Below are 66,115 nucleotides of genomic sequence, written 5' to 3'. Positions count from 1 at the left end.
CGGAGTCTTGCTCTGTCACCCAGGCTGGAGTGCAGTGGCATGATCTCAGCTCACTGCAATCTCTGCCTCCTGGGTTCAGGAAATTCTCCTGCCTCAGGCTCCCAAGCTGCTGGAATTACAGGCGCCCACCACCACGCCCGACTAATTTTTGTATTTTTAGTTGAGACAGGGTTTCACCATGTTGGCCAGGCTGGTCTTGAACTCCTAACCTCAGGTGATCCACCTGCCTCGGCCTCCCAAAGTGCTGAGATTACATGAGTGAGCCACCATACCCAGCCTTGTGTGCCACATTTTATTGGATGCTATATTGATTTATTTTCAAAAATGAAGTTACAGAGCCACCATAAGGAATAAGGAATCTCTAGAATGAAGTTCAAATAACAGCTCTTCAATCTTCACAAGTGTAAAAATCAAGGGGGAAATTTAAATACAGCCCTCCTGAGGAAAAATAGTAATCATCAAAGAAGTACAGTAAAAATTCATATTGTAAATGAAAACATTTTCCTAATTGTAACATAATATGCACAGATGGTTCCTGCTCATTATTATAAAAACAGCTCTCTACATTAATATTCAAAACAGCAATGCTCTTTTCTTTATTCTTGAACAGCTTTCAAACTGCTTCCTGGAACTCTAAAGACCCTAAGAATGTTTCCCTTCTAGGCTGGGCACAGTGGCTCATACCAGTAATCCTGGCACTTTGGAAGGCTGAAGTGGACAGAGGTTGCAGTGAGCAGAAATCGCACCACTCCACCCCCACCTGAGCAATAGAGCAAGACAAAAAAAGAATGTTTCCATTCTAGGGTCTTCTACTCAATGACTTTTCCTTAAGCAAAGGACACAACAGCATTAGATATTACCATCTTTTCTTTAATTCTGATATTTTGTGGATATATAAAATTCATAGGCATGTGGATACATAGGCAGAGCTTCCTCCATAGGATAGAAAAGCAAATATCCAAATATTAGAATTAAATAATAGCTAAGATATGGAATCAACCTAAGTACCCACAAACAGATGAATAGAATTTTTTAAAGTGGTATACATACACAATGAAATACTATTCAGCCATTAAAAAAAGGAATGAAATTCTGTCATTTTCAACAACATGGATAAACCTGGAGGACATTATGCAAAGTGAAATAAAACAGGTGCAGAAAGACAAATGTCACATAATACAATTTGGATCTGTGTCCCCACCCAAATTTTATGTTGAAATGTAATCCTCAGTGCTGAAGGTGGGGCCTTGTGGGAGTTGCTTGAATCATGGGGACAGTTTCTCATGGATGGTTTATCACTATCTCCCTGGTGCTCTTCTGGTGACAGAGTTCGAACAAGATCTAGTTGTTTAAAAGTGTGTAGCACCTCCCTCCCCTTCTTGGGAGTCCTGCTCCTGCCATGTAAGATGCCTCACTCCCCCTTTGCCTTCTGCTAGAATTGCACATTTCCTGAGGCCTCCCCAAAATCTGAGTAGATGCCAGAATTATGCTTCCTGCACAGCCTGTGGAGCCCTGAGCTGATTAAACCTCTTTTCTTTATAAATTACCCAGTCTTAGATATTTCTTTATACTAGTGTGAGAACAGACTAATACAGAAAACTGGTATTCAGAAGTGTGGCATTGCTCTAAAGATACCTGATAATGTGTAAGTGACTTTGAATTGGGTAACAGGCAGGTTGGAAGAGATTGAAGGACTCAGAAGAAGACAGGAAGACAAAGGAAAGTTTGGAGCTTCCTAGAGACTTGATAAGTTGTTTATGACCCAAATGCTGATGGTGATATGGACAAGGAAGTCTAGACTGAGGAGGTCTCAAATAGACACTAGGAACTTACTAAGCTAAAGGGAAAAGTCAAGCTGGGAACTGCTTAGGGCCAACCTGCTTCCCATTCTATTCAAAGTCACCCCTCTCACTGAGATAAATACATATCTAATTGTATCCTTTGGAGAGGCTAATCAGAAACTCAAAAGAATGCAATCATTTGTCTCTTTTCTGCCTATACCTGGAAGCCCCTCCCTACTTAAAGTCTTATCACCTTTGCTTTGAGTTTTCCCACCTTTTCAGATGGAACCAGTGTTCATCTTGCATATGTTGATTGATGTCTCATGTCTCCCTAAAATGTATAAAGCCAAACTGTGTTCTATCCACCTTGGGCACATGTCGTCAGGACCTCCTAAGGCTATGTCATAAGCATGTGTCCTCAACCTTGGCAAAATAAACTTTTAAATTAACTGAGACCTGTCTCAGATTTTCAGAGTTCACTAACTGTAGTAAAGTTCACTTTTGCTATGCTTTAGCAAATAATCTGGCTATATTGTGCCCTGTTCTAGAGCTGTGTGGAACTTTGAACTTGAGAGGTATGATTCAGTGTATCTGGCAGAAGAACTTTCTAAGCAGCAAAACACTCCAGATATTACCTGGCTACTTCTAATAATCTATGCTTCTATGCATGAGCAAATAAATGACCTAAAACTGGAACTTATATCTAAAAGGGAAGCAGAGTGTAAAAGATTGAAAAATTTGCAGCCTTCCCATGTAGTACAAAAGAAAAGCCCATTTTCAGGGGAGGAATTCAAGTACCCTGCAGAAATTTGCATAAGCCAAAGGAAAGCAGGTGCTGATAGACAAGACAATGGGGGAAAGCCCTCAAAGGCAGAACTAAAAGGAAGGCAGGTGCTGATAGCCAAGACAATGGAGGAAAGACCTCAAAGGCATTTCAGAGACCCTCATGATATCCCCTCCCATCACAGGCCCAGAGGCCTACGAGGGAAGAATGGCTTCTTGGGCCAGGCCCAGGGTCCCTCTGTCCCATGCAACCTCAGAAAACTGTTCCCTACATCCTAGCCACTCCAGCTCCAGCTCTAGCTCAAAGGGGTTCAGGTACACCTCAGGCTGCTGCTTCAGAGGGTGCAAGCAGTAAGCCTTGGTATCTTCCACATGGTGTTAAACCTGCAGGTGCACAGAGTGCAAGAGCTGAGATTTGGGAGCCTCTGCCTAGATTTCAGAGGATGCGTGAAATAGCCTGCATGTCCAGGCAGAAGCCAGCTGCAGGGGTGGAGCCCTCATGGAGAACCTCTACTAGGACAATGCAGAGGGAAAATGTGGGGTAGGAGCCCCCCACACAGAATCCCCACTGGGGCACTGCCTAGTGGAGTTATGAGAAGAAGACCACCATCCTCCAGACCCCAGAATTGTAGCTCCACCAACAGCTTGCACCATGCATCTGGAAAAGCCACAGACACTCAGTGCCAGCCCATAAGCAGCCACAGGAGGCGAACCCTGAAAAGCCACAGGGCCACAGGTTCCCAAGGCTCTGGGAGCCCACCTTTCTTGCACTAGCATGCCCTGAGTGTGAGACAAGGAGCTTTAAGATTCAATGACTTTAAGCTCTCAAACCTCTGCTTGGGTTTCAGACTTGTACAGGCCTGTAGACTCTTTCTTTTGGCTAATTTCTCCCTTAGAATGGGAGTAATTACCCAGTGTCTGCCCTGCTGGGTTTCAGACTTCTATGGTACCTGCAGCCCCTTGGTTTGGGCCAATTTCTTACATTTGGAATGAAAGCATTTACCCAATGCCTCTATCCCCACTCTATCTTGGAAGAAACTAACTTGTTTTTGATTTTACAGGCTTATAGGCAGAAGGAGCTAGTCTTGTCTCAGATGAGACTTTAAACTGTAGACTTTTGAGTTAATGCTGAAGTGAGTTAAAACTTTGGGCCACTGTTGGGAAGGCATGATTGTAGTTTGAAATGTGAGAGGGGCATGAGATTTGGGAGAGGACAAGGTGAAATGATATACTTTGGATGTGTGTCCCACCCAAATCTCATATTGAAATGTAATCCCCAATGCTGGAAGTAGAGCCTGGTGGAAGGTGATTGAATCACGGGGTAACTCTCAGGAGTTATTTAGCACTATACCCCTAGTGTTATTCTCATGATAGCAACCTCACAAGATCAGTATGTTTAAAAGTGTGGGCCAGGTACGGTGGCTCACGCCTGTAATCCCACCACTTTGGGAGGCCAAGGCAGGTGGATCACAAGGTCAGGAGTTTGAGACCAGCCTGGCCAACATAGTGAAACCCCATCTCTACTAAAATTACAAAGATTAGCCGAGCACAGTGGCATGCGCCTGTAGTCCCAGCTACTAGGGAGGCTGAGGCAGGAGAATCGCTTGAACCTGGGAGGCAGAGGTTGCAGTGAGCCAAGACTGCACCATTGCACTCCAGCCTGGGTGACAGAGCAAGACTTCATCTCAAAAAAAAATTTTTTTTTAAATTAGTTTGAAGTCCCTCCTCTATCTTTCTCAGTCCTGCTTTTGCCAGACTGTGTGGTGATTCCTCAAAGACCTGAAACCAGAAATGCCATTTGACTCAGCAATCCCATTTCTGCATATATACCCAAAGGAATATAAATCATTCTATTATAAAGGTACATGCACGTATACATTCACTGCAACACTGTTTACAATACTGAAGACGTGTAATCAATCTAAATGCCCATCAATAATAGACTGGATAAAGAAAATATGGTACATACAGACTATAGAATACTATGCAGCCAGAAAAAGGAACAAGATCATGTCCTTTGTAGGGACATGTATGGAGCTGGAAGCCATTATCCTCAGCAAACTAAACAGGAACAAAAATAAACAAATATCACATGTTCTTACTTATAAGTGGGAGCTGAGTGATGAGAATACATGAACACATGGAGGGCTACAACACATACCGAGGCCTGTCGCAGGGGTGGCCAAATGGAGGGAACGCGTCAGGAAGAATAGCTAATTTGATGCTGGGCTTAGTACCGAGGTGATGCATTGATCTGTTCAGCAAACCACCACGGCACATGTTTACCTATGTAGCAAACCTGCATATCCTGCACATGTACCCTGGAACTTAAAATAAAAGTTGATTTTAAAAAAAAGTCTGAAAGAGGTAGTCTTTGAAGCAGAGAGTGCTGTGTTCCAAGATCAGCACTACTGATTATAAGCAGAATGCTTATCATCTTACCCCAGATCAATGCTAATCAACTTACTCCAGGTAAGTTAGCATCTAAGTCTCAGGTTTTTCATCTTTAAAACAGAAATACCACCTTCAAGGCTGTTGAAATAGATATGTATGAAGCATCAGGCATGTGGCGGGCCCATGGTAGGCACCAACTGAGAGCCATTCATATATAGAGCTGCCATTAAATTGTTTTTGAAAGTAATACTTCTTAAACTTAAATATTGACAGAAATCACCTGTAGATCTTGTTAGAATGCAGACTCTGATCCCACGTATCTGGGTAGGGCATGAGTTTCTGCATTTCTAACAAGCTCCCAGGTGACACTGCTGTTGCTGTTCTATGGACCACATTTTGTGCAGCAAGATTTCAAACCGTTATAAAATTTTGCTTTAACCACTAGGTAAAAAGATCATACAATATTTTCACTAGAAAATATTAGGTTCAATCTATGGGTTTAATCACAGCCCAAACAGAAATAGCATAATTATAACCATAAGAACTGTTGGCCTTAAATGGGACAATAACCAGCTTGTGTTAATCATCACTAATAAACTTAACTGCTTGAGGTTCCCAGGGCAGAGGTATACAAGAGAGGAAGTGCAAAATGAAAAATATATAGGATAGATAAGGATTTCAGCAACATTGGAAACCTAAGAAAAGATAAAAATTGCACCATTATTAGGAAATAAGGAAAAAGAACAGGGCCCAAGCGCCCATCACTAAGTAATTCATGACATTATTACAAAGTTAATGTAATCTGCTTGAAGATGTCTCCTATGTACATTATATAATATAGTGGTGTGAAAGACTATACGTGATGTTTATTATCTGTTGAAGGAAACAGAAACATACATGAAGACAATAAGCAGTAAAAATGTGGCTAAATCCTTCTTGCTAGTGGGAAAGCTTTTTTTTAATTTATTAAATTAAAATTAAAATTTTTAAAAAACAATTCTCAAAACTCAGCAATAAGAACATAACCGATAAAGCAATGGGTGAAGGACTTGATGATACTTCACCAAAGAAGATATATAGATGGGAAGTAAACACATAAAGTGATGCTTAACATTAGGGAAGTAAAAATTAAAACTACAATGAAATACCACTACCAACTTATTATAACAGCTAAAATTAAAAAAAAAATCGATAATAGCAAATCCTGACAAGGGTGTAAAGTAACTAAAACTTTCATACATTACCTATGGAAATGCATAAATAATACAGTAACTCTGGAAAAAAAACAATTTGGCAATTTCTTAAATAAACATACACTTATTATTTGACTGAGCAATCCCATTTGCTGGTATTTATCCTAGAGAAAGAAAAGCTTATGTTTACACATAAACTTACAAATGAATGTTTAGAGAAGTATTATTCATAATTTCCCAAATCTGGGGGTAAAATACATTCTTCAACAAGCAAATGAATAAACCGTGAAATACCCATAAAATGGAATACCATTCAGCAATACAAAGCAGTGATGCACATAACATAAAAGCAATATGCTAAGTAAAAGAAGCTAGACCGAAAAGGTTACATACTATATGATACCATTTATATATGGCTTTCCGAAAAAGGCAAAACTCTAGGGACAGAGAACATATTAGTGGTTGCCAGGGGATATGTTGTGGGGAAGGGAAAGAAGCACTACGGAATTCTTTGGGGTGTTGGAATCCTTCTGTATCCTATTTGTGATGGTGGATACAACAATTTGTGCATCATAGATATCAAAGAAAGCAGATTTTATTGTATGTAATTTTTTTTTTTTTTTTTTTTTGAGATGGAGTTTTGTTCTTGTTGCCCAGGCTGGAGTGCAGTGGCGTGATCTTGGCTCACTACAACCTCTGCCTCCCAGGTTCAAGCGATTCTCCTGCCTCAGCCTCCCGAGTAGCTGGGATTACAGGCATGCACCACCATGCCCAGCTAATTTTGTATTTTTAGTAGAGATGGGGTTTCGCCATGTTGGACAGGCTGATTTCAAACTCCTGACCTCAAGTGATCCACCAGCGTGGGTCTCCCAAAGTGCTGGGATTACAGGCGTGAGCCACCACGCCCAGCCAATTGTATGGAAATTTTTTAAACTAGCCTAATCGTTTCACTTTTTAACATAAACGCTACACTGTCTTCACTTTCAGAGTAAAAGCCAAAGCTGTTACAATGATCTAGGAGGCCCTATGAACTGGTCTCTTATTACCTCTCTGACCCCATCTTCTACTACTCTGACCTCTTCTACACCCACTTGATTTTTCTCCAGCCACATTGGCCTCTTGACTTATCTCAAACATGGTTAGGAATATTTTGTTCTGGCTGACTCATTCACCGAATAGCTCCATGCTTATTCACACCCTCAACTTTTCATGTCTTCATTTCAAATGTTGCCATCTCAGTAAGGCTTTCCCCAAAAACCGATTCTAAATGCGATCCCACCCTTAGACTCACTTTCTTTTCTACTTTGAGTTTCCCCTTAGCAATTAAAGCCATCAAAAGTATAGTATGTTTTTCTTTCTTTTGTAAGGTAAGGTCCAGTAAGACAAGGATTTTGTTTACTGTTTTTCTCACTCCAGTATTCCCAGATCCTGAATATCTGGCATACACTAGGCACTTAGTAAATATTTCCTGGATGAAAGATGCAAAATAAGTGTTTGTGGAAAATTCTTTTCCTTCCATGTATAGGCTATGCTCTTTCTTGCTCTTCCCTTATTTCTTCTAACTGAAAGGAACATGAACTATGAGCATAAGGACAAACCCAATATGGTTAAGGATAACAAATGGAAAGAACAAAGTAGAGAAAGCATAGGTCCCTGGTGGCATGAATGAACCACTGCACTAGCCCTATTCTGCCTACTTCAGCCTTGTTATATGATAAAAATAAGCCACTATTAAATAGCTGTAGGAAGCATTGGTTCCTTGAAAATTATGTTCCTTTTAAAAAGAACATTGGTTCCTTAAAAAAAAAAAAAAAAAGAAAGAAAGAAAGAAAAAAAAAAAAGAAATCAAAACACAAATGATTTATCTTTCTGGACTCTTCAGAAAATTATAACCCTGTGAAAAAATAATCCTTCCATAGGTTTATCAATCCAGCTAGTTTTTGTCCATAACAGGATTTCTGATTCTTTTCTGAAAAATCTAAAGTTACTATATGTAACATACAACTGGTCACACTAATTTGAGTAAAAATCTATTTGTTTCTTGGCTCGGGTTCTAAGGAAAAGCCTGTATCAGATTACAAAGTACCCAATAAAGTCTTTAAAAGATATATTGTGTAGACATCAAGAAACTGAACAGGCCCAGCGCGGTGGCTCACGCCTGTAATCCCAGCACCTTGGGAGGCCGAGGCGGGTGGATCACGAGGTCGAGAGATCCAGACCATCCTGACCAACATGGTGAAACCCTGTCTCTACTAAAAATACAAAAATTAGCTGGGCGTGGTGGCGCACACCTGTAGTCCCAAGCTACTCGGGAGGCTGAAGCAGGAGAATTGCTTGAACCTGGGAGGGGGAGGTTGCAGTGAGCCGCGCCACTGCACTCCAGCCAGGCGCCCGGCGACTGAACGAGACTCTGTCTCAAAAAAAAAAAAAAAAAAGAAAAAGAAAAAAGAAACTGAACAAAAAGAGGTTAAGGCTGCAGAATCAAAAGTGATATTTTTACGCTCCTTCCACTGTGACAAAGGGTATCAGCGTCATGAAAGAGAAAGCTAGTTACAGCTTGAGATAAACCGAAATTATTAAATATCTCCCTTTTCTAGTTCCAGCTCCCCAAATAATAAAGTTTTGAGCACTTATAACAGACTTCTCAGTAAAAAGTACATTTATCTCTGATTTTTACACTGATGCTGTCCCAGCATACGTCTTGACCTTTGTGAGTATCGTATTTCTCCACAATAAATAAACGTATGAGTATAATCATGTGTGGCTTAATGATGGGATATGTTCTAAGAAATGCATGTTAGGTGATTTCATCATTGTGTTAACATCATAGAGTGTACTTACACAAACGTAGATGGTACAGCCTACTACACACCTAGGCTATGTTATAGCTGATTGCTTCTAGGCTACATATCTGAACAGCATGTCACAGAACTCAATATTACAGGCAACTGTAAGAGAATAGTATTTGTGTACCTAAACACAGAAAACGTACAGTAAACACACAGTATTATAATCTTACGGAAACACCTTGTTATATGCATTGACTGAAAGATCCTTATGTGGCATGTGACTATACTTGTGACAAATCAAGGAGTGAAATCAAAATAGGCATCACAATATACAGGGTCCAAGTACGTGTAACTTTAAAAAGGAAAACTAAAGATAAACTTGCAAAAATAAACATCTTTGGATTTTAGGGGTTCCTAACCCACGGGCTCTATCCATTAATGTGAAAAGGTAAAATCAAGGCAACCAGAGAGCAGCGCCCTGAAATTTGGCGGGACTGGCCGACTGTCAGATTAGCCAGAGCAGCTACACTTAAAAGTTGGGGAAGATGCACCAGAATCCCGGAGTAGGAGACAGATTCCCAAAGGAAGAAAGCCAGGCCCTAGGAGCTGTGGAGATTCTGCAGGAACCTACGCGATGCTTACAGGAACAGGAGAAAGGCTAATGAGAGGGACAAAAACGCCGTACGAGAAGGAGAATTCTACCTTTCCGCCCAATAACTCAAGGCGGCGACCAAGAAACCCAGAGACGCGAGAGACTTGCGTCATCCCGCAGCGCCTGGATCACAGACACAAAAAAGCGACGCCTCCTGGGCGGGGGTTGAGGGGGTGGAGAAGACGACTGGAGGTCACGTGGTGCATTGTGCGCCACCTTTCCCTTCTGGCGGAAAAAGCCATAGAGTCAGTTTGACAAGGCCGGAAAGAAATATGTCAGTATTAAATAATTGTGTAGAGGTATATAATAAAAACGGATTGTCTTTGAGTCTCTGTTTTCCTTTCACCTTTTCTTACAAGTGTCTTAGTTTGACATTGCCCACACGAAAGATGGCTGCATAGGCCGTGCGTCCGACCATGGAGTCTCAGGCCTAGAAGGCCCCGTGGGTGGGTTCTTATTGCCGAATGAATATAGGAAGTTCAGGGCGGGACCAGCGATTAGCCATTCTGCGACTGCGCAAAGATGGTGGAGGAGGAGAACATCCGCGTGGTTCGTTGCGGCGGCAGCGAATTGAACTTTAGGAGAGCTGTGTTCTCTGCGGATTCTAAGTATGTGGGGCACCGTGCTTTCTTGGCTGAGGGGCAGGGCGTCAGTTTCCCGAGGGTCGGGGAGAAGGAACTATCAGTAGCGTTCGGACTCACCCGGAGGTTATCAGCTTTAACGGAGAACACGCGCCTGTGGGGGATCCCCAAGGTACCCAGAGGTACCCCCACCCGATTCCTGGACAGTTTACCTGCAGGTAGATTGAGAGGCCCTGGGGCAAGTCTCCGTGTCAAGGATCTGGAGGGTGCTCGGGCGCCTGGAAAATGGTCTGGGCATGGATGTGATGGATGTATATGCCACTACTTTTGCAGTACCTATTCTCTCGTACAGAATCATGTTTGGAGTGACTAAAACCTAAAAGTATTCCTCTTTTCCTACCCACCCCTCACCCCTGAACCATAGAGCATAGTGGCAGTCTTTTTGGAACTTTACATGAAAACATAGATTCTTTATGAGATAAAAATACGCTAAGACTTGGTCTCTTTACTCAGTGTAGCTGGAAACCAAACCACTCCCTGGCTTCAAAATCCAAATCTTACATTATGAAGCCTTTGTACGTTTCTTAATCTTTGCCTCAATTGCTATCATCTGTAAACAGGGATAATATTTAGTTCATTTCACATGGTTATTGGGAGGATTAAATGCCTGCAGACAAGGCCAGATATTTAATGGCTCAGTGTATGTAGCTGTAATCATTATTGCTGTATTGTCAGGTTTTCAAATCACTTAAGGTAGAGTGACACGTAATAAAAACAAAAAGCCCTTTCCGTCTTATAAGAGTAAAGGTAGTATCTTATGAAAGTTTGTAGCCCTCACAATATATTTTTTTTTTTTTGGCGGGGTTGGGGGTATACAGAGTCTCAATCTGTCACACAGGCTGGAGTGCAGGGGCTCGATCGCAGCTCACTGCAACCTCTGCCTCCCTGGTTCAAGTGATTCTGGTACCTCTGCCTCTTGAGTAGCAAGATTTTATAGGTATGTGCTGCCACGCGCAGCTAATTTTTGCATTTTTAGTACAGAGGGGATTTTGCCATGTTGGCCAGGCTGCTCTGGAGCGCCTGGCCTCAAGTGATCTGCTTATCTGAAGCTCCCAACGTGCAGAGATTACAGTGAGCCACTCTGCCTGGCCCACCCCCCACAATATTCTGCATATGAGTGTATGACAATTAGTTGTTGACAGCAATGCATGTATGACTGAAAGAGCGTTCATAAAGTGCCTTAGAAGCCAAAAAAAAAAAAAAAATGAGTCCTTAGTCTTTGTTGACATTGATCTTGTGAATCAGAGAAAGAAACAGAGGCTGTCAAAGCTCTGCCACTTCGGACTCATATCCATGTAACCAGTTTCTTCCTCAATGTACTGTTTCTACACCTTATTTATTATAACAAGGTCCATTGTGTGTTTCATTTGCTAAGCCCAACAATTCATTTTTCAAGTGTTTGTCAACTATGTATTATGTATAACATGCTGCAATGACAAAAACTAAGATAAGTTTAATATTGATCTTGCCTTCAAGGAGCTTACAGTCCAGTGAGTAAAAGGGATACTCAGTAACAGGTATTGCATACTGTGGTCCTGTAGGAAGGAGTTCATAAGAAGAGATTACTTCAAACTAAGAAGGATGGAGAACGTTGCTGAGCAAATGACATTTGTGCTAGGCCTAGATGGTATTTTAACTGGGGAATATGGACAGAAGACATTTCAGGTAGGGAGGACAGTGTAAGCAAGAAAGAAGTGATTTCTGTTGAACAGGCTGGTACAGTTAGCTACCAGCCTGTTCAACAGAAGAACAGTATAGTAAGAATGGTATATATCAAGGGACGTATTGGGAAATGAGTTTGGAAAGGACACGTGCAGCCATTTGTTGGCTGTTGTTTGGATCAGAGAGAATGATTTTTTAATTCTTTAAGGGGACAGCAGTAATCAGTTGTAATCTGATTGTGTTTCTTCGATAATGTTAACCTGAAAACTGTAAAGCTCCATGGTACATGTTGGTGGGTGGAGAAACGAGAGCTGGATAGGCTGGTATACTCAAAGTACAGTGATGGCATAGAAGAGGGAGTTACATAGTCAATTTTCCCTTCAGTAGTGGATCTTGTATCACTGGCAAGAGTTTGCCTCACCAGTGATACTGGGGGATGGAATGCCAGGCAAACAAGCTTGAAATCTGGGGGCCTTGAAAACTGGGGGTATTGAGTCAGTGTATTGCAGCATCAGGTATAAGAGATGGCAGGAAAAGACTCTGGAAAAATAGAAACCAGTGGTTAGAAGACCAGTGCAGGCATTCAAGCAAGAAATCTCTTTTGCCCAAACTAAGGTAATACTGAACATGGAGAAGAGAGACAGGGTTTTAGAGTGATTTCACAGTCAGTGTTAATGGGGAGATAGCGTTCTGTTCCGGTTTGTTAACTCTAAGGTACCTGTAAAACAACCAGGTGAATATGGGTAGTATTAGGCAGAAATTCAGGACTGAAGTTTGGGGAACTTGGTCAGAATGTAGAGATTTTTTTTCTTTTTGTCATCATCTGTATATAAGCTAATACTTAAAACCAGTTGTCTAACAAATGAACAGGGTTATAATGGACTCAGCAAATATTTGAAGATTATCTACAAGGTACTATAAGGAATTGGCTGCCTTATACAAAGAGGAATAAGGCAATTTTGTATTTTACCTCAAAATGCTTATCAAGAAAGCCAAAATAGTAAAATGACAGACTTTTGGAATTTTGACAGCCTCCATTTGAAACTAGAACAAAAACTCTGTTCTGACTACTTTAGTGGGTTGTTGTGAGGGGCAAGTGGGTATTACATGAAAGTTTCTGGTGTTGTCATATTAGATATTACTGACTCTCAGTCCAGTTCCGTTTGCACCCTAGTCCGCTGCATCTCCCAGTTATATAGTGCTATGAATTATTGCATTGGGGTTGCTAGGGGAGAGAAAACTGAAACAATGGGTCATCCTTGCCTTTCGCATTCCTAAATTGCCCACAAGCTAGTGTCCCAAACTCAGTATTTTTCCCTTGCAGATCACTCTGAGTATTGCCGCTGTAACAATTTTCCTAAGTTGTTACTGTTATAACATTATTACTCTAACTCTTATTCCTACTCTTGCCCAGAACTCTGTAACAGTTTTTTGTTGCCTCCTTAATTATAGTTCTTCTATGTGGCTTTCAGTCCCTTCCCTGATACAGCTCAAGTCTTCTTACCCAACTGTTTCCTGATACTACCCATTGTACACACTTTGCTTGTCAGATAAGTACATTCTCTGTGTCTTGTACATGATCAGGCTATTTCCATGCTTTTACTTATGTTGCTGTTTTTTTCTTCCTACCACTTAAATCGTACATCCTTCAGAGCCTAGTTTAAATCCTGGTTCCGGCTTGGAACATCCCAAATTTCTTACTTCTTCACTTTCTCAACAAAGATGAATCCTAGGCGGCAGGTGTTGTGGTTGGGTGCATTACACACCTTCCAGTCTACAAGGTTAAGGTATTATTCTTATTTAGTGAGTGCTTACTGTGTATGCTAAGTTTGCATTTGCATGCATTGTTTCACTTAAACTTTATGAGAAAGTGTTATTTGCATTTTACAGTGGGTAACTGTAAGTGGAAATATGAAGTTTAAAGAGGTTAAGTAAATTCTCTAATATCATTCAGCAAATACATGATAAAGCTGGCATTTGAATCCATTTGTGTTTGACCTACTATTATTGTTTATTATAAGTGGAAACATTGTCTCACCTCAAAGAACTCGCAGTCTGGTAGAGGAGAAACATAGTACACAGACAGTCTTAATGCGTTATGGTAAGTTCTGTGATGGAGCTAAGCCCACCGTAGTGTGGAGGCACATTAGGACTGGTGCTGATCTAGAATGAGAAGATGAGGAAGGGCTTCCGGGAGAAAATTCTGAGCTGAATCTTAAAGCAGTAGTCAGAGTCCTGAGAAATAGGAAAGACCTGTCACTGATTGGAAGGTTCTAAGATGTGATAACTGATGTGGTATGCTAGATTGGGTTCTAGGAACACAAAAAAGACATTAATGGGAAAAGTGAAGAACTCCAAATAAATTATGTAGTTAATAGTCATGTACCAATGTTAATAACTGAGTTTTGACTAATGTGCTGTGCTTATGTAAAGTGCTAACATTAGTGGAAGCTAGGTGACGTGTATACAGGAACTTTAATTCTTCTATAAATCTAAAATTATTTCAAAATTAAAAGTTAAAAAATAAAAAGCTTACTCTTTGGAAATTAAAAAAAAACACAAGTTAGAAAATCGTGTTCTATCCACATGTTCTCACTCATAACTGAGTATTGAATAGTGAGAACACATGGACACAGGGAAGGGAACATCACACACTGGGGCCAGTTGCCGGGTTTGGAGGGGTAGGGAAGGAATAGAGGGAGTGGGAGCATTGGGGGTGGTTAACGTTAGGTGAAATACCTAATGTAGATGCCTGGTGGGTGGATGCAGCAAACCACCATGGCACGTGTATACCTATGTAACAAACCAGCACGTTCTGCACAGGTACCCCAAAACTTAAAGTATAATTTAAAAAAAAAAAGAAAGCACTGTAAAACAAATACTCTGGTTGTATTCCGCTTTAACTAAAAATTTTTGAAAAACCTGACTAGGTATATGTTTATTTACTTATAGTGACATACGTCTACTGCTATTAACGTGTTTATTAAGTGTCAAGAAAACTTAAGGTAAGCTCTGTACCTGACCAATTGTATGAGTTTGAGTCAATGATTTAATGTTTCAGCCTAGAATTTCTCATCTGCAAATTGGAAATGATAATATATATTTCATATTGTATTAAAATAATTCGAGTAAATATTGTAATGCAAACAACATAGCACTTGACCTCCACAAAAGTAAATAAAGTTACTTTAAAACTTAAAAAAAGAAAAAGAAAACATGTTCTATGTAGATAGCAGAAAGTGCATAATCATGGAGAGAAAGTTGACTTTAAAGGGTTGCATTTAAGTAATTGAAGCCAGTGTTCTTTGCTGAAAAACGAGAAGAGAGAAAATTCTTTTTTTCTGGGGAAGCTTATCAGAATCAATTAGGGAACGTTTCTTGGCCAACAGTTGCCACCTACTGTCTCAAGGAAGCCATGTCTAAAGGACCTCTTGATACTGATAGGGTGTGTCTAGGGGGATGGGGGAAATTGTTGGAGTTGTGAACTACTTTAATAGAGCACAGTGTTAAGTGAAAAAGTAGTCCAAGTTAGACTAACATCAGACTACCAGGAGTTTGGATCATTTCCTAAAGGCAGAGGGAAAACATTGAAGGATTTTAACTTAATTTCACCTGTGGAAGTAATAGGGTCAAATTTGCAAAATTAGTCTGGTGTGAATGTGAAAGCTGCATTGAAGGACTGTACCTAGAGACTGTAGAAAGCCCTCAAGAGTGGTCCAGGCTGCAGATGGTAAGCCTCTGAAGTACTCATGGGAATTGAGAAGACGGAGGCAGTATACCTCAAATGCTTTGTTGCTCGTACGTTCTTGATCTTATGCCATTTCATACAACCATGCCTCATGAATGACAGCACTTAAAAGATTCCATTGATTATAAGATGCATCCTAATTTCAGAGAGATGAACATGCAAAAATCAAGTATCTTAGAACTGACAAAATAGGATAGTAGTGGCCCCAGTTTGCAACAGATGTACTCTTAGTGTGTTGTAATACAATAGACCTCCTTTGTCCACAAGGGATATGTTCCAGGACCCCCAGTGGATTCCTAGAACCACAGATAGTACCAAACCCTATATATACTATATTTTTTCCTATACATACTTAAGTATGATAAAGTTTAAGTTATAAATTAAGTACAGAGATTAACATAATAACTAATAAAATAGAACAATTATATCAATATGTCAGCATCACTAATCTTACACTTGGGGCCATTATTAAGTAAAATAAGGGTTACTTGAACATAAGTACTGCAATACAGCAATAGTGGATAGGATAACCTAGACAGTTTCTAAGCGACTATTGGGTGGATTTGTCAACAGCAGAGAAAGTTAGATAAAGGAATGATTCATGTCTCAGGTGGGACAAGAGCATTAATCACTATACTGAGAATGGCATACAATTTTAAACTTATGAATTATGACTAGGTAGTTAAAGCGAGGGAAAATGAAACTATAAATAAGAGAATACTACTGTAGATATAATGGGCACAGAGCAAACATTTTTTACTTGGAAGATACAAGATTTATATTTCTGAGCCTTGTTCTGTGATAATATCATGAAAACAGTCAAGTAATGTCCCAACTTAACCACATTTTGTAATTCAGTAGCCACTACTATGTGAAAGAAATCCAGAAAGATAAAGCAAAGCCAGCATTTCAGCAACAAGAAAAAAAATGGAATAAAGTCTTTGTATTTTTCTGTACAAGAGGCCCAGACCTCATCAACTAGAGCAGAACCTTTGACTTGGCATTTGCAAGCCAGTGTTGCCAGTGAACCATGGAGATGTTGGGGACATGGAAAGACACTCCTGTTGGCAGTACTATTGAAGAGTAATAGTTGATAGTGACTAGCACAGTGTCTGCATCCATTTAATGAGCAGGCAACTTGGTTATTAAGTTGGCTATCTTTGCAGGATAATTTCATTTAAAGCCTTTCTCTGCCAACAGGCAAGAGATATGACGTTGGCATCATTAATCTCTTCTGAGTTAGTGAACTGATTGGTCATAGATGTCCCCATAGACAAAAGGCACACGAATTTGAATATTCAGTTCTTAAACTGTACTGAAAGAAACCTCTGTTGCATTTTTATCATGGACAATAAAAAGATCGTACTGCCTATTGAGTATGTGATATGATCTGGCTATGTCCCCACCCAAACCTCATCTTGAATTGTAGCTCCAATAATTTCCATGTGTTGTTGGGGGGACTCAGTTGGAGATAACTAATCATGGGGGCAGTTTCCCCCATTCTGTTCTTGTGGTGGTGAATGAGTCTCATGAAAGCTCATAGCTTTATAAACGGGAGCTCCCTGCACGAGTTTTCTTTTTGCCTGCCACCATGTAAGACTCGTCTTTCATCTTCTGCCATGATTGTGAAGCCTCCCCAGCCACATGGAACTGTAACTCCATTAAACCTCTTTCCTTTATGAATTACCCAGTCTCGGTTTTATCTTTTTCAGCAGCATGAAAACAGACTAATAACAGTATGTGAAACTTGCTTTTCTTTTTTTTTTTTCCAGGTATATCTTCTGTGTCTCTGGAGACTTTGTTAAAGTTTACAGCACAGCTACAGAAGAGTGTGTACACATACTGCATGGGCACAGAAATCTGGTGACTGGAATCCAACTCAACCCCAACAACCATCTACAGGTGTCAAACAGTTTATAGCTGAATAGTTTAAGAGTGGTTTTGTTCTTGACAGAAAAATTTGAGTTGAATTTGGCTGGGAAACCTTCCAGGTTATAAGTAAAATATTTGTTTATCTTCAGGTGTAAGGTATTTTTCACTTACTAAACTACAATGCCCATAGTTTATTCTATGAACCATTTGTTCCAGGGAATGCTAATAGGTGTTACTTGACAAGGATGTTCTTGGCTGTATGAGTTTCTGAAATTCAGGGCTAGGCACAGTTAAATCTATTTCTTGATTGTAGGTCTTCTTAGGTCCCCTTACATATATCGCAAATACCCAAAAGGGGTATGTAGTATTTGGTTTTTCTTAAACTTACTTGACTTCTGAACCATTTGGTTTCTGGGACACATTTTGAAAAGTGTTGGCCAAGAGGTATTGATTTGGTAGATCTGTTCCTTTAGAAGTGAGGCTCTAGCTTACTCTAGATGTTGCCTAGTCTTAAGACCAGTGTCTAGATGAGAAAATTTCTTTGGTGAGTGGGTCAACCAGTTAGTTTCAAGACAAATTTGGGAATTTAATTTAATACAGACTTTCCCACTTCCCCAATAAAGTAGCCCTTGTTTCTCAGTATTCAAGAATTATGAAATGGTCATTTTAATTTTGTTCTTAAATTTTAGCAAATCTACTAAAATTTTATCTCAACAATATTTTGGTTTTGTTCTCATTTTTAATCAAATTCCATTTTCCTGGATTATTCACAGCCAACTTGGAAATTATTAAGTGGATTTGCATTGCCATTCACTCTTACTCCAAAGGAACTAAAGTAGCACCAATCTTTTCTTTCCAAAATTAAATTAGCTACTCCTAAAAACCAAAGTTAAGTAACTTTTCTGCAGGATCCAGTATGTATTTTATCCTTGTTGCCCTCTGAGAGTTTGACAAAAGTTTATTGCTGTGTGTAGCATTTGAATGTTTTTAATAGCAAAAATATTATTTTGTTAAAATTGAAATTTGTGAAGCCCATATATAAATTTTATAGCCAAAAAAAAAAAGTATACACATTGCATAACAGCTTTGTTTCAGGTGACTGAAAGTTAAAATAAAATCAGGTTTTATTAACTTTCAGTAGATTTGGTTGAGGTGTGGGGGCAGCAATTCTGGACTTAGGAGTCACAGTATTTGTGTATTAACCATTGTTTTGACAGTTATTATGTTTTTACTTGTTACATTTTACTAGTCTATATATATATTTATGATTCTTATATGCAGTCATTGGGATATAAATTTCCTAGTTAGTATAATTTTTTGACTTGGATAGATAATATGGTTTTATTCCAACATTTTAAAAGTTCTCTTCTCTATGTCTCTATTTGCAGAAATCCTAAAATTGCCACTTTCTTTAAAAATATTAAAATTATTTGTAAACATTATAAGCAAAGTATTTTCCTGTAACAACAACAAAAATCTAGCAGAAACTTAATAAAATTAAGTGCACTAGGACAAAAATAAACCTATGTGTTACTAAGGTCTTTTGGTGCTACCAAAGTATGCTCCGCAGTCCAGCATCCTAAATCATTGGTTACCATTCTATATGACGGTACAGAAAGTGAGTGTCACAAAACACTTTGACATTGCCACAGCATCCTAGCACATTGTAATTTCTATTGTATTTTATGAAAGTATTGGTCCTTGATGGATTAGAAGAAATTTTTTTTACACAGAATATTCTTCAGTCACTTGAGAAGCACTGTTTTAATACTCATAAGGTGAAAGGAGTTTGGCTAATAAAACTGAGTTCTGGCAGAAAGAGCAACGAGCTGTTAAGTACTTTTTTTTGTTTGAGTCTCCCTCTGCTGCCCAGGCTGGAGTGCAGCGATGTGATCTCAGCTCACTGCACCCTCAGCTTCCCAAGTAGCTGGGATTACAGGATGTGCCACCACACCTGGCTAATTTTTGTGTTTTCACCAGAGATGGAGTTTCACCATATTGGCCAGGCTGGTCTCAAACTCTTGGCCTCAAGTGATACACCTACCTGAGCCTCCCAAAGTGCTGAGATTGTAGGTGGAACCCACTGTACCTAGCTGTTTTCAAATCTTCACAACCTTATCATCTCACTCTTCAAGATAGAAGGTTGACTTTTTTCCTCTCTTTTATTTGAAACTTGAAATGGATAGATCAGCTTCTTGCAGAGAGCTGTGAAAAGATTGTTTCACAGAAGCAATATAGATAAATGACTGTAACTCTTTAAGGGTAACAATTAATGAATAGAAAATGTCCCTGATCAGCATTTAATTATTCATTTGATATCTTGATGAATTTCCTTTTTTTTTTTTTTTTTATCAATTTTGTACTGTTTTACCCTTTTAGCTGTATTCTTGTTCCCTTGATGGCACAATTAAACTGTGGGACTATATAGATGGCATCTTAATAAAGGTATGTGGATTGATCTTTACTTTTCCTTATGTGAAAATTAAAGGCAATGTAATATAATGGTCGATGTACTGTTTCTAATATTTAAATCGATTTCCTAAGCAAGTTACAGAATAACATAAAAAAAAAATTGACTACATAAAAATTTTCCACTTAAAAAAAGACAAGTTAAAGCTGGGAGAAAATATTTACAGAAAATATTATTCCAAATATACAAAAATATTCCCAAAAACCAATAAGGAAAAACTAATAGCCTTGTAGGAGAAATTGGCATAAAGTAGGAATATGTAAATTCAAAGAAAAAGAAATACAGGTAGCCAATAAATATGAGGAGATGTTTAAATTCATTAATAAAGAAACAGAAATTAAAACAAATGACATAGTATTTCCCCCATAAGTTTAGCCAAATTGTAGATTGAAAAAAATCTAGTGATAGGTAAAGTACAGAGAAACAGGCACTTTGTACACAATGATAGTTAAAACTAAAATTAGTAAACACGTTTTGCTCCAGCAGCCTAACCTCTAAGAATCTCTTGTTAAAATAATGACCTGTACATGTAGTCCTTATAACATTGTTGACGGCAGGAAAAAAGTTAAATATGACCTTGATATCAGTTAAAATTATGATGCATTCATTCAATACAGTACCATACAGCCATTAAAAAGAACCAGATCTGTATGTAGGAAACTTGAGAGGGTGTTTAACAAATACAAAGCAGTTGTCTTCTGTAGGCTACGTACTCTCCTTATGTTGGAAATACAGCAAGAGCAAAATAGATAAAAATCCCTGCCCTAATGGATCTTATGTTCTACTGGAGGGAACAGGCAGTAAACACTATGGTGCTCTTTATCTTTCAGACTTTCATAGTTGGATGTAAACTTCATGCCCTGTTTACTGTTGCCCAAGCTGAGGATTCTGTCTTTGTTACAGTAAATAAAGAAAAACCAGGTATAGTATAATTACTTACTGTATATGGCACAGAGTGGCTTGTTACATTTTACAGTTCCTCAAAATTTAACATTTGGTTTTAATCTAAAGCTAACAGTTTTTAGAGCGGTCATTTAAATTGCTTTTGTCATTATTGTGTTTATTTGGAGAGACTTTGTATGAGTTCTGAAATATGCAGTGAGGGAATTTGATATGTGGTTGTAATAATAGACCGCAAAGCTCAAATTTTAAATCTGCTTTGCAGAGGTGGATAGAATTTGTTTTCCTACTGAACTTAAATCTGTTATTCTTAAGCATCACTATCATTTTATCCATCATTGAACACTTCTTACTGTCTTGAGTCAGGGTAGGAAACGGCAAAGAAAATTGCTTGGTATTCAAGAGATTGAGACCATCCTGGTCAACGTGGTGAAACCCCATCTCTACTAAAACTACGAAAAATTAGCTGGGCATGGTGGCACGTGCCTGTAATCCCAGCTACTCAGGAGGCTGAGGCAGGAGAATTGCCTGAACCCAGGAGGCGGAGGTTGCGGTGAGCCGAGATCGTGCCATTGCACTCCAGCCTGGGTAACAAGAGCGAAAACTCCGTCTCAAAAAAAAAAAAAAAAAAGAATAATAGTGTGACTAAGTTATTAATTACATTTTCACTGTCTTTGAAACATTAGTCCATTGAAATTGCTGTGCATCAGCATTGTAGGAATTCCTGGAATATTGTCAGTGATGACATAATTGTCCTTTATCATAGAATTTAATAAAACAGAACAGTGACGTGAGGACACATCTAAAGAAATTTTCTGATCCCCAAATTCAAGAATGCCACCATACTCTGTGGTATCCTCCATGCAATGCAGTTCTGTTCAGAATGAAGAATATGAAGCAGCTTTAAGATGGTTAGTGGGGCCGGGCATAATGGCTCACACCTGTAATCCCAGTGCTTTGGGAGCCCAAGGTAGGAGGAATGCTTGAAGTCAAGAGTTTGAGACCAGCCTAGGCAACATATACCACGACCCTGTCTCTAAAAAGAAAAATGGTGGCTACAGTCCTAGCTACTCAGAGGCTGAGGTGGGAGAATCACTAAATCACCTCCAAAGGACATTTCAAAAAATGTTCTAGAGGTGGCAACGTTCTTAAAAATAATTAAGTCATCTTGCCAGATGACTACTTCAAACATAGCAGTCTTTTTAATGTTTAATTTCGGTTTTGTTTATTGAATATGTAGATTCTTGGTATCTGTTCACATATTTACGAAAAATTCAGATTCCTACTCTTCCTGACTGGCGGTTGATCACTAGGTTTGAGATGTACTTTAGGAATCTGCATTTTTAATATCATCCCAGGTGATTCTGCTCATCACTCATGTTTGGTAACAACCTCCTATACTCACTCCATGATTCCTCAGTTGGAAAAGTGGTTGCCAGTAGCTGTAGCAAAACTTTTTATCCATGATTGTAGACACCAACTACGCATAGGAATCTTGCAAAGAACTTAAGTAATAAGATTCTATATGCTGGGGCCTAGTTGTTTACTGAAAAAATTTCCTAGTTGTGTCTAATATGCAAGACAGGTGGAAAACTACTGATCTAAAGTAAAGATCTTGTGTTGTAATCTAAATTCTTCTCATAAGTAAATCTATTATTAGTCTTCAGTACTTGGCATATAATGGGCACCCAGCATATGAAAATCTGGATTGCTGCTACATAAATGTCTGTCGGGCTTGAAAAGTTACCCTGTGCTAGCTGCCTTGCTTACTGCACCACTGGCCTCTCATACTCAAATACAAAAACATACATTATATATGTATGTGTACCTTTTTGTGTTATTCATGTTCCACAGCCCAAAACCAGAGTCTCTGATAGAAAACTGAATAAATCATGTTGCAGTTACTTCTCTAATTTAAAAACAAATCAGCCTTTTATCTACATGTTATTTTTGATGGTATTATTTTTTGACTAAGCGTCATATAGTCATTCAACACCTAATTAAGCACCCACCATGTGCTAGATACTGTTATGGTTGCACAAAACAAAACCCACAATAAGTCCCAATAATAAACTGGATCAGTTATGTGATACAGTAAGATGAAAGGTGGTCTATAGAAAAATAAAGCAGGGGAGGGAAATGGGCAACATTGGAGGAGTGAATATTAAATAAGAGGAATAAGGGCTGTGCAGCTATATCGGAGAAGGGAGGCAGGTGGGAGTGAGCCAGTGGAGAATAGATTATATATAGCATCATAAGCTGTTGGAAGGACTTTTGCTTTTACTCTGAGTAAAAATAATACCTTAAGGAGATATTTTTTAAAGGGATATAAAGAAAAGAATATGCCAATATTACAGGAAAGGAGATTTTATCCTGTAAATATTATGGCAGGCCCATCATAGATAGTATTTCTGAAAACTCTCAGATGGTTTATTGCTTTTGGCTACTTACTTCACCAACATTCATATTCCTTTTCCATTTTAACATTCAACTTAGTACTTTGGAACGTAAAATGCACCAGTAAGACACAAGGTGATTTCTAGTTCTATGTATTTGGGGCGTTTATGTACATGATTTATGGCATTAGACTTCCACTAAAACTCATTAATTTAAACAAAGAGTCTAACCTTAAATTATGTTTTGTTCAAGATTAGCCTAGAATTATTATCTTGGCATTGAATAAATTCTAGAGTACTGATTAGCAGTTTCACAGGGCCAGGCACGGTGGCTCACGCCTATAATTGCAGTACTTTGGGAGGCAAGGCGGGCAGATACTTGGTCAGGAGTTTGAGACCAGCCTGGCCAACCCCATCTCTACTAAAAATACAAAAATTAGGCAGGTTTGGTGGCACATGCCTGAAGTCCCAGCTAGTCGGGAGGCTGAGTCAGGAGAATCGCTTGAACCTGGGAGGCAGAGGTTGCAGTGAGCCAAGATCACGCCACTGCACTCCAGCCTGGACAACAGAATGAGACTTTGTGTCAAAAAAAAAAAAAAAAAAAAATTCATACGAATAAATGCACATGTTCGCTCTCTTTAAAGAAGCCTTATATTAATATAGCTTCCTTTGGCTAGATATATTTCAGCTGGTTTCAGTGAAACTGCCAAAATCATCAAGCCAGGAAGTAGAAGCCAAGGAGCTGTCCATTGTTTTGGATTACATAAACCAGTCACCCAAGTGCATTGCCTTTGGAAATGAGGTAAATCTTGTTTTGTTGGTTTTCTGTTTTGTACCTAAAATTTCTTTCCTGTAGTGTCTCTTCTGGGCATTTTATGTTACAGTGATTTTATATTCCCTTGAATTATTATATTTTTATTAGTAACTAAGAAGTCTTTTTATTGCTTTAGCATGTATTTATGGTATAGATTTTTTGGAGTCATCCTTACTTTTGTGTATTCTGTCCTATTGCCTTTGTAAACTCTCTTAGACTATGTATCTTTAGAAAATATGGCCTCTCTGTTCATAATTAATATGCCCATTATAGAAAATTTGGAAGTTACGGAAAAATATAATGAGGAAATAAAACCTATAATCTGACCAGTGATAATTGAAGAATCCCTTTCTAGGTTGTTTTCTTAACATTTATGAAATAACTTTTCCCAAAAAGAATTAAGATCAGAAGTCTTTTTATCTTTTTTTTTTACTTAACATTGCAGCATGTGTGTATACTAACATGTTTTTCATAAATAATAACTAATGTTTATATTGCGATTTCTTTAGCCATTCCCTGTTAACAGTACTTTACTCTTTTAAAATCAAATGCTATGAAAAGCCCTGGACATGACTGTAGGGGCATGTTTCTTTAGCCTTTAGTTTTGTAGCATTATTTTGGCATTATTCTGAAAAAAGTTCATTTCTCAGAGTAAAATTTTTTAACGTCATCAATGTCAGCATTCTTCAGTGTTGTTAGTCATCAATTAAATACAAAGTAAAGCCATAGCAACATACCACCTTAACGTCCACTAGAATAGGTAATGTTGACAGGATATAGAGCAAATTTAAATACATTTACCCAGCAATTCCGTTCCAACATAGAAATGAAAACACAACCACAAAATGATATGTACAAGAATGATTACTCATAGTAGCTCCAAAATGTAAATAACCCAAATATTCATCAGCAAGAGAATAAACAAATATGATAGGTATTCATATTTGTTGAATATGGGATGCTGGTCAGCATTAAAAAGGAGCTAATGACACACATGAGAACATGGATGAAATTCAAAAAGATGATGGATGATGTTGAGCCACAGAGGCCAAGCACAAAATAGTGTATATTTTACCATTTTATTTACATTAAATTCTACAACAAGCAGAGAAATAAGCTGTGGTGATCTAAACAAATGGGTGGGGATGGGGACATTAAGGAATGACTGTAGAGAGGAAGGAGAGGGCATTTCTGAGGAAGGAAATTTTCAAGATCCTGATTGTGGCAGTGGTTATGTAGATATACATGTATGTCAAATATGTATATTTATTGCATTTTGGTATATATAAATTATCCCCAGTGGAAAAAAAATTAAATCATTGTACTTTAAGCTTGAGAGTCTAGTTTTAGGATTTAGGACCTAAGTTCATCTTTTAATTTTCTATCATTGTTTTAGTAGTATGATTATTCTTTCTACAGCCAAAGTAGAATATATCGTTCCATATTAATATTCTCTTATCAGCTGAACAAAGTTACTGTTACTGTTAACTTTTGTTGGGAGGGGATGTTTCTTTTTGTTGGGAGTGTTGACTATATTTGTGAATGTTTATCTTCTCTTTGAAATACCAGGGAGTATATGTTGCTGCAGTACGGGACTTTTATTTGTCTGTTTATTTTTTCAAAAAGAAAACAACATCAAGGTAAGAATTCTTTTTTATTAACTTTATTTTACTCCCTCAAGAGTTTTTATAATTTTATTTCTTCCTTATACCTATAATCCAAGGCCATTCCTACTTTCATGTTACAAGGGATTGTCAGATTGTGAAGTATGGAGGTATAGTTTTTAACCATACCATTGGTCACCAAAACCTAGGAAGCTTTTTCCAGCCAAAAGCTCCATACACCTAATTTCTAGTTTGCATTCTTGGAGTCAAAGTTGGGTGTATTTTTACAAGATTTCACCACGTGATTCTCATTGCCGTTTTAGGGATGTAGGAATGAATATAGGCTTTGGGATATGTAAGTTTAAATTGGATCAGATTTAGTCCATTTGATCCTCAGTGCACCTCAATTTAACCCATATTTAAAATGGAGATAATACCTACCTAACAGAGGTATAATGATGAATAAGTTGACATGTTTAGAGCAACTAGTGCTAAGCATTGAGTAGTTACTATTCGAAAGTAATAACCCCCTCTTCCCTTTTACCCTGCCAAGATTGCTTTCTTTTTAGTGTAATAAGGATCCTGACTTCTTCAGAGCCTGAAGATTGACAAGTATTCAAACAAAGAATAGGAAATAGACTAGATGTTATAACAAGTAGATTTATCTTTTTGGATTTGTCCCTTCAGATGCATTAGCCATTTGTCTCAGATTTAATGTCTTAAGTTTGATTATGCCTCATGCTAAAACTTAGGTTCAGTGAGAAATTTGAACAAGCTTTGCCCAGGCCAAAAAAAATTGCTGAAAGGACTGCCTTTTCTTTACTTAAGTATCAGTGGCTTCCATAAATAAATTATTATGGTAGAATATTAGTTATGTGAAGTTTATATTGTATATTAATGCATGTTTACAAAACAGAATGCTTAATTCTTGATCAAAATTTTCTTTTTAAAAAAAATCCTGCATTTATATTTATTGAATTTTGAGCTCTACAATTTTGGCCGCTATTGCTGGGAACTGTCTTCTAGTTAACTACATCACCACTTACCAGGAGACTTTAACAATTAAGGGAAATTTTTTTTTCTCCTAGGTTTACTTTATCATCATCAAGAAATAAGAAGCATGCTAAGAACAATTTTACATGTGTAGCATGTCACCCAAAGGAAGACTGCATAGCATCTGGTCACATGGATGGCAAAATTCGTCTTTGGTCAGTTTACTCATGAAGAGCATGGCAATCATTTATATACTGTTTTATGTTAGTCCTGCAGAACAGGACTATCTCTGGGTCCAAGGAAACAGCCTCCCTTTCCTTTTTTGTGTGCTTTTCATTTCTCACTGTTTTAGATTTCTAACCTTGGGCTTGAGTAAAAAATTTCTTGTTGCCTATAATTATTTTATTATTATTATTATTATTATTATTTTTTGAGACAAAGCCTCTCTCCGTACCAGGCCGGACTGCAGTAGTGCGATCTTGGCTCACTGCAACCTATGCCTCCTGGGTTGAAGCAATTCTCCTGCCTCAGCCTCCTGAGTGGCTGGGATTACATATGTGCACCACCATGCCCAGCTAATTTTTGTATTTTTAGTAGAGACAGGGTTTCGCCATGTTGGCCAGGATGGTCTTGATCTCCTGACCTCGTGATCCGCCCACCTCGGCCTCCCAAAGTGCTGGGATTATAGGCATGAGCCACCACGCCCCGCCCTATAATCATTTTATTGAAGAAAACTTTTTTTGTTTGCCGTTTTCCAAAAAGGAAAGACTGACAATAGTGACTATCTAGGAGAATGCCACATTTATAGAAGTCAGTCACTCTGGTTAGAAATAGAAATTGTGCACATAAAGACCAGAAAGCTTCATATTATGATTTATTATATTTGGCATATATTATGTTTATTATATTTGGCATGCTGTCATTTTCCTAACTTAAGCCTATGGTCAAATTAAGAGTTTCATTTTTCTCCAACAGGAGGAATTTTTATGATGAAAAGAAATACACATATACATGTTTACATTGGCACCATGATATGGTTATGGATTTGGCTTTTTCAGTGACAGGTAAGTGCAGGTTTAATTATTAAAATGAACTTTTGAAGTATATTAATCAAATGTTTTAATTCACTGTATTTATAGTTTGGAAGATTTAAAGCCACGTGGGCCAAATGAATTGCAAACACTTGTGTATTAACCCTGCAGTTTGGGCTTTGCTCAGCACGGTAGACTTTAGGTTTTGAAGCCCTTCAAAGTTCTAAAGCATATATTTGTGATAAAAATCTCTGTTGTTAACATAAAGAACTTATTTAAATTATATGACTTTTTGAAGGTACATCTGCTACATAGCTAAGTGTGTGTGTTCCATAACCGTACCTATGCAAGTGACTATTCTAACACCTTACATCCATTATCTGATTTAATCATTCACCCCAGGAAATGAGTGGCATTATACCCATTTTACAGATAAAGGAAGTAGGATTTGGAGGATAATTAACTTGCCTAACATCACATGGCAAGTAGGTGGGATCTGGACCTAGTTCTAACTTTAAAGCTCCTGTTGTTAACTGTTACATGGCCTTATTTAACATTCACTATTTTAAATTAATTTCAATCATTGTTTCATTTAAGCTGCATGACTTCTGTCACAGCTTTGTGTAGTGTAGCTATAGCAAGTAAAAATACCTTCAGAGTAAGATGGCCTTCAACAGAAATATGGAGAAGCATATCTTATCTTTGTTTACTTTTAGCATTTTCACACCCATGTGGTGAAAGTTATGTCAGTTTATTGTGACTGGTCTTGTAAGAAGGTTACTACATACTAGAGAAGATTGTGTGCCTAAAAAATGAAAAGGCAGGAAAAGTGATTTTTCTTTCTACAGGTCTTCCTGGAGACTGACAGGACAAGTCTTAGATGATACCATGTGCTGTGGGATCCTTACAGGGTTACTTGGGTTTAATGCCCAGAAGCCCCAGGAAATAGGAGGCACCTTCAGCCCAATTATGGTTTGTGGAGCAATGACTAGCATATGGAGGCAGGATCCAACCTGTCACTTAGAGTAACAACAGGAGTATAGTTGTGACGTGGGAGTTGAGACAGAAAAGGAAGAGGAATTCACCTAACCCTGCAGATAAAAAATGTAGGTTGTTCATTTGTATTCTCCACCCTCCTTCCCACTCCACACCCCTAAAATACTAGTGAGTGCTTGGTATCTATATGTACGCATCTGTGTATGTTCCAGACAGGGTCTTTTTTTTTTTTTTTGAGACAAGGTCTCACTTTGTCACCCAGGCTGGAGTGCAGTGGCACCATCTCAGCTCACTGCAACCTTGTCTTCCTGGGCTCAAGCAGTCCTTCCCCTTCAGCCCCCTAAGCAGCTAGGACTACAGGCACATACCACCATGCCCAGCTAATCATTTGTATTTTTTGTAAAGACAGCGTTTTACCATGTTGCCAGGCTAGTCTTGAACTCCTGACCTTGGGCAATCCTCCCGCCCCAGCCTCCCAAAGTACTGGGATTACAGGCGTGAGCCACCGTGCCTGGCCAAGAGTTGAATTCTTGATGTTATATTTCAAGTAGCGTGAATATTTTTAAATGAGAAAATGGTTACAGTATGTAGTTGTCAATGAAATGTCCTTACTGACTGTATAGATATGAGTTAATAGAAAAAAAAAAAAAAGCTATGTAAATATAAAAGAAATACAGATTTTAGTTGTTTTTGAAAATCAAGGCATGTATGAACTGTATGCAGTGTATTATATATGTGTATATATCAGATTAAACTTAATTTTGTTTGTGTACATTACAGCTTTACATACCTTTAGTCTTATGTTTAGCTAGACTTTATCAGTTTGCAGCTTTAGAAAATTTGATTAAAACACCATTATAAACCAGTGATCTTTAAAACCAGTCGTTTTAAATTTATGAAAGAATGAAAAATGATTATTTGATGGAATACTTTTGAGAAAACAGTCTAAAACAGTGTCCTAGGAAATCTTTACGTATCCATTTAGCCGGTAAGATAATCTCTTCCAGGGTTTTGTGTGTCTTCTAACCATTAAATTTAATTGACCATATTTGGCTAGTGGCCACCATGTTTACAATACAGCTGTCAATCAAGTTGAGGAGAATTGATGTTTTTATAGTTTTGAGTATTTTAATCTCTAATCGTAATAAATGCTTTCCCACTTTTTAGGTCTTCTTTGTCACCATGAGTTAGGATTTTTTTTCTGTAGGGTTCTCATCTATATTTTTCACTAGACATTTGATGGTGTTTTGATAGTATTTTTTATTTTTTATTTTTTAAAAATGGAACGCTTCATGAATTTGTGTGTCATCCTTGCACAGGGGCCATGCTAATCTTTGTATCGTTCCAATTTTAGTATATGTGCTGCCGAAGCGAGCACAGTATTTTTTATTTTGTATAATTGACTTGCTAGTTTTTAAAAATAAAATTGTTGTATATTTTTCTTATAATCAGCCGAATTTACTTATTCTAAAAGTTTACCTGCAAACTATTTTGGCTGTGCCTTGATGTAGTCATGCTATGAACCCTGAAGTGATTATTTCCTTCTTTCCAATCCTTAAGTCTTTCTGGTTTCATTTCAATGCACTAGGACATCCAGTTAATGTTGAATCAAAACGGTAATAGTATTCTTAATAACAAAGGGAAAGTTTTCAATAGTTTAACTTTTAGTGTGGTGTTTGCTATAGATGTTATCAAGGTACACTTGATGAGATTCAAAAGGTTCTATCCATTTCTGAGTTTCTGATAGATGTTACCATGAATGGTATAAAAGTCTGTCATTTGCTTTCTCTGCATCTATTCAGATAATCATGATTTTATTCCTTTCTTTCTGTAAATGGGGTTAATTACATTAATTTGTTTTTCAACTGTTAAAGTAATCTCTCATTCTTGCAGTAAACTCTGCAATGACATGATACCCCTTTAATATATCATTAGACTCAGTTTGCTAGTATTTTGTTTGAGAATTTTCATTTGTCATGAAATTGGCTTGTATTTTTTTATTTATATAATTTTTTGGTATAGTATTATAAGGATCTTGTGAAGCAAATTAGGAAGTGTCTTCTTTTGGTTACATGTAAAATTGGTTTCTTTCTTTCTTTTAAATGTTAGAAAAATTTATCGGTGAAGCTAACTTGGCCTAAAAGATGTTTGTTTGTTTGTTTGTTTGTTTGTCCAGCTTTTCTAGTGGTCGACAGAAGAGTTGGTCAGCAACAAACTAATCAGATATCACTGGGAAAAAAATTCCTCAACCTGTGATCATTTGTCTTGAGAGTATATTAAAAGATATGAAGACACTTTTTATAGTTTTAAATGAGTTTATTTCTCTAGTATGGTAGGGAAAATAAACGTGTTAATTATATTTTTCTTTCTCTCTTTTCCTCAAAACACTGTCCTTTTAATTTCTTTGAATGGATGTGAAGGCAGCAGTCTGCTGAGTGGCGGTCGTGAATCTGTACTTGTCGAGTGGCGCGATGCAACGGAGAAGAATAAGGAGTTTCTCCCACGTTTAGGAGCTACTATTGAACATATCTCAGTCTCGCCTGCAGGAGATTTATTCTGTACTTCTCACTCTGATAATAGTAAGTTTAAGTTTTTTATTGTGGGAAATATATAAACACCATAAATTAGCTAGCATCTGTAGGGAACAGAGAATAAAGAAACCTAAAACCTAGAGTAGCATAAGATGTAATGAGCCTTCTTTTCCTTTCATTACTTCTACCCACAGGTATCACCAGAATTCAGCATTTTGAGAATTATTTTTATAAAATGGAAGCCTAAGTGTATTTGGTTATTGATGTGCCACTTACATTTTCAAAGTCTTTTAGTGTGGGATCACATGGGAAAGTAAAGGGAAGGTTTGGAAGAGATCATTGGTGCTTCCATAAACCTGGCATTTTCAAAAGAATACTGTAAGATTCTCTTTTGATACAGCCATTATCTCGGGGTGGGTGTCCTGTGGATTTGACACAAATAGAGGTAGTCTTGTAGTTCCCCAAAACTTTGTTCATCCAGTGACTACTCAGCCTAGACTAGGGTGTCTTTGTAAATCCACTTCCTTTTCTTTCACAAAAGAACTTAACTGCGAGCCAGCCATTTAGTGGCAAGACTCCAACAGAAAAGCCCCTATCCGCACTTCTAGATTTTCAATTAAATCACAAAATATATTCCCGATTTTCTAGTAGTACTCTGAGTTAATTGAACTTAATGGGTTGTTTTATATTCTGGTATATTTCAGAATGATATAAACTCAACTGACTCCCTCACCTTGAAGCTCTAACTCAGGGGTGTCCAATCTTTTGGCTTCCCTGAGCCACATTGAAAGAATTGTCTTGGGCCAGACATAAAGTACACTAACAATAACGATAGCTGATGCGCTAAAAATAATAATAATGTTTCAGAAAGTTTATGTATTTGTGTTGGACTGCATAAAAAGCCACCCTGAGGCATAGGTTGGACAAGCTTTCTCTAATCTATTGATATTTAAATGCCTATTTTTTTTCTATCCACAGAGATCATGATTATTCACCGAAATCTTGAGGCATCCGCAGTAATTCAAGGCCTAGTAAAAGGTATTGCAGAACTCAGTAGATTAAAAATCATGTATATTTTAAAGAGTACATATTTCTCTGATTTCACCTTTATTTGTCACTTCTGCAGATAGGAGTATCTTCACTGGTTTGATGATTGATCCAAGAACTAAAGCTTTGGTTTTAAATGGAAAACCTGGCCATCTGCAGTTTTATTCTCTCCAGAGTGATAAACAGTTATACAATGTAAGATCTTGATCCATTAGCCTTAACACCAATGAAAGCTCTTTACAGCACCACTGGAGTCAAGCAATTTGTTAACTAGCTTTTAAAACCAGATCCTGTGCGTATGTTTACTTGAACATAGAATTATCCGTGGTTACTTAGTTCAGTTGTTTAGAGCATAATTCCAGTGAGGCCACAGTTGCAGATTACATGTAAACCAGTTGGCACTTCTGCACTTGCTATCTGTGTTTTGTTTCAGAATGCCCTCCTCTTAGCTATGCCATACATCTGTGCCTTTGAGTCACAAGGATAAGGAAACAAAAATAGGTAGATTGACAATACAAATTTGTATCTGCTTTGTGGTGAAACACTATCATATTCACATATTGAAGATAAAATTTTCAGTGTAAAGAGGAACACTTCTTCCAGTTCTGTTAAGTGCAATCCAGATGTCTTATAGCCCCACAGGACTCTTTACAGATCTCTATCGTAGCAACTCTGACACTAGCTCTTTCTTTCCATGGCCTTTAGAGCCCTCAAAAAAGGAAGTATATTAATCTTTCTATGCTTATCTCAAGTACAATGCCTGTAAATTGTAGGCATTTAGTACACGTACTAGTAGGCATTTTATTTACTTAGTATAGGCAAGGAAATGAGATTTTTTTTAAAACAACTATAAATAAGTGCTGGCCTACTTACATTGGTTGTCTTTTTTCATTTCTTGAAGACTGTAGTTTTATTTCTGTTCTGCTTGTTTCTAGTAATGGAGAATCTAGCCTTAAGATTATATAAAGCTGTTTGTTCTTAGAAACTAAAGAAAAGCACAACTATAAATTTTAACGGTTCTGTTGTATCATATAGTGCATGTTAGTAATCTCTAATATTCAAGGTCATTGAATAATTACCACCAAATTGATGCTATGTAATGTGATCCCTTTTTAATAGCAATTTTGCTGTCAATAGTAGCAGTTAGTTTATTATTGCCTTTAAAAATCCATTACTTTAGATTACAGAAGTTGTCTTGGATGTAGTTAGTGATCATTCCTCGAATGTTGTAACATTTGTATATTTACGTTAATAAACATTTTGGTTTTTTGTCTTTTTTTTACTCATCAGTTAGATATTATGCAGCAAGAATATATTAATGATTATGGTCTGATCCAAATTGAACTAACAAAGGCTGCATTTGGCTGCTTTGGTAACTGGCTTGCAACAGTGGAACAGCGGCAAGAAAAGGAAACTGAGCTTGAATTGCAAATGAAACTGTGGATGTATTCTAAGAAAACACAAGGGTAATACTATCTGTGTAGCCACTTCTTAATTTCAGATGATAACATATTTCACCTCTTATTTTACGGTTTCAATTGTCAGTCTTGAAGATGTTTTATCTTGACAAGCTTTAGAGTTAGAGATATGGGAGAAGTATTACTCTAATAAAACCTTTAAGCTTTCTGCTCTGAGAAGGCATTGGTGTCCTCTAAGTCATAATGTCATCTCATAATGAGTAAAGAAACCTGGAAAAGTGACACCTCCTCAAGGGCATAATACCAAATTCTAGGCCAATCCAGGATTAGAATCCAGATGTTCCCATGCTCTTCTGTTAACATCATACCGCCTTTGGCATAGAGGGAGTGTAGGTGGAAGTGTAGTATAGCGTAGCATGGGTGCTGTGATTAGAAAAGGAATCCACTCTCGCACTATGGCTGTAATAACCACTTCTCAAATCTTTGCTATGTGCCAAGAACTTGGCTTAGAGCTTTGTACCCATTGTCCTACTCCAAAAGAACACTGTAAGATAAGCCTGTTTTCTATATATATTATAGGTGAAGAAACAGGTCCAGAGAGATTAAGTGGTTGTCCCTAGCCACTGTTTTTTTTTGGTTTTTTTTTTTTTTTTTTTTTTTTTGGTTTGTTTTTTGAGACGGAGTCTCACTCCGTCGCCCAGGCTGGAGTGCAGTGGTGCAATCTTGGCTCACTGCAACCTCCACCTCCCAGGTTCATGGAATTCTCCTGTCTCAGCCTCCCAACTAGCTGGGACTACAAGGATGCACCACCGTGCCCGGCTAATTTTTTGTGGTTTTTTTTTTTTTTAGCAGAGACAGGGTTTCACCGCGTTAGCCAGGGTGGTCCCAATCTCCTGACCTTGTGATCCGCCTGCCTCTGCCTTCCAAAGTGTTGGGATTACAGATGTGAGCCACCGCACCTGGCCATCACTGTTCTTATAACTTCTTTTTTTTTTTTTTTTTTTAATCACAGCCCCATGCTGCCTTGATGTTCTTCTAAGAACACAGTCCTAGTTATCTTTCACTCACAGCATTGCCCTCTAAGCTCAAAACAAGCTTTAAGAGGTTGTTTAGGTGGCTAAAAATAGTAAATAATGACCAGCCAGTTTGACTAAGTAGTTTTCTTTCTATATTTTCTTGCCCCAAGTGGAGCATTTCATGACCATTCCATTTTTTATTTTCAAAAGTAGGCAGGCATCTAGGTTCTGTACAAGTTTCCTGCAGAGTTTAATATAAGTAGTAGGCTCCTGAGTATCATTGATTGGTGGCCTCTGTTTTATACTCATTTCGTACCAATGAGTTGACTACTACACATAATAGTCTCAAGTCACACAAGGACACAGGCGATACATTAGAACTCCTTGCATCCTGTGGCCATTAGAGGTAGAGCACTCAATTGTTTGTCATTCTTGGTGATTATCAGTTGCCTGTTCTTCAAGATGTTATTGTAAAATGTACGGCATGTCAGAAATTCTTATATACGTCACCTTGTCCTCATGCAAGAATAAATTTGTGATTTCCTTCCTACTAGGTTTATTCTTAACACCAAGATTCACATGCCACATGAAGACTGCATTACGGCTCTCTGTTTCTGTAATGCAGAAAAATCTGAACAGCCCACCTTGGTTACAGCTAGCAAAGATGGTTACTTCAAAGTGTGGATATTAACAGATGACTCTGATATATACAGTAAGTTAATTAAATATGGTATGTTTAACATGTGCACAACTTTAGGAATTAATTTCTTTTTTTCATGACATATCCATTCTGGGAGGACATTTTCTACTCTATTGAATTCTACAGGATATTGCTTAATTTTAATAGATTTAAGAGATTGCATTTTACATGCCCGTTTCCTCAAATCTGTTCTCAAATGGCATTCTTGATTAATCATGTGCTGATTATTCTAGTTTTTTAGGGTAAAGTAAAAGGGGCTTTCACTCCTCCACTAGAGGGAGCTCAGGGTCTCCAGGAGCGAGCATAAATTTCAAAACAGTATTTTGTAGCAATTCTGACTTAAAGAAGTTGTGGGGAACACTTTTTTTGTTTTCTTTGTTCCTTTTTTATGAGGTTAATTATAACTAATAGAATATTATGTATATTACAATAATATACTATAATAAAAGTTAAGTGAATATGTCCATGCTCTCTATCTGCCTTTCTCTCTCTTTCAGAATATCTTCTTGTACTTTACTCAGCTATTTTCAGACCTCAGGTGATCCCCCGTAACTGAAACCACAGAAAGTGAAACCTCACATTATGGGAGACTAGGGGGAATTACTGTAATGTTCTTTAGCATTTCCACCATTTCTGAACATTATGGCTTATATTTCCACAGAAAAAGCTGTTGGCTGGACCTGTGACTTTGTTGGTAGTTATCACAAGTATCAAGCAACTAACTGTTGCTTCTCCGAAGATGGTTCTTTACTAGCAGTTAGTTTTGAGGAAATAGTCACACTATGGGATTCTGAAACATGGGAACTTAAATGTACATTTTGCCAACGAGCTGGGAAAATAAGGTAGGTAAATCATTTGGAGCATATGTAGTATTTTTTAACTTATTTAAACAAGTCTCAAAACTTTAGTAGTCATTTATGCTTTCTGCAAAAGTAGCCTGAAGGTCAGTGGGGCAAGCAGCTAATCAAATGCTGGAAAGCCAGAAATTCTGAGTCCACAAACTGTGCTAACATTTCTGAAATTCAGGTTAACGTTTAATTCTTGGCCTACCTATTTTTTCTTTGGAATCTTTCATGGATGTGCTAAATAACAACAAGCTGTACATAAGCCTCAGGCCCCAGGAGATCCAAACCATCTTATTTTCTGTGTATTCCCATCGAAACTGTTTTATGCACCAACCTCATTGTTTCTGAGAGGCACAGGGGAAAATAGCAGCAGCATCCGGAGGCACTGCTTCAGGTAGCTGGGCCCAAGGACAGAATCAGATGCCTAATGAAATCATCTCTAATTTCTAGCATGTCTGATTCTGAATTTACTTTGCAAAACTTTCTTAAGAATTGAAATTGAACTTTTTCGTCTTCTCAGTAAATAACATAAAATAGGATTTTTGTCCAATAACTATACATTTCACATACATTTTCTCTGTTACATGTTAATTATTATACTGCACAGTATATTAAAGAATTGGTCATCTGATCTATTTTATTAAAGAAATAGCTAAATAAACCCTTCTTATACTCCTTAGAGCCTTTTTTCTTCAGAAAGTTATAAACAAAAACATATGTGTCTATATAAAAATCTGCATTACATAGAACTAATACAGCCGCTGGAAGCCTGCGGTTTTTTGTAACTAAATTTACTCGAACTGACTGTTGCTAACTTCTTGTGGTTTTAATCTAGGCACCTTTGCTTTGGGAGATTGACATGTTCAAAGTATCTACTTGGTGCTACTGAAAATGGCATTCTTAGCTGTTGGAATCTGCTGAGTTGTGCATGTAAGACATTTTTTACTCTAAAGTGATCTGGCAAAGCACATAGGGAGTTGACATTAAACTTTAGCATTTTAGGACTTAGGGATCATATCTTCAGGTCTATACTTGGAATAATCAGTTTTTTACATGACATATTATGCCACCAAAATTTGGAAATACTGGGCCTGTAATAGACATCATTTATTAACTGTTTAATTGTTGGTAAGTTGGCTTCCATTATCCTTACCTTTTTCCACTGTTTTCAGTGTGGGGGACTTTCTGGTGCCCTCCCTATTCCCCGTCCTCATAACAATTTGAATAAAGTTTTTTGCCCATTTTTAATGCTTACTAATCTGCATTATCCCTGACAACTTATATTCAAATGTAGTCCATCACAGTCCTAACAAATGTGAACTTAGTGGCATTTCACTCATTTGAGTGTATGTTTGGAAGCCATGGTAGTTGCTTAGTAATAAATGTGTGTGATAACTTTTTTCAATATTCTTTAAAGCTAATTCTGGTTAACATACTGTCCACATTTAGCATTGCCGTCCACAAAAGCACTAGACATAAATTTTAATGAAATTATAATCTTTTCATGGTTTGTACAAGGAGTGCTGAAGTTGCAGTATGTTTTTCTTTCGGACCCTCACTTTAGTGCAGCCTTCCACAGATAATTTCACTGTATCTCTGTGTGTGTTAGTTAGAAGCATAAGATTCCCCTTCCTGAGAATAATTGAAGTTTTTTAAAGCTTTTGGTAAATCTTTCCTTAGAAGTGAATCACCTTTTTTTATCCCCCAGTGGAGTGGAGTGCAAAATTAAATGTTAGAGTTATGGAACCTGATCCTAATTCAGAGAATATTGCTGCAATCTCTCAGCCGTCAGTGGGTTCAGACTGTAAGTACAAACCACACTTTGTACTAAGAGAAAATCTGTGACCTAAGTTTTCTTCTTAATATAATTTGAGTCAAACGTGCCTTCAAATCAGACGTTCATTGGAAGCCATTTTGCTTGAGGCACGGCCCTTCCTTGCCCCAACACCTTGTCATTGTGTACATCCATACTTAGTTCTAAAAGAGCTCCAATAAGTTTCTTATTTTTCCACAAGCCAGTTCCTACTCAGTCGTTAAAATTAAAGAGATTTCACCACTTTGACGTGTTCCCTGCTGCCCCTGAGAAGTTAGAATTGGTCATCCTCTGTGTTCTTGAAGCAATTTCTACATTTCTAGTACTTACAGACAAAATACTATGACAATATTATTTTGGTGTCTGTCTTCTGCAATAGGTTCTGGCCTCTGGAACAGGAATTATTCTTTCTCTTTTTCATCCTCATAGCTCTCATTTTTAACCTGTCTGGCCCACAGCAGGTACACAGTAGATAATTCTTGAATCAAAGCCTAAAACAGTCATGACTTGGGACAGTTACTCAATGGGATGAGTCCCAGCATTAGTGTGACCTGCCCGTCTGAGGCTAGCACTAACTTTTTCAGGCAAAATGTTATTGTCTTTTTGTTTTTTCCCTCTAGTGTTTGTATTTAAACCTAGTGAGCCAAGGCCATTGTATATTCAAAAGGGTATCTCCAGAGAGGAAGTCCAGTGGGGAGTGTTTGTTCCACGAGATGTCCCTGAATCCTTCACCTCAGAAGCTTACCAGTGGCTAAATAGATCCCAGTTTTACTTCCTAACAAAATCACAGGTAACCGCCCTCCTCAAAAAAGGCAATCACTTTGTACATGGAATTTTAGAGAAATAACCCATGACTATTGATGTGAGTTTGTTTCTAAGTGAAATAGCTTCATTAAAGGATTATTTCTCAAAAAATTGTCTAATATGCTCAGTACAGCAGTATTATTAATGTAAATGTATTAGCACTTTACCCCACACCTTTGAGGTTCCTTAGGTATTGCTTACGTTAACTCTTTGACAGCAGAAAAGCAGAAGACAATTAAAATACTTTAAAGTGCATTATTCATTGTTTGTTTTATTTTAGTGTTTGATTTGCAATTTAAAAAATGGTGGCTTGAGTTTGGTCTGTCAGTTATATTTTTTATTCATTACCAGTTCTTAAGTATCCCTCAGACATAATCTTGTAACTCTTATAGTAGTTATTAAATAGGTTTAAATCTTTTATTCCTTTTCCATTGTCAAATCAAAATGGAAAATTTGACCTTCCCGTTTTTTAACACCCTCTAACACCTCATTTAGATTTGTACTCCACAGTTTGTCTTTTGCATAATTAATTGATCTCTCTTTTCAGAGTTTATTGACATTCAGTACAAAGTCTCCAGAAGAAAAACTCACACCAACAAGCAAACAGGTATGTCTTAGCCTTTCATGGCAGGCTGCATTGCCTCCCTAAAAGGATACAATTACCTTTTAGAAGTCAGCTATGAGAAAAATATTTCACTTGGCCCTAAGGTGGAATTAAAAGCCTTAAACGCTTACAAACTGATATGTCTCTTTTGAAAGTTTTAGTGCCCTTTTAAAATTGTTTTAATTTATAATATCAGAATTATATGCTTCTGACTTAGTCAAATATTTTTGCAAGGCTCTTTAGTAAAAACTTTTCCAACACTACTGCCATTACCCATAAAAACTATCACTCTCAAATCTTTTAGCTGAAGTTTTTATTTAACTCTGAATCTCTAAGAATCTAAGAAATGTTTATGTTTCTAATTATAGGTTTTTCAGAATTAGATCTGTTAACTCTGATCGAAGATGAATTTTTAGCCCTTTTTCACATCAGCACTCCCTGCATATACACAACACACACTTTCCCTACTTGTTCCGCAATTTTCCCCATATGGGTAAATGTTAAATTGGTTAGTTCAGTAGTCATTGTCATAGCTGTGTTAACACAATTCATAGCCAAGCTATATAGTCATACACAGATCGTTTTTCCTTTTCTGATCAAGTTTTTATTTTATCTAGAGTTAATGATTGCCTTTTTTCTCATTTGCTTAGTTTTCTGTTCTCACGTAATTAACCCCAAATTCCACCTAAGTTGTGTAAGTCTTCTCTCAGTATTTTCAGACACGTTAGATATTCTTTCAAGTCATGAAGGTTTATTTCCAAGAGCCTTCTGACTGTCTTCAGTCTGGACTGATTGCTTTGGATACCTGCTACACAGCAGTCATCCTAGGATCTATATTCACCATCATTCTGGGGATATGTTTGACCTCTACTGCATTAGTGGCATAGTTTTTTTCTTTGGTCATTCCCCTGCTTTAGTGAAGCATTCTTTTACTGCATTGGAGGTCAATTTAAGACCTTGCATGTTTGGAAATGTTTTTATTCTCTTTCACTTGATTATTATAGAGTTGTAGGTTGAAAATCAGTCTCTCAGAACTTTGACATTATTGTCCTATTATTTCACAATTTCCAGTATTACTAGCAGTCCAATACCATTCATATTCTTGTTCCTTTATCTGTAGCTTGGCTTGTTTATTTTCCTTTAAGTTTCATTGGATTCATTCAATTTTTTTTTATTAATTATTTACTGTATGCCAGGGACCATTCTAGACACTTGGGATACAGTAGTGAGAACAGTAGTCAAGTCTGTAAACTTGTGGTGTTCACAGTCCACCAGAAGAGACAGTAAACAACATGCATTAATTAAAATATGGAGTATAGAAGGTGATAAGATTTATGGCAAGGTGAGGAATAGACAAAAAGACATCCATATTTTTCTACCCCAAAATTACATGCATGGGGTGCAGCTTGTAATTTTAAACATGGAAGTCTACGTAGGCCTTATTGAAAAAATTTTGACTTTTTCTCTGAGTGAAATATAGGACCCCTTGTTGGGTTTTGTGTAGAGAACTAATGAGGAGCTAATTAATTCTTTCCGTGTATTTTCTGTTCTTCTTCTAGAACTCCTATTATTTAGTGCTGGACCTTCTAGAATGGTTCTCCAATATTCTTATTGTTTTGTCTATTTTTTGTTTGTTTTCTGGAAGATTTCCTCATCTTTATCATCAAATCTTTTTTTCTTTTTCATGGTCTGTTTCCATCATATTTTTGTTTGTTCCTGCTTTGTTTTGATTGCTGCCTTTCATCTAGAGGTTTTCATCAGATTCTGACGATTCTCGGCTGTCTTTGGATTTCAAAATGGGTTAAAAAGCCACTTGGAAGTTCTCTGCCTGTGCAGAACTTATCCCCTGGCTACCACTAGCTGAGCTAATTTATGGAGACAATTTCAAAGATCATTACAATTGACCCTTGAACAACATAGAGATTGAAAATCTGTGTATAATTTTTGACTTCCCAAAACTTAACCTGAACCCTTACCGGTAACAGTCAATTATTTGTATTATGTGTACTATAAACTGTATTCTTACAATAAAGTAAGCGAGAGGAAGAAAATGTTAAGAAAATCATAAGGAGGCTGGGCATGGTGGTTCATGCCTGTATCCCAGCACTTTGGGAGGCTAAGGCAGGTGGATCACTTGGGGTCAGGAGTTCAAGACCAGCCTGGCCAGCATGGCAAAACCCCATCTCAACTAAAAACACAAAAATTAACCAGGGATGGTGGTGCACGCCTGTAATTCCACCTGCTTGGGGGGCACTTCAACCTGGGAGGTGGAGGTTACAGTGAGCCTGGATCACACCACTGCCACTGCACCCCAGCCTGGGTGACAGAACGAAACTCCATCTCAAAAAAAAAAAAAAAAAAAAAAACTTGAAGAGAAAAATATACTTATTCATTAGGTGGAAATAGATCATCACAAAGATCTTCATCCTCATCTTCACATCAAGTTGGCTAAGGAAGAGAAGGGGTAGATCTTGCTGTCTCAGGTCTAGCAAAAACAGAAGAAACTCCACATAGACGTATTATTCAAACCCTTGTTATTCCAAGGTCAGCTGTATTTTTAGGTCTTACTTAGGCTGGTCAAATTAACCATGTAAAATTCTTCTGCATTCTTGCCTGAACGATTTAGACCTGCCTGCCAGTGTTCTGAGAACTCCCTACATGAAGTACAACTGTAGATATGAAGATAACACCACCAGTACCCATACCCAGCCGAAAAACATAGAGCTCTCTGCTGGGGCTGAGGAGGAGCTGTGGGAATCAGGGTGCTTTCTAAGTAGACTTTATACCAGACTATCTGGTTTGTCTAGTCCCATTTTTACTCCACATCCAGGCTTACTATTATTACCCAATCCTGGGCATTTGCAGGATTTTGTAGTATGAATTGGGATGCTTCCTGGCCTTCCCTACAGGCAGCTTAGAATTGTGCTTTCTCAGCTCTACTAAGTTCAATACCATCCTTCAGCCTGCTTTCCAGCTTCCAGCATACTACTGTTGAGGCCTTTTCCCTCATTTTCTGTCATTGTGAGTGTGTGCCCTTTGAAAGCCCTTTTGCTGTCATTTCTGTGGGATTTGGTGAAGAAGCAGTGGTAAATGCATGTTTGATTCTGACATCTAAATGTGCTCTGCTAGCTCTTCTCGTAAGTGGGGTGCTGGGCCTCAGTTGCTTTCTCTGTGAAATGAGAGAATCATACTAGCTGGATAATTTGTAAAGTTCCTTTCATCCCAGACTTTTTATGATTTTGTAGTAGTTACTGTTAAGTCAAAAGCAGTTCTTTTTTTCTGACATAATTTCCCTTTGTCTTAAATCCTTATAGCTGCTAGCAGAAGAAAGTCTTCCCACAACCCCATTTTATTTCATATTGGGAAAACACAGGCAACAGCAGGATGAAAAATTAAATGAAACTTCAGAGAATGAGCTGGTACAACTACCCTTAACAGAAAACATACCTGCAATTAGCGAGGTAAGTAATTATGAAAGCACATCATGTGAAACGGATCAAATGCATTTAAAGCACCTGAAGTTGGAGTTTTTACACAGTGAATGTGTAATTTGTATGTGATACAACTTTGATAGCCAAACTAAATAACTAACAAACTGAATAACTTAGCCTTGTGATCTGGGATTGTTTTGTCCTCGACCCTCGGGTAGGATAGGGGTGATTGTTGGGATAGATGTAGGAAAGTGGAAATGTGTTTTTCTGTGGTTTGGCTTTTATATGGGGAAAGCCTTTTCATGTTTCACTCTTGGCATTTACAATAAAAGGGACTCTATGAGGACACTGTAGGGACAGACTGCGGTGGAGGATAACCTTTTTAACTACAACACTTGTTTTCTGTTTGACTCCAGCTTCTTCACACTCCAGCCCATGTCCTGCCGTCTGCTGTTTTCCTGTGCTCCATGTTTGTAAATTCATTGCTGCTGTCTAAAGAGACTAAGAGGTAAAGCAGTTCTTAAGACAGGTGTAGATACTCTGTTTTGGGAAACAGGATGGTTTGTGTTTATCCTTTTTTAGAGTATTCTTCCACTGTATTTCTTTATTTCATAAGCTTTCAAATAAATTTAAAGGCTATAGGATTGTTAAGTCAAGCAAAATACATTGAAAATAAGTTTCAGAAAAGAGATCTCTTATGTGTGTGTTTGAAGTGTTTGGTACATAATTTAAAATTACACTTTTGTCAATATACCTGCTCTTTTGTAAATAACCCATAATTTTTAGTGTACTTTTTCAGTAACAAGATCCTTCATTTACTTTGTATGATTATATTTTTACATAGGTGTCAAATTAGAAATTTACTGTTTAGAAACATTTTTAATAGTGTTTATATTTTGTTCTGTTAAAGTGCTGAAGAAATTCCTAAAGATGTAGATATGGAAGAAGAAAAGGAAAGCGAAAATTCAGATGAAGAAAATGACTTTACCGAAAAGATCCAGGATACAAATAACACAGATTTAGGAGAAGACGTTATACATCAGTTGTCAAAATCTGAAGAAAAAGAACTGAGAAAATTTAGGAAAATAGACTATAGCTGGATAGCTGCCCTTTAGTCATCAGAGATGGGGAGGATTCTTGCACTTGGTGTTTTTGATTGTATGTTGATACTCCAAAAACATCTATTTCAGTGTTTCTTCTGTTCTAAAAATAAGATAATAAATATTAACAAGGTTTGCTTTTTAAAAAACTGATAATATGAACATGTATTTGCATCATGCTTTACAGTTACTGGATCATTCATATACCACATCATCTCATTTTTTTTATTTTGGGTCACACATCAGCCTTATAAAACAAGTAGGTATTTTCTTCACAGGTGATACAGCAGAGCTGAGACTTGACCTGTACAGCATATGTCCCCTTAGCTGCAGGTTGGAGGTATGAAAAGTTTTGAAAATTAAAAGGCTCCTTGACATTATTGTTTTAAGTTTAATACTAAAATTGATTTGGTGGCCAAATATGACCTGAGCTGGAGTGAGGTTTCTTTAGTCCTGATTCATTCCTCTAAGCGTATTTATTTCTCTTAGAGAAATTTAGAGACGAGTTGATTATGTGGTGTTCCACAAACCTCACTGAGGATATTACATAATAATATGGGCTGAAAAATTCTGAATTCAGTATCATCTGGCCCAAAGTCCCATTGCTAGTAGAAAATGATCCAAGTCCCCTGTTGTATGTTAGAGCAGTGTAAGCTGCTACATCTTAACCACCTAGTATTTGGAGTTTTCTACTTCCCTGATGTATTTCTGTAACATTTATATTTAGAAGTTAGCACAAAAACAAAGCGTTCATTAGAGCCCGTCTCAATGAATGCTCACAAAAATTGCTGCAAATGACTTTTTAGTTTGTGCTGTAGACCAAATGTTTGTGTCCCCCTAAAATTCAAATGTTGGAACCTAATCCTCTATGTGGTATTTGGAGATATGAGGTCTTTGGGAGATGATTAGGTCATGAGATTGGAGCCTTTGTGAATAGGATAAATGCCATTATAAAAGAGATTTTGGAGAGCTCCTTTGCCCCATCTAACACTTGGGGACACAGCAAGGAGAAAACCATCTGTGAACTATGAAGTGAGGCCTCACCAAACAGCAAATCTGGTGCCTTTTGTTAGACTTTCTGACTTCCAGAATGGAGACATAAATTTCTGTTTATAAGCCACCCAGTCTGTAGCATGCTCAGCAGACTTAAAGTGTTTTTGAAGCACTATTCATGTAAAATCTAAACTTTTTTTTCAAGCCCCCCACCTCCACCTCAGACTCCAAAGTAACTGGGACTACAGGCACTTACCTGGCTAATTTTTAAATTTTTTATAGAGCTGTCTTGGTATGTTGCCCAGGCTGGTCTCAAACTCTTAGGCTCAAGCCAACCTCCCATTTCTGCTACATTTTTAAAAAATAATAGCTACATTGAGATTGAGATGTAACTCACAAACCATATAATTCATGCCTTTAAAGAGGACAATTCAGTGGTTTTTGATATATTCGGGGTTGCACACCATCACCACAATCAATTTTAGAACATTTCCATCACCCCAAAAGTAGCCGTTTCCCTCAACCTCCCTCACCTCACCAACGCAACAACAACTCATCCAATCTGTATATTTGCCTACTCTGGACATTCCATGTAAATGGACTCATACAATATGTGATCTTTTGTAACGCTGCTTTCACTTAGCATCCGTGTTGTAGATACATCAGTTCATTCCTTTTTATTTTCACTTTTGTGAGTATACCTAGGAGTGGAATTACTGCGTTCTTTGGTAACTATGATTAACCTTTTGAAGCACCACCAGACTTTTACATACCAGCTGCAGCATTTTACATTATTGACATCATGGCACATAAATTGCTCCACATCATCCATTAAATTGAGGCCCCTTTTACTGGTGTTGGGATGGAAGGTGGAAACTTAAAAAAAAAAAAAAAATTGAGATCCCTTTCAGGGGTGCTTTTGTTGTTTTAAGTCTATTTTTTAGAGTAGTTTTAGATCAGGAAAATTGAAAGGAAGGTACAGAGATTTCCCATATACCCTCTCCCTCAGCACATTCAATAGCCTCCCCGTTATCAACGTCTCTGGTGCACCAGAGTGGTACATTTGTTACAATCAGAGAATCTACCTCAACCTATCATAATCACCTTGTCTAATTTGAATTAAGGTTCAGTCTTAGTGTAATTCTATGGGTTTATGCAACATATAATGATATGTATCCATCAGTATAGTATTACACAGAGTATTTTCACTGCCATTAAAATGCAGTGTTAGTTTTTGAGGCCAGTCTTTGAGGTTTGTCCTGATCCCAGGAGGACAAAACTGTCTTTCCTGTTTTTGTTTCTGGTAAACTAGCTGATTTATGGTTTAGCCTGTTGCTCTAATGGGGCTACCAGCCTCCTCTTAATTGCATACCACCCAAATCCCCATTGTTTGTGAGGCTTAAACTTCTGCATTATGTTTTAAATAATGTCAGAACTCTGTTCTTATGGACTGCCTCTTGCTCCTGGTCAAGATCTCTGGGCCACTGTTCCACAACCATGGGTAAACACAAAGGCCCAGTTATTTTTGCTTTACAAACTAGGCAGAGGCAGTAGCCTACAAGTGAGCTGGGGCAGTGGCGACCAGAGCTCCAGTATTGTTGGCCTACCATCCTTGGAGTAGAGGCTCCGCTCTGTGAGTAGGGTCTTGGTGAAGGAAGGGAGATTCCAACATCTGGCCTGGAATTTAGCCTCTGCAAAAGAGAGTTGGAGGCAATGAGAAATGCTGACAGCTAACGGGAGAGGAAGCTGTCTTCTTTGCCACAGCTGCCCAGAATGGAGTTTCTATCATGCTGGCTGGGTTGGGGAAGAAGGAGAAGCTTGTGACTTGAGTGCCACAGACTCTCACTGTTCTTACCACCAAGATTAGAATTTCTTGAATAAATGTTTCTTCATTTTCTGTATACCCTTAAAACAATTTCTGGAGACTTTATTTATTTATTTTTGAGACAGTCTCCCAGGCTGGAGTACAGTGGCGCAATCTCGGCCCACTGTCACCTCCGCCTCCCAGGTTCAAGAGATTCTCCTGCTTCAGCCTCCCAGGCGCCAGCCACCACACCCAGCTAATTTTTATATTTTTAGTAGAGATAGGGTTTCACCATGTTGGCCAGGCTAGTCTCAAACTTCTGAGCTCAAGCAATCCGCCCACCGAGGTCTCCCAAAGTACTAGGATTACAGGCCTGAGCCACTGCGCCCAGCCAATTTCTGGAAACTTTAAATGGCTAGGTTTTTTAAAGTAACTTTCACTAATTAATGGTTGTTCTGAGGAGCAGGTCCATGGAGCTCAGACTGCCATTGAAGTAGACCTCTCAAGCCTCAGTTTATATTTTCTTCTTTGCCTCTTTTTTTTTTTTTCATTTTTTTCTTCTTTCTTTCTGTGTACAGTTTGTTGAAGAAATCAAGTTTGCCCTGTGAGTTCCTCACTGATTTTACAGGTTGCTTTCATGACTTTTAACATGACCCTCTGTATATTGGTAGTTGTATCTAGAGCAGCACTATGCAACAGAACTATAATGCAAGTCCTATGTATAACTTTAAATTCTCTAGTAGGTACAATAAAAAAGTTAAAATAACCAAATGAAATTAATGCTAATGATATATTTTTTAAAACCTTAAATGATATGTTTTATTAAATTCCATGTATCTAAAATATTTCAGCATATAACCAACTTTTTAAATATTTATTGGGATATTTTACATTTTTTTTCCATACTGCCTTCAAAACTCAGTGTATATTTTATGCTCACAGCACACTTCCATTTGAACTAGCCACATTTTCAGTACTCAGTTAGCTATGGTTTTGGACAGCACAAATCTAGATACTTGATCAGATTTGCTTGGAAATTTTAAGTAAAACAAGAAAGATTGTGTCAACATTCATTTTGATCTTTTCAGCTTCTCCCTCTCTCTTCCTTTAGGAGAGAGGGGCATATTGACGTAATTACAAATAAATCTTATTATTATTTTGCCCTATTCAGACACTGATGTGATACTACCAAGTGCAAGAAATACTTATTTTTTGCAGTTGTACATGAAAGACTTTATACCTTCAAATCAAATTACTTAAATTCAAGACATATCATTTTAAAACAGTGATTACTATATAACCTGAAAAATCACTGTGTGTGGACTTAATTAAATTACTTTTTCTAAAAAATTGATCACTCTGACACCAAAACTTTGCCAGGGAAGATTATTTTAGTTCTTCATTCAATATTAACAATTTTCTTTTCAAATAAGACTATACAAATAATAGGGAAATGGCTGCTTGATTCCTTAAACCCTGGACTTCCGTCTAGCCATTCTATAACGCTGTCCCTCAGTTTCTTTCCTACTGGAAACTGATCTGGTCATAGAAGGTGAATCCATAAAGACTACTCACCTTCTATCCTTCCCTCATTGTTCTTTTCATTTATCTATCAAGACATGAGCCTGTTACACTTGGTGCCCTCACTGGTATGTCCATAATGAAAGGCCTATCCTGTAATTCAGGAAATATATAATCTCAACTTCACTGGGGAATGGACTGCATGTTAATCACCAGCTATGTGCTATGCATTTCACACACATCATACTTTGTCTATAATATCATGTGTCAGGTGTTACCCCAATTTAACACATGAGGAAACTAGTTTCAGAGAGATTAAGTAAATCCTATTTAGGTTACTGGGCTATCAGAGGTGGGGCTGCAACAGGAGGATCTCTGCCTATCAACTCCCAAATCCTGTGCACTTCTAGAATAACACATTGTCTATCAGATTCTTAAAGCAGCTAATTAGCCTTACAGAAGGATCTATAACTGGGGAGGAATAAGAAACAAACAAAATAACTCAGATTTAGAGCTAATCTCAACTGTAAACAAGCTAGCTAGCTCTGTGACCTGGCTATAATCCTTTAAAATTTCTGAACTTAAATCCCCTCAACAATAAAATGTGCTCTAGTCCCATACAAATCGTTTTGTTTGCTTAATATGATTATACCGCACACATAGGAAATGCATGTAAAATGTGAATATTGTACAACATTATACACTTGAGAATATGCAAAATTTTAATGAAAAGTCTAGGCTAATTGAATAGAGATTGATTAAAATAGTCTCATTGTTAATGTGCTGGAACAACATTCCTCTTTGGCTTTTTCTATCACAGACTAGCACCTAATATAGAAATGATAGAATATGTTGAAATGTTCTGGATAATGGTTTTAAATAATTTCAGCTCTTTGTACGATGACTATAATGAAACCTTTAACAGGAACCTATTAACATAAACATCTGGTTAAAATTAACTAAATCTTGTCAATGTCACCAATTTTTCTGTGAGGCTGCTCTGTCTGACCTACTTCTAGAAATTGTGCTTCCTCTGTTAGTTGTGTTTCTGGATAGCAACAAAAATGACAGTTACCTTAAGACACCAAAGTCATTATCCTGTCACCACACAATCTTCATAGAAATGGTAAAAGACCTGGGAAGGATTTTGGATCCCAGGTAGATTATTTATTCCTGATGCATAACTTTGAGATTAAAATGAAACAGAAGTGGAAGTAACTGGGATTCGATAGTCGTATGAGAACAGGAGGTGAGTAGAATAGAATCAAAATTAACCACTCATCCACAGAGATGCAATCAATAGTTATGTGGCTCAGATTGCTTTGTTTTTCAAAAACCATGAGCAAACCACTTAACCTCTGAGTCTCAATTCCTTCATCTAAATTGCAAATTTAGACAAAATGACCCCTTCCAGGTGTGATATTCTGTGACATCAAAACTTGGATACCAGAATATTGTAGCATAGGCCCCGCATCACATCCCATGCCTCAAAATGCCACGAAACTGGTTTTGCAAGTATTAAATGTTTGGTACATGTATATAAATAGGTGGAGAGATGGCTATCTTAGTTTTCCATCTGCAGGCACGACATACCCCTGGCTTAGAAACTCCCTGGGAGATCAGAGCACTTGGTTCACAAAGTGAAATAATCAGACATGAAAGTGCACCAGTTCCTTTCATTGTTTTTTTGAGTTTTGATAATCCTTGTTACTCAGTGGTTGTCTACTTTAACGGAAGGATGAATATAAGTGCTCTGAAAACAAGCATTTTCAATGCAAACATTGATATTATGCTTTAGCTCACATAGGAATGTAAGTTTAAATTTCTTATTATTTCAGAAATGCCTATCTGCAGTTGTGAAATTGAGTCTACTAGCCCAACTCAATTTGCTGATGTCTCTGCCAGAAACAGCACTGGTCTAGGAGTCAGAAGACCACTAGCTCCAGTTCTGTCTCTGTCGAGATTTGTACTTCTCTTATTTGAGGTCTTATTGTTTTAATCTCGAAGAAGCCTGGGTTTCATTAGAATCAATATGCATTCAATTTGCCTAGACTTTTCATTAAAATATTGTATATACTCAAGTGTATAATGTTGTACAATATTCACATTTTACATGCATTTCCTATGTGTGCAATATAATCATATTAGGCAAACAAAAGCATTTGCATGGGGCTAGAGCACATTTTATTGATGAGGGGATTTAAGCTCAGACAGTTTAAAGGATTATAGCCAGGTCACAGAGCTATATGGTCCTCTGAGCCTTTTTGTTGACTCTCAAATCGTGATTCTCCAAAGTGCCCAGAACTCTGTTGGCCCTATCCAAAAATACATGTGTGACCTTGCTACTTAATTGCAGCCTCCTTGGTGCCAGACAGAAAAGGAAAAAAGCAGCTTCAAAGGCTACATTTCTGAATAAGAGAGAAGATCCTGCACTAACTAAAGGAAACTGAGGTGTTCTTTGCCTGAATCTCTTTAGACTTTACCCCAGAAAACAGGACTGGAGTCAGAGCTCCCATTAGCAACATCTCCAGAGAAACTATGAGCAAAGTATTTAATATGGCTCCCAGAAGCAGGCTGCCTCCGCAGGACTTAATAAAACTTGGAATAAGGGAGCAGGGTGTAGGAAACACAAGGAGCTCTCATATTTGTTGAATGACGATAACCATAGAATGAACAAGATAAGAGCAGGTAGGGTTACGGCTTTACTTAAACTCAACAGTCAAGGTGAAAATGAAGGGCCAAAGCTTGCTCTTTATATGCAAATCTTTTTCCCAGGCTCCAAGTACTCCCATAAGACAATGAAGACTGATGTATTCTGTAACATAAGCACTGCATTTCATGAATTTCAGGCAGCGAAGGGATTTTTGGAACTCCTGCCAACTAAATACATCTGACTTCATTCCACTCCATTCCTCTGCTATATCCAACCTCTGTAACGCTCTTCTCTCATCCCCCTAATTCATGACCTTGGCAGAAAATATCCTCTTGACTATATAAACCAAGCTACAGGAAACACTGAACATCACAAGATATACCACATATGTCCAGGTCTCTTAGAGAAGCATCACTGACTCTTGAAAATCAAACAACTCAGAGAACACATCTTTATTGGTATATCCTAGAATTGGGACTATCTTGAGACAAGGACAAGAAATTCCTGTGTTATATTTGCCTTTGCCTTCTTCCTGACTTATCTAACTTCCTCTTTTGGTGGGAAATTGGTCTACTCTGAAAATTTCTGCTTCTTTTTGGAGACTATCTATAGCACAAGAAATGTGCACACAAGTCACTCAGCCCACATTTACTCTTCAAAATGTTACAGAATTTACCCCCAGGGTGCTTTTGGAGTGCAAAGAAAATGTAGCTCAACCCCAGCTCAGCCACAGTGGCTCTGCTGACTTACTGGGAAAATCACTTAAACTTTCATGAGCATCCATTTCCTCATCAGTGAAGCGAAAGGAGGCTGAAGCATCCCAGGGGCCTTCCAACTCTGATAGTCCTTGACGGCAAGTGTATTATGTAATATTTTCTGTAATTAAGATGGTAATTCATGCATTGATAGTCATAATTTATTGTAGAATATGCTTACTGTGTTGCACAGAATTTTTTATGCAATTAAAAAGGGAGGGACGGACATCTCCTGGCATGGAACTGCCATGACACCCACGTACGTCCTGCCTTAGCGGGGCTCAAGCCCGGGTATATGTATGTTGTTGGGGAGGAGGTGGGGGGCTGGTTAGGCATGAACAACTTATGAGAGATTACTGCCAGTTTTTTAAGGGCCCCAGAGGTATAATAATAACATAATAATTATGAGAATATCCAACGTCTTTCTAAAGCTCATCATGTGCCATTCAATCCACACCTTAAGATGCATGTGATAATGCAGTTTTGTAATCTCTAGCTTGCAAAGTAGGACACTGAGGCCCAGGAAGGTTAGGTGAATTGCCTGGGGTCACAGCACTAGTAAGTGAATGAGCCAATGTTCCAGCTCAATTTGGCTCTAGGATTTGTTCCATAGCCACTGTTGTCCCCAAAATCAGCGAAAGGGTTTCCTCACCACCATCCTCAGGCCTCCTGCAAGTGCAGCACCCCAGGTCTGGAACATTCCCTTTCTGATGAGACTGGGTGGGGTGGGGTCTCTGCCCCACCTGGCCTCGAGCCATCATTGAATGATGTCTGCCTGCACCCATGTGCCCACCCTCTGAAGGCCCCTTGGTCTCCTTCATACCTCCTCTCAATCTTACCATAGTCTCAGCTGCTCTGCAGATCCCAGGCATCATCCTGAAGCTGCTCAGCTGGGTGAATGAAAGCCTGGACGCTTCCCCCATGGAAGGTGAATGCCTGCGTGGGCAACAGCACTGCTGCCACCTCAGCTGGTGTGAGAAGGGCTGTGGGTGTGCCTGATACAGAGCACCATTAGATACAGTGCAGGCCTTTCTGCTGGGTCTGCCCAAGAAACTGCAGGCCTCCTATACTCTGTATCTCCACCCTCCTTGTAGCACTGCTGGACCAGCTGGGCTGCCTCTCCACGGCCTGGCACAATAACTGTGTGGGGGACAAGGAGTCCATGGATCCACCTGCTGCTCACCTCCAGGATTATCTTCCTCATCCTGGAACTGACTCTGATTCATTCCTGCTGGATGGCCCGCATTGTCATCTGGGGCCTGATGACCCAGATTACTTGCTCCTTATGTAAACAAAGCATTTCCATGGGCCAGACAGCCTCACGTGGCTCAGCTTTTATGGCCCAGAGATATCTTCCAGGCCTGTGTTTCATCCCGAGACAGATAGCTTTATCATCTTCCTGGCCCCTCAGGGCTTAATTTAGTAACTGTATTACGGTTCTCTAGAGGTGGACTAATTCAGGGACCTTGTCTGTATTATAATCATTTGGCTCTCTCATGGATATAAGAGAAATTGCACAATCAGTTCAGATTGAAGCAATTTTGTTTTGTTTTTTGAGATGGAGTATTGCTCTGTGGCCCAGACTGGAGTGCAATGGTGCAGTCTAGGCTCACTGCAACCTCCACCTCCCAGGTTCAAGCGATTCTGCTGCCTCAGCCTCCCAAGTAGCTGGGACTACAGGCACACGCCACCACACCTGACTAATTTTTGTATTTTTAGTAGAGACGAGGTTTCAGCATGTTGGCCAGGCTGGTCTCAAAACCCTGACCTCATGATCCGCCCGCCTTGGCCTCCTAAAGTGCTGAGATTACATGCATTAGCCACTGCGCCCAGCCCAGATCGGAGCAATTAATTAGACAAGTGGGCACAGATCTAACTCTCTTGATATGTGAAGAGTGTCAGGAGGCTAGGGTTTTTTACAGGAAGCTTTATTTTCCCTCAAATAACCACAATGTCCTAATCATACCAAGGAGTGCCAAGAAATTTCTAGGATCCAAATGTTCAATTTTTTTCAACAAGTTTTTGAGTTTATACTTTGCACAAAGGTGAACAAGATCCAGCTTTTATCCTTAAGTTGCAACAGTGTATATGGTCAATTTGTTATAAGCCCCTGAGACCTGAAACTATGCCTTCCCCAGTTTCAGAGTAGGCCCATTATCATCATAGATAGGCAGGCTTGATGTTAAATAGCAAGAGAAAGATTCTAAATGGATGTCCTGCCTTCAAATAACTCCATGAAAATTGCTGCCTCACTGTTACTGCACCCAGCTGTTCTGGGGGCATATACTATTAGGAGAAACTTGGCTATCCAGACCCGTCTGCAGTTTACAAAATGCAATATGCATTGAATATCTCATTAATCTCAGTAACTGTAGACAGAAGAGTTTATTGCACAGAAGCTGTTACTTCCCCAGAGTCTAATGATGAATAGCTGATAGAATTCAAATCCTAATCCAGACCTTTTGACTACAAAACTGGAATTCTTTCCATTTCCTTTGTTCTATGTAAACCCTCAGTAATATTAGTAATACAATGTTAATTATTGAAATACTTGTTATTCTACCTCTTAGGAAATAAGATGTCAAAACTTTTTAAAACAGACCAGCTTAAGAAATTGTATACGAATTAAATGGCATTGAATTTTGGCTGTAAAAAAATATTTATGAATTGAAGCCCCACTTTTTGCCATATGTCACAACTATAATACTAGGAACTGATGTTAGTAAGTGGGCTAATTGAGTGTGTGATAACCTAAGATATCACGTTTTTCAACAAGGATATTGTATAAACAGTTTATTATGTGAATGCTTGAATGCAAAATGCTTAACCCTTAAAATTAGCAAAATTTCATTTACATTAAAACTCCATTTAACTAAAAATGGTTAACTCTGAAAATTGTATAGTAGTTCACTTCTGCTGTACAATGCCAAGCCTATACAATACAATAAGAACTGCGTCATGGCTGTTTATTTTCTCCATTGCTCTTCTGAACACAAAGGAGGGGGAAAGGGCTACTAGACAAACATGAAACAAAATGTAACTCCAATTAACTGCCCAGAGTGACTCCTAATAGTTTCAAATGCATTTTGACTCAGTTGTCCAACCAAATAGCTGGGAGTAAACTGCAGGTATTGTTCTAGAGCTCCAAAGAGGTTTAGTGTTTAGAGCTTAGTAAAAGTTCTGCGCTAGATGAGAAGTCACAGTTTAAAGCTGCATGTTCTGTAGTTGCTATGCACACACACTTATTATCTGCAAACACCATAAATATATATATTAAACAGAGTACTCTCACCAGCCAATGCAGTTTAAAAATAAAAAATAAATTAAAAAAATAAAGATCAGGTAACTTGATTCTCAAAGTCCGCCGGAATCTTGCCTAAAGAGTCTGAGCAGCTGCCAATAGCTCCCTCCCATTTGTGTGTGGGTTGAGGCATCTCTGAGACCCTTAGGGTTGAAAGAAGGGCTTTTAATGTAGCAGCAGCATCTTTCAATGCATGGTAGATAATGTACTTTATACATGGTAAAGTACATTATACATGGTAGATAAACTATATTATACATGGTAGATAAAGTACATTATCTACCATGCATTGAAAGATGCTGCTGCTACATTAAAAGCCCCTGAGACCTGAAACTGTGCCTTCCCCAGTTTCAGAGTAGGCTCATTATCATCATAGATAGGCAGGTTTAATATTAAACAGCAAGAGAAGATTCTAACCAGATGTCCTGCCTTCAAATAACTCCATGAAAATTGCTGCCTCATTTTCACTGCTCCCAGCTGTGCTATATTAAAAGATGCTGCTGCTATATTAAAATAGTAATACCTCTTCATGAATCCGTGACTGATAACGGAATTCCTGAGTAAACCAGGAGCATTGTTTAACATGCTCGAGAGAAACAAAATCTTCCGTCATTTTGATTCCACTATGTAAGTTATGGGCCTGATGTGGAGCTCCTGCTGGGATAAACACTGATCTTTGACTGCAAAACTGGAATTCTTTCCACTTCTCCTAGAAATTGTACAATAGCTCAGGCTTGACCTCCATACTTTTCATGGAAATGCGTTCTTAGTGATCTGTCTAAATACCAGCTCTCATCATGAATAAGATCATGATTGCTTGGTTTTCTTTTTTCTTTTTTCTTCATTTTTCTTTTCTTTTCTCTTCTTTCTTTACTTTCTTCCTTCCTTTCTTTTCTTTCTTTCTTTTTTTTAAGAAAGGATCTCACTGTGTCGCCCAGGCTGGAGTACAGTGTCACAAACACAGCTCACAGCAGCCTCGACCTCCTTGGCTCAAGCCATCCTCCTGCTTCAGCCTCTCGAGTGGCTAGGACCACAGATGCACACCACCACACCCAGCTAATTTATTTGTTTTTTATAGAGATGGAGTTTCGCCATGTGACTCAGGCTGGTCTTGAATTCCTGGACTCGGCGATACACCCGGCCAAAGTTCTGGGACTACAGGAGTGAGACACTGAACCCAGCCTGCTGGGTTTTCTTGAGTTTGCTGTGAGTTCATCAGCATTCTGTCTTGGATAGTTTTAAGGAGTTCTTCACGATCACATTATCCTTTGGAAATTTCCACATAGATCATAACATTAGCTACAGCAGATATATCTAAATAAAGACTTGAGGATTTCCAATCTCTAATTAGTCTGTAAGCATTATATATCTTCAGATCCAAATCTGGCCAAAGTAGTTTGGCAGTCTAGATTTGTTATTTAGTTCGCCATCTCACCTTGTGTACTCAAGTGTGCTCAGGCAATGGAATGTTGGCACTCAGATCAAACCTGGAAGGCATCTCTAAAATCTTCTCCTGGTGGCTAGTCCTTAAGTTTCCACATCATTAATTATTTTTATTATTTGGTATAACTTCAAATCCACTCTAGAAGTCTCCTGCCGTGGCTTCTCTGATCATTTCATTAGGTCCTGCCGTTAACTAGGATGACTTCCATATTGCCAGACTCTTTGGCTCACCATTTAATTTACGATGCACCCCGCAAACCCCCACTGGCTGCCCTATTTCAAGCACTCCCTGAACACATTCCAGTTGCTCCGTTTGGGATCTTGCAAACATAGCAACAAATTATCTCACAGCCAGGTGTGAGGGGTGTCAACAATGCTGACTTGTCATCAGTCTTTGAGGCCGCGTAGATAAATCAGAGGACAACTTGTTTTCCACCAAAGAAGCCTAGATGTCATCAAGGATTTTGGTGTATTCTTAAGTCCATTTTCTGTCTTTGTTTGTCTTTGCTGATATTCCCATCGGTTAGGTCAGTCAGCCAGTTTAAAGCAGATGTACTGGATGGATAGGCAGACTTTGTGCCTTTGGCTGGCTTGGAGGCTACATCTCCACCCATGGCGGCTGTACCAACACTGAGGAATTCTGCTGGAGCACTGTACCATGAGTAGGTTTTTCTCTGGCTCTATGAAGTCTGTTTTACGTCTTTCTTTGAGAGTGGCTTTGTTAAAAGCTTGGATTGCTTATCTGAACAGAAACAATCTGCCTCTGTTCTTCATTTTGCTCTTACAAAATGGACAGTCTCCAACAGCATGAAGAGTTTTTCCAGGAATCATCATATAAACTTTTATATGACAGTGCTGCCAGTCATATAAAAGCATAAGAATATAATTATTATGTATAATTATATTTGATAATAACAAATGATTACATTACTAGTTTGTGTATTTACTATGCTGTACTTTTTATTATTTTGGAGTATACTTTCACTACTTACTTAAAAAATAGCTATAAAAAAGCCTCAGGCAGGTCCTTCAGGAAATATCCCAAAAGAAAGCATTGTGATCACAGGACATGACAGTTCCATGTATGTTATTTCTTCCACAGACCTTCCAGGTGGACAAGATGTAGAGGTGGAAGATAGTAATATTGATGATCCCGTTATCAATATGTGGGCCTAGGCTAATGTGTATGCTTATATCTTACAAAAAAAAAGGATCTTTAACCAAAAAAGCAAAGATCCTTTTTTTTAACAAAAAAAGTAAAAAATATTTTTAAAAGTTTAAAAGTAGAAAACAGCTTATAAAAATAGAATACAAAGAAAATTTTTGTACCATGTGTGTATATTTTAAGCTGTGTTAATACAAAAAAAAAAGGTAAAAAAATAAAAAGTTTATGAATTAAAAAGTTACAGTAAGCCAAGGTTAATTTATTATTGAAGAAAGATAAAATTTTTAACTAAATTTAGTGTAGCCTAAGTATACCATATTTATAAAGTCTACAGTAGTATACAGTAACCTCCTACACCTTCACATTCATTCACCGCTCACTCACTGATACACCCAGAGCTACTTCCAGTGGGTGAGCTCCACTCATGGTAAGTGTCCCATACACAGGTGTAGTATTTTTTATCTTTTTATTGATTTGTTTATTTAAAGACAGTGCCTCACTCTGTCAGGCTGGAGTGCAGTGGTGATCACGGCTCACTGAAGCCTTGACGGCCCAGGCTCATGCAGTCCTACTACTTCAGCCTCCCCAAATAGTTGGGACTACAGGTGTGCACCACCATGCCTGGCTAACTACGTAGAAAAAATTTTGTAGAGACAAGGTCTCACTAAAGTTGCCCAGGCTGGTCTCAAACTCCTGGGCTCAAGTGATCCTCCCACCTTGGTCTCCCAAAGTGTACTTTTAATCTTTTGTACCATATTTTAACTGTACCTTTTCTACATTTAGATCACAGATCTTTACCATAGTGTCACAATTGCTTATAGTATTAAGTATAGCAATATGCTGTACAGGTTTGTGTCCTAGGAGCAATAGGCTATGCCGTATATAGGCATACCTCAGAGATACTTAGGGTTTAGTTCCAGACAAATTCAATAAAATGAATTATTGCAATAAAGTGAGTCACACATTTTTTTTTTGGTTTCTCAGTACATATAAAAGTTATGTTTAAACTCTACTGTCACCTGTTATGTGTACAATAATATTACGCCTAATAAAAATGTACACACCTCTACAGACAGGGGAATGGCTGGTTGGTGGAGTAGTCAGAATACATTTACCAATTAAGTTCACCTTCTTCTATGGGCATGGTTCATGGCACCCAAAAACAATTACAACAGTAACATCAAAGTTCACTGATTACAAATGATCATAATAGATATAATAATGAAAATGTTGAAATATTGTGGGAATTACCAAAATGTGACACAGAGACATGAAGTGAGCACATTCTGTTGGTAAATAGTGCTGATAGATTTTTATCAGGGAAGCAAAAGCATTTTCAGAAGTCTCCAGTAGAATCTTTATATATGTATTGGCTAAGATTGAGTCATTTGGCCAAGACAATCTAGACATCAAGTGCCTGGAAAAGAACAACAGGATTAGTTTAGACTGGATATAGTGCATTCTCTGGAGCTGGGCAGATTGCTGCTTGTAATACTGTGCTTCATAATAAACAATCCTCCAAACCCTAGTGGTTTATAAGAACAAGCTTTTGTTCCCCACTTATGGACATGTAGGTCAGTTGAGACTCTGCTAGGTTTGGTCAGGGCTGATTGGGCTTGGATCCAGGACATGTATGTTTTTATGTCTGCCCACATGTAACCTTTTTTTTTTTTTTTTTTTTTTGAGACAGGGTTTTGCTCTGTCATCCAGGCTGGAAAGTAGTGGCATGATCACAGCCCATTGCAGCCTCAATCTTTTGCACTCAAGCAATCTTCCCATCTCAGCCTCCAGAGTAGCTGGGACTTGACTTTAGGGGCAAGCTACCATGTCTGGGTAATTTTTGCACTTTTTGTAGAGACTGGGTCTCACTATATACCCCAGGCTGGTCTCAAATTCCTGTGCTCAAAAAAATCCTCCCATCTTGGCTTTCCAAAGTGCTGGGATTACAGGCATGAGCCACCATGCCCAGACAACTCCACATATATGTTCGTTATGACACTACTGGCCACCCATGGCATGTTCTTCTCATGGAAAATGGGAGATGTGCAAGAAGTCCGATAAAAGCACACAAATACATTTACAGTCTCTGTTCATGTGATGTCCAGTAACATTCCATTTGCCAGACAAATCACCTGGCTAAGTCCAGCATAAATGAGGTGAGGTGACGTACTCTGTATACTCCATTAGGAAGTGCTACAAAGTTGTATGCTAAGCGTGTATATGCATAATTCAATTGTGGAATGGGAACGAAGGATTGGGAATACAGATCCAATCTATCACCTAATTCCAAACAAAACTGGAACCCTGACAGCAAGCAAGAAAGGAATGGTTGTTGGCTAGCCATGTAATGTTATCTTCACATTAGATTAGTTGAAAAAACCCTTAGGAACTTAATTGGCAGGAGAAAAAGGAGAAAGTGAGGAAATGGTAGAGTGACAAATTGCTTTCCTGGGCAGAGGTTTTCAGCTATCACATTGATGCTGATTTCAGAAGTCCAGAGCTAGGTGTATCTACCCCAGAGAGTGAGACTCTGAGAGCCTTCTGCCTTCAACTGCAAGCTTTCCACATTGAAATTATTTTTTGAGCATGAAGAACATGAGCCTCAAACATAACATTTTCTAGGATTTTTTTAAAAAGTCAGGCTTTCCCACGATTTCTAATTCTCCCCTCTCACTTTTTTTTTTTAAGTAATTTGGTTTGGTGTGGCTGCTCGTGCCTGTAATCCTAGCAATTTGGGAGTTCGAGGTGGGGAGTTCCAGACCAGCCTGGCCAACATGGCAAAATCCTGTCTCTACTAAAATTACAAAAATTAGCCAATGTGGTGGCACATGCCTGTAATCCCAGCTACTTGGGAGGCTGAGGCAGAAGAATTGCCTAAACCTGGGAGGCAGAGGTTGCAGTGAGCTGAGATCAGCACAGTGCATTCCAACCTCCGTGACAAAATGAGACTCTGTCTCAAAAAAAAAAAAGTAATTTGTTTTGAGTCAGAACCCTTGGAGTTTATCCACCTAAGAGAGAAACAGAGAAATCAAAAGTTAAAAACGCAAATCCCTCCAGAGTTTCCAGAGTTTGCAGATAATTTAAGTGTACTGAAGCAGCGCTGGTTATAGTAGTAGCCAGCCTCCAACACGGTCCCCAGTGATCCTCTCTTCCTAGTATTCAGGTCGTTGCATAGTCTCCTTCCACATTGTGCCAGACTTGGTTTGTGTGAACAGTAGTATACAGTGGAAACAACAGCAGGTCACCTCTGAGATTAGGTTATTAAAAGGCACTATTACTTTTGTCTTGAGTACTCTCTTACTCTCTCCCCTCAATTTCTCTCTCAGATGACTCACTTTGGCAGAAACTCATTGCCATGCTGTAAGCAGGTCTATGTGAGGTACAACATGGTGAGGAATTGAGTCCTCTCACTAATGGCCAACTGATAAGGCATCTCGGAAGCAAATCCTCCAGCCTCAGTCAAGCCTTCTGATGACTACTGACTTGGTTGATAGCTTGCCTGCAACTCTGTGAGAAACCCCAAGAGAAAACCACCAGGCTAAGCTACTCTGGATTCCTGACTCACAGAAAATGCCTAAGATATGTTTGTATGAAGCTGCTAAGCATTGGCATAATTTATTACCCAGCAATAAAGAACTAATGCCATCACAAAAATATGCAATCACCAAGATCCTATTGGAAATGTTAACTCAAGAACACAAAGACTTACTTGGCATTCACAGATTAGGAAATTACCACTGTCACATCTGCTGCCCAACATTCATAAAACTAGTGTCTGAACACTGAAGGGCCCATGTAATAAAAAGCCAATACCTAGTCAATGGCTACATTGGCAAGCAGCAACAGTTGAAGCAAAAGATTGTGTCCTGGGCCTCACTTTATCTTTCAAATCTCACATCTTACACAATTAGCAAAACCTAATTTGCATCTAGATCAGTAGCGGCAAGAAAGCCCTGGAAGCACAAGATTTAGCTTTCCAGGCTGTGTTCTATGGAAATGCACAGTGGAAGGAAATTAAATGGATATTGAGTGATGCTTCACTCTGTCTACCACACTGGGCTATTGTGAACCAATTTTTTCAAATATTTTGAAAAGCTTAGGTTTAAAAAAGATAAAATTTAAAACCAAGACACTAATTACCAAAATTGGCCCAGGAAGAAATACAAAATTGGAATAAACCATAACTATCAAAGAAGCCAAAGGAATATGAATTCTTCCTCAAAAGTTGATAATATGCTGCAAGTTTTATAACCAGGCTTTATCAGACTTACAAAAAATGTTAATCCCTATCCTAAACCACATTGTTTAAAAGAAGAACAAATATGAGCATATACAAAGCTATTTCACTCATTTCACAAAGCTAAGATAATTTTGACACCAAAACCTAAACAAGGATTGTATAAGAAAAGTAAGTTATAGGTAATATCACTTATAAATACAGATGCAAAACTCCTAAATAAAGCATTAGCAATTTGCACTCATTAGTGTACAAAAATGGCACTATATCATTTGTGGATCCAGGAATTCAAGGATTTTCCAACATTGGAAAATCTATTTATGGAGGTCATAGACATATAATATTAAAATTCTTGGTAATAAAAGAGATTCCCAAGGAAAAAAAAATAGACTAGAAAAAGTGATTTTGGTTTTCTAATCTAGAAAACTTAATTTTTCTAGTTTTCTCTTTACTTAAACATCTTGCAGAGGAGACCTCAAAGGAGCAGCCAATGAAATATGGGCAGGGCTTGGAAAAAGGGATGTGTGCTGTTAAGATAGCCAAGAGAAGAAAGTACGCCAAGTGTCCACATGCTCAGAGGTCAAACGAGATGAAAACTGAGAATTACTCTAGCTTCTGTGCTGTGGTGGTCACTGGTTCCATGATAAGCATAAACTCAGTGGAGTGATGAGACAGAAACCTAACAGGAATGGGTTGAGAGAAATATGAAGTGAGAAAATGGAGCCGAGATGACAGAAAATTCATTTAAGTGAAACCCTGAAGGGGAACAGATAAATGGGTTGGTAGCTTGACTCTTAAAAGGAGTGGGATAAAAGAAAGATTGTGTTTACATTTGTTGTTATTATTTAAGAACGACAGGTACTGCAGCATATTTGATACCAAAGAAAATAATCAGTAAGTAAAAGTTGGAAGGCGTTGGAGAAAGCAAAGATAATTATGGGACCAGTGCTTCTCCCTTAGCCATAAATACCTTTCCAATTTCCAGCTCAGGTGAAACTCAACTGTTTGCCACTCTCCTGAACTCAGGTAGGCTGAACATAGAGGAAGATAAATACACAGCTGATCTCACTTAAAATCTGTGACCACAAATCTCAAATGGGCATATAACACCAATCAAGAATCCTACCATATTTCCTTATTACAATGGCTTCTTCTCTCTGGAAACTTATTCATGTCCTTCTTCTTTACGTTTAGTTATTCACTATGTCTCATACATCACAGGGAAAACAGAAATTATTAGACATTGTCTCATCTTCCCCCCACCAAATCCACCTGCTTTCTGCAACTGCCTTTTTTCTTCTCTTTCCAAGTGGTCTGGACTACACTTCTTTATAACAGGAAACTGGCTGAAGGATAACTGCACACATTAACCCAGAACAAGTTAGGCTTAGCAGAAATAATAAACACAAAATAAAACTGAAAATCACTAATCCTATACATAATAAAAATTTGAATAAAATTAATGAGTGAATTCAATCTCCTTGAAAAGATTAGATTTTCAAAATTTGACGTGAGAAAATTAAATTTTGTAGTAATAATGTTCTATGGTTTGGCTCTGTGACCCCACCCAAATCTTATCTTGAATTGTAATTCAAATTGTAAACCCCACGTGTTGGGGGAGAAACCTCATGGGAGATGACTAGACCATGGGATTGGTGTCCCCATGCTGTTCTTATGATAGTGAGTTCTCACAATATCTAATGGTTTTATAAAAGGCTTTTCCCCACTTCACTCTGCACTTCTCCTTTCTGCTCCTTTCTGAAGAAGGATGTATTTGCTTTCCCTTCCATTACAATTTTAAGTTTCCTGAGGTCCCCCGCCAGCCCTGCATAACTGTGAGTCAATTAAACCTTTTTCTTTATAAATTACCAAGTCTCAGGCAGTGGGGACATTCTCTTATACACATATTTCCATGCCAATAAAATTGATCATATTACAGTTTTATTGCCTGCATAGTATGCTAATAAACTAATGCATCATATTTTATTTATACAATCTCCCAAATATGTTATTTAAATTCTTCACTCACTACTCAAAAATAATGGTACAATAAAAATTTGTACACATACAGATTTCTGTACTTGGATGATGTATTTCCTTGGGTTACATTTTCAAAAATCATTTGCCAGAAGTTTGGAAATAATAGATTATCAGTATGTTTACTAAATAACTCTACCAAAAAGTGAAGAAAAGAATGGAGAAAAATGAGGAGAGGAGAAAATCAATCAGTCTAGTGAAATTTATGACCATATATTTTTATTTTATCTTCTCTCAAAATGTTTTATATTAACTTTTGAGTAAGTAATATATGCATATAATTAAAATGTGATTGGATTTTGAAGAATATGTGGAATAACTTTTGAGTAAGTAATATATGCATATAATTAAAATGTGATTGGATTTTGAAGAATATGTGGAAGTAATTGTCTGCCTTTCATATGTCTTCTAGTCTCCCAGTTCACCTCTCCGCAGTTTCTTATTTATTCTTTTAGTTATTAGGGTGAACCATGCAGAAAAGCCATTTAACAGATCAAAAATAGCTTAAGAAAATACAATGTGGTTCTACTTAATATTAGATGCATATACTTTTACAAACATATGATCATAAGATCATAACATACTCAGTGATTCTGCCATGTATACCAGGGTATTTTGCTATAAACCTCTTTTCTTAGTAGGGATAAAATACCTGAAAGGCAGTTTTTAAAATAAAAACTGTCAAGGAATGTTAGATTAGTGGAGTGGGGGGGGGGTGTGCTGTTACTCATAAATGAGTAACAGTTTCCTTTAACTTGAAGAGAGAGCAACACTTTTGAAGTTGATAAACGAGGTAAACAAATGATAAGAAAACATATATGAAAAAAATTCCAACAAAGCCCAGTGCTTTCTTACAGAATCCTAGAGCCCAGCCTCTGACTATGTAGGCATGCAGGCTAGAGGACGCTGTGGTTCAATCCTAATATGTTTGTTCCAATAGCCAAGATTTGAGAATAAAATGTGCTAGAGGCTGGGTGGGGTGGCTCATGACTGTAATCGTAGCACTTTGGGAGGTGGATCACCTGATGTCAGGGGTTTGAGACCAGCCTGACCAACGTGGAGAAACCCGTCTCTACCAAAACTACAAAATCAGCTGAGTGTGGGGCGCATGCCTGTAATCCCAGCTGCTTGGGAGGCAGAGGCAGGAGAGCTTGAACCCGGAGGCGGAGGTTGCCATCTAAAAAAACAGAAAGGCTAGAATGGTTTTTGCACCAATAGAGGACTGTGAGTGAATAGTTTGTCTATTGCAACCCCACTTCCTGAAGCAGTTTTTCTGCTATAAAAACAAAAGTAAATGACTAAATCTTCATAGTTCTCCCGTTTGCCTCTCCCTAGTTTCTTACACTGCTTATGCAAAAGTGATAAGTAGAATAATGTGTTTTATAAGAAAATTCAGATTATGGAACTGGAAAAGACTGTAGAGATCATCTAGGTACATGAGTATCAGTAGGTAATCATATCAGCATTGCCTATGTCATTTTGTGCAAACCACTGATTAAGGGAACCCAATTAGTTAACAGATAAGGAAAATGAGTCCAAGGGCAGAAAATAATTTTTCTTTTTCAAGTTTGAACCCAGGCCTCGGACACTGCAGCATTAGAAAGTGATTCTTCATTTATTAGTCTTCCAGCTTTGTTGAGTTACTGCTGAGTCACTGCTGAGTCACCTTCTTTCAAAAGATTCTCCTTATTGTTTTTCCCTCAAAGCTTACCTGAAATCACTACATCATGGTCAATTTTGCAAACCCATAAACACATTTTCTCTCCCCAATCTCCCAACTAACTTTATTTTTACACAAAATATAAATTATATTCATGTATTTGGTTTATTTCATTTGCTTATTATAGAGATGAGGTCTTCCTATGTTGCCCAGGCTGGTGTCAAACTCCTGGCCTCAAGTGATCCTCTTGCCTTGGCCACCCAAATGCTGGGATTACAGGCATCCACCACTAGGCCCAGCCTTGGTTTTGTTTTGATCTTCCCTTGCCTCTCTGTTATGCACATATGTTTATTTTCTGACTTCAAAGTATTAGGTTGAGTGTTAAGGTGATTGTTTCTTTTTTTTTTTTGAGACAGAGTTTCGCTCTTGTTACCCAGGCTGGAGTGCAATGGCACGATCTCGGCTCACCGCAACCTCTGCCTCCCGGGTTCAGGCAATTCTCCTGCCCCAGCCTCCTG

The 66,115-nt window shown here is 38.1% G+C and overlaps 1 protein-coding gene, 1 long non-coding RNA gene and 1 other non-coding gene across 3 annotated transcripts; 1 reads left to right on the top strand and 2 right to left on the bottom strand.

The window, feature by feature from the left end:
- The first annotated feature begins 10,047 nt into the window (after positions 1-10,047).
- WDR75 (WD repeat domain 75) lies at positions 10,048-44,190 on the top strand. Its single transcript, XM_032292670.1, has 21 exons — positions 10,048-10,200; positions 17,416-17,545; positions 19,895-19,960; positions 20,816-20,906; positions 23,959-24,083; positions 25,665-25,735; positions 26,788-26,907; positions 27,668-27,756; positions 31,140-31,298; positions 32,229-32,288; positions 32,377-32,492; positions 33,588-33,763; positions 35,286-35,443; positions 36,093-36,273; positions 37,112-37,206; positions 37,985-38,080; positions 38,710-38,879; positions 39,441-39,500; positions 42,812-42,958; positions 43,345-43,436; positions 43,839-44,190. The coding sequence occupies exons 1-21, from the start codon at positions 10,115-10,117 to the stop codon at positions 44,041-44,043; spliced, it is 2,493 nt and encodes an 830-aa protein (XP_032148561.1). The 5' UTR covers positions 10,048-10,114; the 3' UTR covers positions 44,044-44,190.
- Positions 29,994-30,097, bottom strand: LOC116561261. Its single transcript, XR_004273355.1, has one exon. It is a non-coding gene; the product is annotated as a U6 spliceosomal RNA (small nuclear RNA).
- LOC116561040 lies at positions 44,125-45,421 on the bottom strand. The gene is made up of 2 exons (XR_004273264.1): positions 45,278-45,421; positions 44,125-44,355 (listed from the first exon to the last, which is right to left on the bottom strand). It is a non-coding gene; the product is annotated as an uncharacterized LOC116561040 (long non-coding RNA).
- Between the last annotated feature and the right edge of the window lie 20,694 nt (positions 45,422-66,115).

This window comes from Sapajus apella, unplaced genomic scaffold, assembly GCF_009761245.1.
Source record: "Sapajus apella isolate SASKATOON/1434 unplaced genomic scaffold, GSC_monkey_1.0 scaffold28, whole genome shotgun sequence".
NCBI classification, from domain to species: Eukaryota; Metazoa; Chordata; class Mammalia; order Primates; family Cebidae; genus Sapajus; species Sapajus apella.
This window is presented reverse-complemented; position numbering and strand designations above follow the sequence as displayed.

What these genes read in the sequence shown, in the direction of transcription:
- WDR75 (XM_032292670.1), top strand. Translation starts at nt 10,115, where the DNA reads ATGGTGGAGGAGGAGAACATCCGCGTGGTTCGTTGCGGCGGCAGCGAA. An exon ending in CAACGAGCTGGGAAAATAAG is followed by an intron (nt 36,274 to 37,111) that starts GTAGGTAAATCA and finishes GTTTTAATCTAG; the next exon opens with GCACCTTTGCTTTGGGAGAT. An exon ending in CTGTCTAAAGAGACTAAGAG is followed by an intron (nt 43,437 to 43,838) that starts GTAAAGCAGTTC and finishes GTTCTGTTAAAG; the next exon opens with TGCTGAAGAAATTCCTAAAG.